This window comes from Notothenia rossii (genome assembly GCF_949606895.1).
Source record: "Notothenia rossii genome assembly, chromosome: 4".
Lineage (NCBI taxonomy): Eukaryota > Metazoa > Chordata > Actinopteri > Perciformes > Nototheniidae > Notothenia > Notothenia rossii.
Window position 1 is genome coordinate 51,191,853 of NC_136902.1, and position 72,089 is coordinate 51,263,941.

At 42.0% G+C, this 72,089-nt stretch overlaps 1 protein-coding gene across 3 annotated transcripts; it reads left to right on the plus strand.

Moving 5' to 3' along the window:
* The first annotated feature begins 1,068 nt into the window (after positions 1–1,068).
* Positions 1,069–42,816, plus strand: porcnl (porcupine O-acyltransferase like). 3 transcript variants are annotated; one of them, XM_079675483.1, is made up of 13 exons: positions 1,069–6,802; positions 12,348–12,490; positions 12,771–12,963; positions 14,486–14,529; positions 17,725–17,906; positions 18,650–18,780; positions 22,323–22,448; positions 22,937–23,037; positions 25,528–25,604; positions 33,621–33,684; positions 34,047–34,132; positions 36,074–36,184; positions 39,090–42,816. In XM_079675483.1, the coding sequence occupies exons 2-13, from the start codon at positions 12,355–12,357 to the stop codon at positions 39,189–39,191; spliced, it is 1,353 nt and encodes a 450-aa protein (XP_079531609.1). In that variant the 5' UTR covers positions 1,069–6,802; positions 12,348–12,354; the 3' UTR covers positions 39,192–42,816. The 3 variants fall into 3 exon arrangements, with proteins under 3 accessions (XP_079531609.1, XP_079531610.1, XP_079531611.1); XM_079675484.1 differs by having other exon boundaries at positions 1,069–6,798; XM_079675485.1 differs by having other exon boundaries at positions 1,069–6,609.
* Positions 42,817–72,089: the final 29,273 nt, after the last annotated feature.

Genomic DNA, 72,089 nt, shown 5'->3' on the forward strand with positions numbered 1-72,089 from the left:
GATGTCCTTCAACATCGCGCGCTGAAATTCATTTCCGGGTCACTACCGGAGGACAGAGGAGTCGAGGAGTCGAGGAGGGGGATTTGACGAAATGAGAAAGGGCCACGGATTCATCTCCCTCCATCATGTTGATTTGAATCCGAAGTTCTGAACATGAGCCCGCCCCAATCGACCGTCTGAGCCAATCACAGCGCGAGAATGACCTGCCTTCCGTTTCAACCATAATCCTTCCGTTTCCACTATACTTTCTCTCACACATACATACATTCTTCTCTTGCATACATACATTGTCTTCATACATACATACATTCTTCTCTTGCATACATATATTGTCTTCATACATGCATATATTATTTATAATATTAAATGTAAACATTGAATGAATGTGCATGAGAGCAAAATGTATAAATATGAGCATTAAAATATATGAATATGAGAACAAAATGCATGAATGTGTGAGTGACAATATATGAATGTGTGCACTTCAAATATGATAATATGAGAGCAAAATGTATGAATGTGTGTGTGTAAATATATACGTGTGTGAGAGTGAAAATGTATGTATGTAAAAGGAGAATATATGTGTGTAAGAGTGAAAATATATGTATAAGGAGAATGTACGTGTGTAAAAGGAGAATGTATGTGTGTAAGAGTGAAAATGTATGTATGTAGAAGGAGAATATATGTGTGTAAGAGTGAAAATATATGTATGTATAAAGAGAATATACGTGTGTAAAAGGAGAATATATGTATGTAAAAGGAGAATATATGTGTGTAAGAGTGAACATATATGTATGTAAAAGGAGAATGTATGTGCGTGAGAGGACCAGTATGAATTACGGCCTGTACGGCCCCTCATGATTATCATGATTATTACATTTCTAAGAGAAATTGATACATTTAAAATAATCTAGAGTTTTGGTTCTTTATTTTATTTTATTTATTTTGTTTATTGTTTTCTGCATAGTGTCTTGTCCAGTCCAGTTGGTGGCGGTAATGAATCTACAAGTTGGTTTGCCAACCGCCAATAAACATTTAAGAAGAAGAAGAAGAAGAAGAAGAAGAAGAAGAAGAAGAAGAAGAAGGGGAGTTTTGTTTCGTATGCTTCGCCAGGACGTCACAGCGGGCTGGGCAGTGGATGAGCGAGCGGAAACGGACGGAGGAAGCCGGAAGAAGAAAGTGAAGTTGGAGACACGCTGCAGAAAGTTCAGAGAGAGTCGGAAATCATCGAAACATACAGAAACGGTAGCATTGGACTGGTTAGCATAAACTGTACATTGACTGTATCATCATGTCAACCAGCTCAGATGGGACCCAAAGACCTGATATGGAATGGGAGGAAACCAAAGCTGTGAGGAAGAAAAGGGCTTTGAGGGAAAAAGTTAGCAGACCAAGAACACAAAGTTGGTCGGATTGGTCGAGTGGAGCAGGCTTAAACAAAAAACCAAAAGGCAGTCAAAATGGAAAACAAGCAATTTCGAATACAGAACTAGAGCAGGAGTGGAAAGTTATAATAGAATTCAACCGGGATGGTGGGCATTACCACCCGATTCAACTGACAAAATCAATTGAGAAAGAAATGGGTAAAATCAAATTTGCCAAGTTTATGAACAACAAACGAGTTTTGATACAAGCAACCAGCAAGCAACAGCAGGGAAAAATACTTAAAATGACGACACTCAGTGGGGAAAAAATAAAGGCTCATATCCCAGGAGCAATGGCAATGTTGAGAGGAGTCATATCTGGAGTTCCACTTAATATGTCTATGGATGATGTTAAAAAGGAGATTAAAGGAGGAAAAGTTATTGAGGCAAACAGACTTATGAGCAAAAGAGATGGCACATTGAAGGAAACACTTTCAGTAGTTATTCAGTTTGAGAAAAATATACCGAAATCTGTGCAAATAGGATACATGAACTACAGTGTGAGGGAATTCATCCCAAAACCACTTAGATGCTATGCATGCCAAAGAATGGGACACACAGCAATGCAGTGTAAAGGAAAACTAAGGTGTGCGAGATGTGGAGGCCAACATGAGTATGGGAAATGTGAAAAAGAGGCAAAGATTAAATGCTGTAATTGTGGAGGAGAGCACAGTGCGGCGTTTGGTGGATGTGTAGTGCAGAGAGAAGCCAGAGAAGCTCAGAGGGTCAAAGTACTCAGTAAAGTCTCATATGCAGAAGCCCTAAAGAAGGTTAGGGAAACGGAAGCAAACAATCAGGCTTCTAGTGGAAGCGTTCAAAGAAACTTAGTACAGAGTGGTAGCAACATTTCAGAAAGGCAGGTTACAAATCAAAGCCAAGTACCTGTGGAAATTAAAGAAGATGATAGCATTCTCGTGGTAAAGAAAGTCAACTTTATGACATTCATCTGCCATACCATTAATGTTGCAGCACAGATGAAGAAGAAAAGTGACAGAATCAAAACCATCGTGCAGGCAGCGGAGAAATTCCTTAACATTAGAGATATAAAAGCAGACCAGATACATGAATTACTAGCAACAAAAGATGTGGGAGAAACGGACAACCAGGATGAGGGTTAGCACGTTGTTAATGGTAATTCACATACTCCAGTGGAATGCTAGAAGCCTCATAGCTAATGGACAGGAGTTTAAAAAATATGTCTATGAGTTACAAACATTGCCAGATGTAATTTGTGTGCAAGAGTCTTGGTTAAAACCTCATCTAGACTTTATGATTCCAGGGTTCAGCTCTATCAGATATGATAGAGTTAGCAATCAAAATGGTGGAGGGTGTGTTACTTTCATAAAGGATGGGCTGGCCTATAGGGTAGTCCCATCCCCTGACGACAAGGAATGTGTCATAATAGAAATATGCAGCCCAAGGAAAGAAGGGAACATAAAGCTTATCAATTTCTATAACCCGTGTAAAAATCTGGACATTGAAACCTTACAGACAATAGCAGGGAAGGCTCATAGAAGGGAAGTATGGTGTGGTGACTTTAATGCTCACAACAGCCTTTGGGGAAGCAGTCAAACAGACAGTAATGGGGATGTCGTAGAAGAAATGCTAGAGGAAAGATCACTGTTTTGCCTTAATGATGGACAAAAAACAAGAATAGACGTGAATAGGGGGACACAATCATGTTTGGACCTCACACTGGTGACGGATAGGTTAGTTAAATCATGTGAATGGTATGTTAAAAGTGATTCTACCATAGGAAGTGATCATTACCCAGTTTTCACAATCATCAATACAAAGGTATGTAGACAGGAAGGGAGTGTATTTACCAGGTGGTGCTTTGGTAAAGCTGACTGGGAAACATTTAGGCTTTACTGTAAGGAGTCAGCGCAATTGTTAACATTAGAAGGAAGTATAGAGGAGTGCTCAAATCAAGTCACAATGCACATTAAAGAAGCAGCAAATAAAACTATACCTAAAAGAACAACAGAGGGTAGGAAGAAAGTGGTTCCGTGGTGGAATGAGGAATGTAGCAGAGCTATTAAAGAACGAAACAAGGCATTTAGGTCTTTAAAGAAAAACTTGTCACAAGACAATATTTCAGATTATCAAAGGAAAAGGGCAGTAGCCCGTAAAACAGTAAAATACACAAAAAAGACGTCATGGAGAGAGTATTGTTCCACCATTGGAAGAGGAGTGAAGTTAGGGGATGTATGGTCGATGTTTAAACGGATGAATGGGAAAAGGAAGTCGGTTAAAATTCCCGCTTTGATTGATGGGGAGAAAGTGGCAGTGTCAAATGAAGAGAAGGCAGAATGTTTAGGTAGGGCATTTGCTGCGGTGCATAGTGGGGAAAACCTTGATGACAAACATAGACAGCAAAAAGAGTGTGTATTAAGAGAAAATGAAAATGTGAGGGAAAAGAGACCGGATGATAATTCAGCTCTTGATGTAGACTTCTCAATAGCAGAACTTAAAATAGCTTTGCAAGGTACAGGATACTCAGCACCAGGACAAGACCAGCTATGCTATGCCATGTTCCGGCAGCTACCAGAGGAAACATTCAAATTAGTCCTGAGACTATTTAATCAAATCTGGAGAAACGGAGTCTTACCAATGAGTTGGAAAACGGCAGTTATATTGCCATTTAATAAGCCAGGGAAGGATCCTTCTAATCCCAATAATTACAGACCCATAGCATTAACATCACACTTATGTAAATGGATGGAGAAGATGATAGTGCATAGACTATCACACGTCTTAGAACAGAGAGGGTTAATAAGTCATTTTCAGAGTGGTTTTCGTAAAGGAAGATCCACAATAGATGCTTTGATTAGAGTAAGCAATGAGGTGGAAAAGACAGTGAAAATGAAAGAGGTTATGGCAATAGTATATTTTGATATTGAAAAGGCTTATGATTCTATGTGGAGGGATGGGTTGCTCATCAAATTGAGTAGAATGGGTGTTGGAGGGAGAATGTATAACTGGATCATGGCTTTTTTATCAGACAGAACATTCAGAGTTAAAGTAGGGGCAGAGGTTTCAAAAGAGTGCAGTATAGAAAATGGTATTCCTCAAGGGAGTTCAATCAGCCCGATATTATTTAATGTTATGATAAATGACATTTTTAGTAATTTGGATGGATGCATAAAATCTGCACTATATGCAGATGACGGGGCCATATGGATACGGGGAAGAAATGTTCCATATGTGTTTGGAAAAAATAGGGAAAGCTATAAAGAAAGTGGAGAAGTGGTCATACAACTGGGGTTTCAAGCTGTCAGCCAGCAAATCTTGCTTTATGAAATTTACGAATAAACGCAAGATGGAGACTGAGAAGCTTACATTATATGGAAAGCCGATGAGTGAGATCAATGAATTTAAATATCTGGGGCTATGGTTAGATAGTAAATATACATGGAAAACTCATATTAAACATTTGGAAACAAAATCCAAAAAAGTGTTGAACCTATTAAGAGCAGTGGCTGGATGTGACTGGGGGGCAGACAAACAGGCATTAATCGACATCTATCGGGCAATTATGAGGACAACACTGGATTATGGGTGTTTAATATATGCAGCAGCAGCAAAAACGTCATTACTAAAAATTGATAGGTTACAATATAAAGCGTTACGGTTGTGTATAGGTGCAATTAAGTCAACCCCTACTAATGCAATATTAGTTGAAGCAGGAGAGACTCCATTGGAGCTAAGAAGAGAGAAAATTGCTCTTGCTTATTGGCTCAGGTTAAAAGGAAGTGGGGAAGGAAATATCACAAACAAAATACTACAGGAGTGCTGGGAATATTCTAAGTTTCAGGGGCGTGGGTTTGGATGGACAAATAAAGAAAAAATAAGGACATACGGCATGCATGAGTTAGAGTTTTCACCATCAAATCCATTCAGTAGTGTACCCCCATGGCTCTTTCCAATAGTAAATATAGATGTGAGTATTGTAGAAAAGAAAAGAGAGTGGCAAATAAATGAAGTAGGACTCAAAACAAGTTTGTACCTCAGGAATAATTATCACAATTACCTCAAAATATATACAGATGGTTCTAAAAACAAAGAAGAGTGTGTCGGAATTGGTATATATATCCCAGAATTTAAAGTGTCAATATCAAAAAGAGCATCAGACCAACTTTCAGTGTATACAGCAGAAATGTTGGCAGTAGTAATAGGATTACAGTGGGTGGAAGAGGTCAGACCAGACAGGGTGGTGATATGCACAGATTCATTATCCAGTTTACAAAGCATACAGTCAACAACAACTGCCAGAGAAGACATACTCATAGAAATCAATCACAGCCTGTTAAGACTTCACAGAAGCGGCATAGATCTGCAGTTCTGCTGGGTGCCTGCGCATGAGGGGGTGAAAGGGAACGAGTGTGCTGATAGATTAGCAAAAAGTGCACTACAAAAGGAAATCACATTACCAGTTCAACTTGGAAAAGGAGAAGGAAAAGCAGTTATTAAGAAGAAAGGGATGGAGATCTGGCAGAAAAGGTGGGAGAAAGACCAGAAAGGCAAAGAATACCATCAAGTGCAAAAGACAATTACAATTAATATTTATAAAGAAAGAAACAGAAGGGAGGAAGTAATGATAGCTAGGCTCAGACTAAATCACACTGCATTAAATGGTACGCTGTATGTCATGGGGAAAAGTGACAGTGACAAGTGTGGGAACTGTGGAGTTAGGGAAAATGTGGAACATATTTTATTACATTGTGTCACCTATAGAGTTGAAAGAGGGAAATTAAGGGATACCGTTTTAGAGGCAAAGAGGGAGTGGAATGTAGCGGGTATTCTGGGAACAGAAGGAGAAGGAGTAAGAGCTATCAGAAAAGCACTGTTCACCTTTTTGAGGGAAACTGGGATAGGGAAAAGAATTTAACAGTAGACCATGGATGATTTGTTTTTTGTTTTGTTTTATTTATTTAATTTTATTTAATTGTATGGTTTTCTTTTTGATATGCTGGTTTATTAGAGGACTGACATGATGATACACACTCGTGTACAGTAGGTGGCGGTATGCAACCAAAAGCTGTTTGCGACCCGCCATTAAAAAAGAGAAGAAGAAGAAGAAGAAGAAGAAGAAGGTATGTTGTTGAACGTAACTTCCACTCGTCTGCTGGAGTCACCGGGGCTTCTCTTACTCCGCCGCACACACACTCCCTTCTCTGAACAGGTCTCTGCCGCACACACTCCCTTCTCCTGTTCCACGGCTACATGCTAACTCATAAACTCTGTAGCACTACCGCTAGCCTCGGCTCGCTGCTTCATTTCATGAAGAAGCGTTAGCGCTGATTTGTTTCACAGTCTTCAAACATGTCTAAAGGCAACCTTCCAACGGACAAGACAATACGTTCACAGTAAAGTTAGTAAGTGAACTATTTCAAAGCATCTAATGTTAACTTAGCTAGGTAGCTAACACTGTTTAAGTGATTTTTTTGCGTATTAATGGCTGGAAAAAGGTGATATTATTGTTTTTTCTTAAACTAACGCTAGAAGGACCTATAGCTCGGAAGTTGACGTAGCAAGGTTAGCATGTTTCAGTCTGCAGAGGTGTGCAGGTTATACAAGCAGAATGTCCACAGAGGGGACAGATACATAGTTACAGCAAAAGTGAAGATGTAGACAACATTTAAAAAAGCACTTTTAGATTAAAGGGAATGCACACATTATACGATTAAAAATGTAAAATAGGTCACAGTCGAAGACGACGCTGAAGTTGGCTTCCGATTCAGAGCTTCCGATTCGGCAGTTAAGGGGAAAGTTAAGGGACATTTCATTTACAGCGCTGAGTGAACTATCCTCCGTGTTTGTACCTCTTAAATCGCTGCATAGCCGATTTATTTGGACTAGATGATCTCAGAGAGGCTCAACATTCTTTATAACACAGTTTGAGATTTGTGAAACCTTAATTCTATTTGTGAAAATAAAAAAAAGGGAGATTTTACTGGTTTTTTGGCTGCTGGGTCAGGTGAGGCAGCTCTGTGCCCTGATGTGAGCTACACAATCTGTCTTTTGGAGTATGTGGTGTTCTAAGGCTCTGTGCCTGTTAGCATGTTAGCCTAGCTCCTGCTGGGTGACAGACCCTGCAGTTTGTGATGGACTCTTACTGCTGATGCACTGGCAGAAAGAACATAATTGCGAGGCCTGGTCTCCCGAAAAGCAGGTGCAAACATGACAAGACAAACAAGAGCAGGGAGGAGGAGAAACGTGTTGGCACAGTCATGCATTACAATCATAAAGCAGAACAACAAAAACAGTTAGCCAAAAGCAAAGCAGCATGAGCAAAACACTGAAAACACGCTGTGGTGTCTCACAGCAACACAGTGCAAATGATTTATGACTAGATCATTTATTAATTGCTTTTAAAGCACAGTTAAAATGCTTGAGTAAGTTTTGCTTTAACTTTAATAAAATGATCCTGTGAGGATAATAAGTTAATTTGAAACAGACTCAGAGTCAGGGTTGGGGAAAAATAGGACCCAAATGCAGTAAAAGGACTAAAAGGTCAGGTAACAAAAAGCGAGCTTTATTTCCTAAAGCTGAATGACAAAAGAAAACAAGGAATAACTTAACAAACCATAACCGGGGGAGTACGAGGAAGGATCAGGATGAAAAACCTCAGGAACAAACATGGAGCGTGACAGGTAGCATGGATAAGAGCAAAGAGACTAAAGGCCCAGATACACCGCCCGAAATCGGCAATAAATGGGAGTCGGGCCGAACATGAGCGTAGGCACGCCCTATTCGGAGTGGTGTGCGCCGCACCGTCGTGTCTTTTCTGCCGACCTGACGCCTTTTCTTGCCGATTCAACATGTTGAATCGGCGTCGGGAACACCACCGGAAGTCGGACAAAGGGATAACACTGATTGGCTGTTCAGCTAGCGAATCAGTGCATGAGAAGCGTTAACGGAAGTGAGGGAGGTAAACAAATGATTTAAAATGGAAGATGGAACACACACGGACGGCTATTTCACCTCATCGGTTTATAGAGCTCCTGTTCGTTCATGTTTTCAATGGACGAGAGTGAAAATGGAAAGAAAAACGCTATTTGTTGTCCGAGAGGAGAAGAAGAAGACGACAGACACATGGCAGCAACTTTCCGCATACACAGTTCTTACGTGCTCGGCTCGGATTTGCGGTGTGTTCCAGTGCGCGAAGTCGGCAAATACGCAGGAGAGTCCGGCGACGCAACAGTCGCTGTCGGCGACTTCTCAGGTGGGCCCAGATACACCGGCCAGTCACCTGAGAAGTCGCCGACACCGACTGTTGCGTCGCCGCACTCTCCTGCGTATTTTGCCGACTTTGCGCACTGGAACACACCGCAAATCCGAGCCGAGCACATATGAACTGCACATGCGTGAGTGGCAATAACTCTCCTTACCAGCAGGCGGCGGTAGTGTGTATTCATCATTCAAAAGAGGCAACAACCGGAACAACCGGAAAACAGAGAAGAAGAACAGACTGTGATATAAACAAACAACAAATAGCGTTTTTCTTTCCACTTTCACTCTCGTACATTGACAGGGTGTCCGCGGGGTCTTAAAAAGTATTAAAAGTTGATAAATCAATTTAGCGAAAATTAAGGCTATTAAAAAGTATTAAAAAGTATTAAACGGCATTTTCCAAGGTATTAAGAAGGTCCACAGCAACGACAACATGAAACAGTGAAACACCCTTTAATTTACTGAAACGACATGTCGGGAAACCCCCCAAGGCGGCCCCATGCATAGCGCGCCGTAAAATGCTGCTTATTATTTTAAGTTTCGTTGCCTTGCTCCGCTCTGTGGGGGGGGGAACTAAGCGACTACGGTAACGGGTCCCAAGGTGGGTAGACCGGCATACGCAACGCTCTGGGGGTCCAACGGCTCCGTGTGTAAGCCCTATATGATCATTTTCTGATAACGATGAAATAGCCCGCCTCCCTCTCCCCGCGTCTCCTGCTGCTGCTGGGCTGTCAGAAGAGGGGGAGGAAAAGAGAGGCAGGCACCGTTTATTAAATATTCTTATATTATTATACAGAGAACAGAGTCGTTATCAATTTGTTTGAAAGCTCAATAAATAACAAAGAAGACCTCTGACCGGCACTTTTCTAATTTTGTACGGAAGATTTCAACTTTAACGGACATGTTGACCGGCGGAACATTTTTTTTACGGAAACTGCCGCACGGTCCCCTCGTTCCTTGGAAGAGGCGGTGAGGTGGGTGTTTTTCATCTGCTGTGGACTACCGGAGAGATATACAGCAGGAGAACACGCCGTCCACCGCGGAGAATAAACAGAAGGGCAACCATGCTCCGGGGTCTTCTTCACTGCTTTTGGTGTATTTCGGGAGGCAGCAGCGCCACTTACAGGCCTCGTTTCCAGCATTTCCAGCGGTCTTGTGTGAACGGACACGTTAATGAATCGAATGCGTGTGAACGGAAGCCTTTTTTGCGCTTGCGTATGCGTTTTACCGTATGCGTCCTCGTGGGGCCGGGGTCTAAGCCAAACTATATCCGGTCACAGAGATCTGCTATTTTAAAGTAAAGTCAACACATATCGACGCTAAATATAGTCTATATTAAGAACGAAAAAAATCATAACATATATATCCTTTTTTGTAAACATATGACAAATGTGTGAGGGTGATGACGTCAGAGCATCGTCCTATGTGCCAGGGCTTAGCACCGGACAGCCCCAGCCCAATTTAACCCCTGGGTATTTGAGAGGGAGCTCCTATATGGCATTACCCCGCTGAAGCTCACCAAAGTTTAACATATTTCATAGTTCAAAGTTTTGTTTATTGGTCAAATACTGGTTTCTAATGGTTTCTGAGGAGTTTTACTGGAATGAAAGAACACAGAGTCTACATAAGCAAAAAAGCAGCATACTGCATTAAACCTGACCTTCACAGAGAGGTTGAAGTTCATGTGGAAAGGAGGCTTCAGTAGTCTGTCTGCACTCTGTTTAGTTTTGCTATCTTACTATCAATATAGTAAATGTGAGGTAAAGTGTGTAGCCAATGTAACCGGTTAGAACTCAAAGTTGCAATGAGGTCTTAAAATGTATGGAAAGGGTCTTAAAAAAGGTCTTAAAAGGTATTAAATTTGACTTCAGGATTCCTGCATATACCCTGATTGAAAACATGAACGAACAGGAGCAGGACGAACGGGAGGTACTGGAGCTAGCAGCCCTTGGACTCACGCTTGTGTTAAATCATTTGTTTACCTCCCTCACTTCCGTTAGCGCTTCTCATGCACTGATTCGCTAGCTAAACAGCCAATCAGTGTTATCCCTTTGTCCGACTTCTGGTGGTGTTCTCGATGCCGATTCAACATGTTGAAGAAGAAGAAAAGGCGTCAGGTCGGCAGAAAAGACACGACGGTGCGGCGCACACCACTCCGAATAGGGCGTGCCCACGCTCATGTTCTGCCTGACTCCCATTTACTGCCGATTTCGGGCCGGTGTATCTGGGCCTTAACAGGTAGACGAGAAGCGACGACAAACAGACATGGAGCACAGGGGAAGACAAGACAATGCGAAAAAAGCACTGAAATCTCCCTTTTTTGTATTTTCACAAATAGAATTAAGGTTTCACAAATCTCAAACTGTGTTATAAAGAATGTTTAGACCCTCTGTGATCATCTAGTCCAGATTTGATGAGTCTAGGTATAGTGGTTTTAGATCAGGACCTGGTCTAATGTGGTCTAGATGTAAACAAAAGTAGCAACCTCTTCCTTTTTTTGTATTTTCGCAAATAGAATTAAGGTTTCACAAATCTCAAACTGTCTTATAAAGAATGTGTATACTCTCTGAGATCATCTAGTCCAAATCAATCGGCTATGCAGGGATTTAAGAGGTACAAACACGGAGGATTGTTCGCTCAGAGCTGTAAATGAAATGTCCCTTAACTTTCCCCTTAACTGCCGAATCGGAAGCTCTGAATCGGAAGCCAACTTCAGCGTCGTTATTCGAAGTAGATTCTAATAATTTACAAGTTGCACATAAGTGTTGTTGCACAACAGTGTTGTCGTAGTCTTAAGTTGTTTGAGTGGGGGGGGGGCTGCAGGGAGGAAGAGATGTTGCCCACTGAAACATCCTGTTGTGGAGGTATGTACTCTGCAGGGATGTGTTAATAGAAGAATATAATAGAATGGCAGGGATGAAATCCTCTTTAATGGTCACACATGCAGAGCACACAGTGACATTTGTTCTCTGCTTTTAACCCATCCTAGTACCAGGAGTCTGGTACTAGGAGCAGTGGGCAGCTATTGCACAGCGCCCAGGGAGCAATGGGAGTCGGGGGAAAGGGGGTTGTCTGGTGCCTTGCTGAAGGGCACCACGGCAGGGCAGGAGGTGAACTGGGACCTCTCCAAGTAGCAGTCCACCCTCCATTTTTAGGTCTGTTCGGGGACTTGAACCGGCGACCCTACAGCTCACAGCCCAAGCCCCTACTGACTGAGCCGCTGCCGGACTAAGTTTGTGATAGAGGCTTTAATCAACTTTGTGCTCCCTTGAGAATTCATTTAAATCTGTAATTATGCTGCTAACTCAAATGTAAATTGTAATCAATGTTTACATTTTGTGAGTTTGTGATAGGCAGGCCTATCATAATGTAAACTGCCTTCAATCCTGTACATTAGTATTGTTATATTGTGTATTCAATACACATACTTTATAGATATATCCTTTATTACTGATATGTATATTCACAGTGTTGTATATCATACTGCTGATGTGACGAACAATGTCAAAAATTGGGATCAATAAAGTATATCTCATGTTATCTCATCTTAGGCTGCGCTTCAGAGGGTGTTTCCTTACAGACCTTCATTCATCTAAACCCCTTTGGTTTTTCCAATTCTTTTGTCTAAGTTTCATGGGTTGATAAGTGTTGTAATAATAAATTGTGTGTGTGTGGATGTGTGTGCAGCTTGAGGATGGAGCTGTCTGTCCGGCTGGTGGTGCTGCAGCAGCTGTGGGAGGGCTGCGGGGTCAGCACGGTGCAGCAGGGGGGGCAGCAGCTGGGGGGGCTGCTGCTGCTCTGCCTGGCCTGCAGACTCTGCTTCAGACTGGGTGGGTGCTCTCTCTTATCAGCAAGCCTTCATAGCAACACTCGTCTTCATTATTTCATGTGGATATAGCTCAAGAAAAAGGATGGTATGGTTTCAACACTACTCCTATTCAAGATCAAGTGACAGTGAAATAGAATTTCTTTTTTTTAAACATAGTAGATTTTCTGTCATCCATGTTTACTACAATGGGCTAGAATATACCTAAATGCAACCGGTTTATGATGTGATGTACGATGAAAGCTTATCATCATTTATCAAATCTTCTTGCTTGTGTTCCTCAGGAGGTGAGTCCACTGTAAAGCATGTGTTGTCCGTGCTGGCGGGGGTGTATGGCCTCTTCCTGTTCTTCCAGCTGCACATGCTGTGGGTGCTTCTGCTCAGTGTGCTCTGCTACCTGGTTCTGCTCCTCAGCCGACACTCCAGCAGCAGAGGAGTCTTCCTCTCTGTCTTCATCCTCATCTACCTCCTTGTTGGGTGAGAAACAACCTGCAAAAACACATATGTTCCTGGAAGCTGAAATCATTTTCGGAAATCTAAAACAAAGAAGGGAGTGGGTAATGGCCTCTTCTTCGCGTCTTACCATCTTGCACAGGTGCTGTCGCGGCAACAAAATCTGTACACAGACGGTTACACAGAAATATAAACACCTAACAAAGTATTAAATACCCCTCTGTGGTACTGTAGGTACACAATGTGCCATGATGACACGCACACACACACACATCGATTTATGCTTTGGAGAAACACTCGTTATCGTCATGTCAGGTTTTTGGTGGATTTAATCAAGTCTTGGATTGCAGAGTATGAATGTCCTCTTGCTATTTGCAGTTGATAAATACTTGTGTAAAGTTTGTGAAGGCAGGAGGAAAAAAGCTTCCGCAATCACCATCTCCTCTCCGTTCCTCCAAACCCCGCCCCCTCCCTGAAAATAATGAGTGACAGGCTGATAGTAACCCGATAGAAACTTTATTATTCACTTAGTCACTGATTGAGATATGATGAAGCTAACTTAATCTCATACATGCATGGGATTGATGTAACTGTAAGAAAGAGAATGTAAGTTTGCACCCACATGCACTATTTTTGTTTTTATAATGCTGTTGTAAATGCTCCTGTTGTCTGTTGTGTTCAGACTCAAGTCATGTGTGTGATGCCACATTCAGTATCCTTTCTTTAACAGAAGACCGTTGCTAGAAGCTGCAGCTAGACTGCAGAAGCATTAGTTTTTTGTTTTTGAGGATGGAACAATTTCACACACAGATATAGGGAGGCTAGACCAATACAATTGATTTATTTGGTTTCTAAATTAATGTCAAGACATTTATGTTGTTGATTTCTGATGCACTTTCTAAATAATAGCCTGTGTGAGGCTGTTTGAGGCTGTCTGTGTGAGGCTGTGTGTGTGTGTCTGTGTGAGGCTGTGTGTGTCTGTGTGAGGCTGTGTGTGTCTGTGAAGCTGTGTGTGTCTGTGAGGCTGTGTGTCTGTGAGGCTGTGTCTGTGAGGCTGTGTGTGTGTCTGTGTGTGTGTCTGTGAGGCTGTGTGTCTGCCAGTAGGAATGTCGTTGTTCGTTCTGCCTGAATGTTGGCATTGCTTCTTGAATTATTGCATTGTCAATGTCTAAACTTGGTTTTGTTCTTTCATTTTATCCTGACTCATTTCAGTTTCAGAGGCCAGCAAAGTAAACTGCACCAAATAGTCCAACTAAAAACCCAGCATAATGTTGCCAACTGTTAGGAAAGGAACTGTCTGCACTAGCTCCATAAGCTGCTAAGTCTAGGTAAAACACTGAGAGCCTGTCTCTTCAGGCCTCGCTCACAAAAGCCACTAAAGTCCAAATGTTAATTCTTAACTTAAACAAGTTGCAGCCTGTTCGAGCGGCTCCTGCTCACTGCTGAATAGTTTCTATCTATCCATTCCATAAGTAGTCAGAATACCCACACATTTCTGGTGTAGAATACATTGTAACATTTTTGTTTTTGCCCCTCTTCCTTTCAGAGAGTTGCATCTGATTGACATGGTGACCTGGCATAAAATAAGAGGTAAATATTCCACCAGTCGTCCTGAGAACACTGTCACTGATGTATGTTTAGTTGTGTATTTGAATCAGTTGATAGTACCACATAGTTCCACAACTATGTATTTAATGTTCCCATTTCCCATCAAAGATCATGTTTATCCTTTTACAGTTGTTTTTTTTAACTTTAAAATAAGTAAAAACTGACAGTGATATGTTTTACTATGATAGGAAACAGAGAATGGGTCATATGGTAATAAATCTATTGCTTTGAAAATCAATGTTCAAAAGTTTGTGTGAACCTGTCAGCTATGGAAATCTTAAAAAGTATAATATTGTAATGTATGAAAATTGTAAAAACAATATATTATCCTAGGATGTAGTTCTTAGAAAAGGGATTCTACCACACATTTAGTAGTCGTTACGAAATTCCACAATTCTCAATGTCCTATTGGACCCGAGGGTGAAAACAATACACTGCTGAAACTACTTTTGCTTTAAAGATGACCTTTAGACACATCATGATAACTTTATTACACACCTTAGCATAACAATCATCTTTAGTGAATGGAGCTTGAGTGCAATATCATTTATTAACAGGGTTGGGAGGGTTAGTTAGAACAATTACAGTTACTAGTTACATGTAAAAAAAAAAATCGGTAACTTAATCTGAGTATCAAAATATATAATTAATGTAACCTGGTTACCTTTCATTACTTTTGGATTACATCAATATCAAATAAATGAAAATAATAGAAAATAAATAACAATAAGATGTTTTTTAATTATGCAATTTTACAATGTAACCGTAGAAAAGAAGAAGCCAAGATACTTCATATCCAAAATGTAGTAACAGTCATAGTTCACAAATGCTTAATACTAGGCCTGTCACGATAATACATTTTGTTGGACGATACATTTTTATGGAAATTATTGCGATAAACGATAATATTGTCGGCGCCGTTTTAAGACCATTTTAGACATAATGATAATATATAATAATAATTCAAGTACATCCTTTCAAACATAACTTTTTATTGAACATTCAACATTGCAAATGAAATGTGAAATAATATCAAAATATATAAATTATATATAATAAATAAAACAAATTAATTAAATTATAATACATTAATTAAATCACACACAACCAAAACAATAAATTAAATAGAGTCAGGCTGGAAAACAGAGCTCTCTCTCTCTATATATATATATATATATATATATATATATATATATATATATATATATATAAATAAATAAATAAATAAATATGAGCACACATTATCTCACAAGCAAAAAAAAACTCCTTAAAACAACAGTCAAGTGTACAGTCCACTGTCAAACACCCAGATGCCTCAACAGGCCATATCCAAATCTGTTTTTCTAAGTTTTCGAGCAAGGAACACCAACATGTTTGCATTGTCGGGCGGGGGCTCTCCATCTCCAGCTGCCGTGTTTGCTCCCAGCAGGGAAAACGGAATGGGGTGGTTGTGTTTTAGGTGGTTTAAAATGCGTGGTATTGCCTGCTTTTGTCGCTACCTTTTTTAAACCAATGCGACACACCGCCCGGCTCATTCAAGTCCGTAGGTTCGCCTCGTTGATTTGGTTTGAATCCAAAATACTGCCACACCGGAGAATCGAGATGTGTAGTTAGGTTTTGTAACCAATTCCATTTCACTTTAAATTCCCCGCGAGTAAGTCACACGTTGTCTCCCGCTTGTCGCTATATTATTAATTTGGCTGCTACGCTGCTGCACGTGCACGCGGAGTGTCCTGACCTGGCTGTGTGTCAGCCCCGCCCCTCACAGCGCGCCTGGCAGCCACAGCGCTCCAGGCTAAAATGCTGGTCACATCTTTATGTAAACGGCAATTTATCGAGCTCAGAAAAGTTATCGAGTCCATTTTTATTTATCGTACGATAAGTCAATTTATCGATTATCGCGACAGGCCTACTTAATACATTAATCAAAAGCATGCACTCTATTTTTGTTTAATAAATCAAGTGTCCACTTACTGCATTCAAGATAAATGTATTTAAAATAAAGAATTAAAGTAGCCTAAATATAAACCATAAAGAAAACTCATTCTGTACGTCTACTAGTCTTGGGCGGTATAATTTTTTTCATACCGTCATACCTTGCTGACATCATACCGTGGTATACGGTATATGACTTGGGTCGACATGAGTGAGGTGGCGTTCGGCGGCAAATAGATGTTTCGAACGGTATATTATATGTTCGGTGTAAAATGCAGCCCGAGCCGGTAGACGCTCGCAAAGTGCCGCGACGTACACGCAAGTGCAAAACAAGGGCTGCATACATGACACATTGTGCAAATGGCACATTTTGAGATCGGATACAGGACGCGTTTGTCGATGTCTGACGTTGTTTCCATTGTGAGCTAAGTTAACAATATATCATCATACATAAACATTTTCCGGGAGTAAATACTTGACTTATTGAATAAAGTTTGCTATATTCACTCACTAGTTTGGCAATATTATTCCGTGCATGTGTTAAAAACCTTATTTCCATTTGATTCATTGAATTACTCGCGTGAATGTTTAGCACGTAAATGCTTTCGTTTTTAAACCGTCCGACCTCGACTACAAAACCATCAACCAGTTGCATAGGATTAAAAAATTTCAACACTCACTCACCCCGTCTTAAACATTCCCAAAGAAGTGCCTCTGTCTCTCGTTGTGCTGGATGAAGTCACTGGCGACGAGTAAACCCAAAATAGTCCCAAACAGGCGCAGAGGCATTTTTCTTTTTTACTAGTTGTCCGAGTTCGGGGCCGGCAAATGCTGCCGCTATCTCGCTCAGCTCAGCTCTGTGCTGAGCTCTGAGAGCGGGAAAGACGGACTGCCCTCCCCTGCCCTCTGCTGGCGCGTGCTGTGCATTACAACCAATGTCGTCCCTGTCAAAACTCCGTGTCAGTGTAATAGAATGAAACGCATCTGTGATTTGGCGCACAGTCTGTGACGTCACGGTATTGAAAATCATACCGACGGGATTTCGAAATACCCTGGTATACCGTAATACCGTCATACCACCCAAGCCTAACGTCTACCTATAATATATCTATCTTTAGTTCAAAATGTGTTGTAACACTGCTATCCTGCTAGTAATCTCTATTCTAAAAAAAAGGTAACCGTAATCTGGTTACTTTTTTCTAAATGTAATGGTAATCGAAAATGTGTATGTTTGTGTTTCAGGCTCTCAGATGGTGGTGGCCATGAAGGCCATCTCTCTGGCCTTTGACCTGGACAGGGGGGCCGTGAGCTGCCTGCCCTCCCCAGCTCAGTTCCTGGGCTACGTTCTCTTTGTGGGCACTGTAGTGTTCGGCCCTTGGATAAGCTTCTCCACTTATCAGAACGCCATTGAGGGCAAAAAGCTGGTGAGTACATCTGTCCAGCTGTGTGCACGGTGCTCTCCATGCTCAGTGCTGTGGTGTTGAGTGTGGTTGCGGTCGAATTGTCCTAAAATCAGCTCCTATCATCTTTTCCTAACCACTATTCCTTGACCTCTGTGAGAAACGTCAGGACTCAGGAATAGAGTGCTTTGAGAATCCGACTGCACTGACACTATCCGACGTATTCATGATGCGCAAAAGGAAGTTATTAATGTGCGTCTGCTGTGGGGAAACTACAGTTGTCTGTACAGAGGACTACTGTAAGAGCACATAAAGACTTTGCACCGTGTGTTATAATGGGTTTTATGCCGCTTTTATGAACATGGACAACAGTGAAAAATACACTCTTTATTACCAAGATCTGAACTTAAATAAAAAAAGTAAAGTGAAGCTTATTGTGGCTCACCCCATTCCGCTCAGTAAACACTGAAATGTTGACTTATTATTTATTTTACAGTGAAAAATTCATGTTCAAAACAAAGTCACGATAAATGTTGCATCCGCAAGGCATTGTGGGACAGCATTTCCTTTCGTAAAGGAAGGTCCAGTGTTTCCAAAGCTAAAGGAGGTTATAAAGGAAGTTTCAAAGCTCCTTTTTCCTATCATCTAGACAAGAGAGTTCAAACAGCTCTTATCATGGCGGCCACTGGGGTACTTCCAGGTAATTTCACTCCGTTAGGAAGGTTCCTAAGATAAACTGACATTTGACCGCCCGGTCTGTTCCTCAGAGCTGGCGCTGGCTGGGCAGCTCCTCCCTCTGCCTCCTGAAGAGTCAGGTCTGCCTGCTGGTCTCCACCTGCGTCGCCCCCTACCTCTTCCCTCTGTTCATCCCCATCCATGGAAACACAATCACACAGAAGTAAGGCACCTTTAAAAAGATCTTTATCCTCCTCAACTAAGACATTGAGTCAATACAATACACTGGTTTGTGAACATGCTTTCTGTCTTTCTCTCCCTGCTTCCAAGATACATTTGAGAAAGGTAAGAATTGTTTTCAGGGTTAGAGTTTGCTGATTTCCCACAGGCTTCCATAGAACAACTGAAGTGTGTTAATACAAAAAATGTGGCATTGGATAATGGATAAATGCTTCCATTGTCAGCACATGTTTAACCACTCAAAGGTCAGTCGGTCTCTCTATCATACCTACCTCTTCTGGTCTGGACCTTTAGACTTTTCACTTTTGAACCAAACCAAAACAGATAGACATGTCGTGTGTAACAAAGCTCACAGATCAAATGTTTGTAATGACAAAAACTCAAACAAGAGTCCTGTGCTTGGTAGTTATCAGTAGTAAGGTGTTTTAGGCCCTATTTACATGGAGATGAAAATGAACCGAATTCGATATCAAAAAAGTATTCTGTTCACAGGCAATCGGCTCAATAAACTTGTCCTTCCACACGAGACCGCTGGAGACGCTGTAGTACATATGCCGGGCCTGTAAGTGGCCCGGCACAAAATACACCAAAAGCAGCGAAGAAGACCTCCCAAGCATGGTAGCCATGGTTGCCCTTCTGTTTTTTTCGCCGGTCAACATGTCCGTTTAGAAAAGTGCCGGTCAAAGGTCTTCTTTGTTATTTATTGAGCTTTAAAACAAATTGATAACGATTCTATATAATAATATAATAATAATAAACGGAGCCTCTCTTTTCCTCCCCCTCTCCTGACAGCCCGTCAGTATCCGTGGTCTCATGCAGCAGCTGATCCAGTAATGAGTGACCCGACAGTAAAAATAAACATATTTATAACTAGTTTAGGTAGTTTGAGAGGTAACTAAAATAGCTAAGGGTGATGATCTAACTTGAAGTGTGTGTTTTGCTCCGCTCATCGCTCCATCACAGCGGGCGGAGCTGCAGGTTGTCATGACGAGCTGCGTGTCTCCGTCAGCAGCAGCTGATCTCTGATCTCTCTCTCCTGTCCGATAAGACTTCACTCGCGTTTATGTCCATATCGATCAAATCTAGCTGGAGGCTCCTGCTGGGTGCACTGCCCTGCGAGATACCGGGACCTGGCTCGAAACACTCAGTTGTTGGCAAAACACATCAGCAATGACGCGGGTGACACGGGGGTGAGCAGGAGAGGTGGGGAGAGGCGGGGCTATGGCGAATAGGGCGTACACATGGAGCCGTTTGACCCCCCAGACCGTTCCGTCCGCAGATCTACCCACCTTGGGACCCGTCATCGTTTGAGGGGTCCGTTTCCGCGGTTCCGTTACGGCCTCGTGTGGACGAACGGTCTATACCAGTGGTTCTCAAATGAGGGTACGCGGACCCCTAGGGGTACGTTGGAGTACTGCAGGGGGTACGTGAGATTTATTTTATATTAATGAAAAAAACAACATAAGTAATGCATTTAAACAAACTACTAAGAGTAGATTAACTACTTTATTCAAAAGTTTACAGTAATTCTGGATAATAAAATGGGAAAAATAAACGGGGTACTCTTTTCCTCTCCCTCTCCTGACAGCCCGTCAGTCTCGTGCAGCTCGCTGAACCTCTAATAAGTGACCCGACAGTAAAGAATAAATATATTTATAACTAGTTTAGCTAGTTCCAGAGTGGATAAACTAGCTAAGTGTGTTAGGTCTAACTCTTAGTGTATTTTGCTCCGCTCAACAGTCCGTCACTGCGGGGAAGCTGTGATCATGCAGCGCTGCGTGTTCTCCGTCAGCAGCAGCTGATCTGATCTCTGATCTCTTTCTCTCACGTCCGGTTATACTTCACTCGCGTTTATGTCCAAATCCATCAGATCTAGCTAGTTCTAGTTAATTATATGACTGCCTGCGTGTCAAAGGACCTAAACAATAAGCGTTGCTTGGCAACGGCCGCAAAGTATAGCGCAGCATTATGCATTTGTTTATACGAGGGGTCAAAATCCCAAGCTCATAAAATGCTCATATTTTTGTTCTCTTCATTCCCCACGCCCCAAAATAAATAAATATACTAATTTTAGGAAAAGTAACGAAGTTTGAGCAGTGTGGGTTTTATATTAACAGTTACACATATTTAAAAACGCAAAGTGTAATAACTGCAGTTGCCTTCCTGTCACAATGACGAAGATCCTCAGTGAAGCACAAGCCCATGTCTCTCACTAAATGGTAAGTACAACTTGTTAAAAAGATCAGTTCAATGCAACTAATGTCGTCTTAGCGTTATTGCATGATTTTGAAATTGGTTTGCCATGAATTTAGTGATGGATTGTAAACATTTGAAATGTAGCATTTAAGTGTTTCTCATGTTTTTTTAATAAATCACACTGATGGTGCAGCACTGTACTGTACCTCTTTATACAGGCATTTTCCCCCTAACAAATAGTTTTTGCGCTGATCAGGGGGTACTTGGCTGAATTTGTTTTTTCAAAGGGTGTACATTATTGAAAAAAGTTTGAGAACAACTGGTCTATACGAACCGTCTCCATGTAAACGGGGCCTCAGTTAACTATTCCTTAAGGCCCTGACACACCAAACTGACACCAAAGAACACGTCCCGACGGAACACGACTGTTGTGTCGCCTCACGTCTCCTGCTTCTTGGCCAACAGTCGCACTGGAACACACCGCAAAGGCTTTAGCCGACGGCCAAGTTGCACGTACGAACTGCGCATGCGTGAGTGGCAATAACTCTCCTTACCAGCAGGCGGCGATAGTGTGTATTCGTCATTCAAAAGAGGCAACAACCGGAAGACAGAGAAGAAGAAGAGACTCCGTGATATAAACAAACAACAAATAGCGTGTGCATTCCATTTTCACTCTCGTCCATCGAAAACATGTCTTGTGCGGTACTGGAGCTATCAGCCATTGGAGTGTTGCTTGCGGAAGACATTCTTCGTGCCTTCTTAAAGCGTTTGTTTACGTCCCTCACTTCCGTTTCGCTTCTCATGCACTGATTCCCTAGCTGAACAGCCAATTCAACATGTTGAATCGGCCATGCGTCGGCCATGAAAGGCCAAATAAGGCGTGTCACGGCCGACGGTGCGGGACACACCAAATTTGAGTTTGGGCGACAGGGCACGCTTCGTCGTCCGACTAACTAAACGGCCGATTTCGGCCTGGAGTGTCAGGGCCTTTAGACAAAACATCCTGGTCTCAGGGTCAGCTCACTCGCTCACTCACTCACTTCATCAGCTACCATGTCTCTCATGGGCTTCATCATTAGATGAAGATGGATCAGATGTCATCGTATGCCCCAAGTATGAAACATTCTGAGACCAAACCGGTGAAGATGCAATTTTGTCACCTGTGTTGGATTATCAGATTACTTTAGTGCCTTTTTTAAGTTATCTGTTCATAAGGAAGTACTGAAGTTACACTCAAAGGGGGTTGAGATGTCCTCTTACAGGAAGTCTAAGTGAAAGTGATAACCGTGTTTGAGTAACGGTAATGTGTGTCTTTGTGTTTGTGAACAGGTGGCTGCATGCGTATGAGAACGCAGTGTCCTTCCACTTCAGTAACTACTTTGTGGGTCACCTCAGTGAAGGCACCAGCATGCTGGCTGGAGTGGGGGCCACTGAAGAGAAGGACAACATCAGATGGTAAGAGCTGAGCAGGGGGGAACTGCACTGTAGAGGTAGACCTGTTCATCAGACACATTGTAAGATATTCAGCGGCCAAACCTGTGCTAACGAGAACCTTTATTTATTGATAATAGTAATTGACTTGCTGGTCTGTCCTGCAGGATTCCAACATCTTCTGTAATAATGATGCTGAAGTCACCAATAATTCACTACAAAGTTCACACCTTTTTTGCAGTCTTTCAGAAACAAAACCTGTATTTCTTAATAATATTACATGTTTGGATTCCCTTTCCATATGAATTAGTTGATAAATGTTTTCTAATAATGCATAAGTGATGCTTTTGTGCTGTGTATTTATATATATTTTCCTTTATAGGTCTCTGTTATAATGTCGTATTCCTCTTGACTGAAGTTGGCGGTATGCGATTGGTCCATTTAGTGCGGTAGAAGAAGAGTGAAATTATGAGTTACTGTTCATGAAATGTGTCTCTGTGCTTATTGTGCAGGGACATGAGTGTGGTGAAGCCTCTCCGTGTGGAGATGCCCCGCTCCATGGTGCTGGTGGTGACTTCCTGGAACATTCCCATGTCTCGATGGTTGAAAACCTGTAAGTGCGTACATCTTCAGAAAGATTCAGTCCTGCTGCCCCACACAAAACCTGCTGGAGGCTAACGTCACTCACTGATCCATGGAGGGGAAACCTTTGACAGACAGTCATGGTCCCCAGAGGATGATCCCCCTTTTAGTCTAGTTGCTAGCAGTGTGAACCTGGAAATGTTGAGTACCCCAACGTTTTATATTGGAAATGTATAGTAGGGTCCCCAGCACATAAAAACTGCCCGATGCTAACTGCCATTTCAGATCCTGAAAATGTCCGAAATGCATTCCGCTATCTCCAAAACCACAATCGGTCAGACCATTTACTTACTATTGTGGACATACAGGACTGTCTCAGAAAATTAGAATATTGTGATAAAGTTCTTTATTTTCTGTAATGCAATTAAAAAAACAAAAATGTCATACATTCTGGATTCATTACAAATCAACTGAAATATTGCAAGCCTTTTATTATTTTAATATTGCTGATTATGGCATACAGCTTAAGAAAACTCAAAAATCCTATCTCAAAAAATTAGAATAGTTCCTCAGACCAAGTAAAAAAAAAAGATTTATAACAGCAAAACACAATCAAACATTTGAAAATGTCCATTAATGCACTCAGTACTTGGTTGGGAATCCTTTTGCACGGATTACTGCATCAATGCGGCGTGGCATGGAGGCAATCAGCCTGTGGCATTGCTGAGGTGTTATGGATGCCCAGGATGCTTCAATAGCGGCCTTTAGCTCATTAGCATTGTTGGGTCTGGTGTCTTTCAGCTTCTTCTTCACAATACCCCACATATTCTCTATGGGGTTCAGGTCAGGGGAATTTGCAGGCCAATGGAGGACAGTAATGCCATGGTCAGTACACCAGTTACTGGTGGTTTTGGCACTGTGGGCAGGTGCCAGATCATGCTGGAAAATGAATTCCTCATCTCCATAGAGCTTTTCAGCAGACGGAAGCATGTAGTGCTCTAAAATCTCTTGGTACACAGCTGCATTTACTCTGGGCTTGATGAAACACAGTGGACCAACACCAGCAGCTGACATGGCTCCCCAAACCATCGCTGACTGTGGGAACTTCACACTGGATTTCAAGCAACTTGGATTTTGTTCCTCTCCAGCCTTTCTCCAGACTCTGGCGCCTTGACTTCCAAATGAAATACAAAACTTGCTTTCGTCTGAAAAGAGGACTTTGGACCACTGTGCAACTGTCCAGTGCTTCTTTTCCTTAGCCCAAGTCAGACGCCTCTTCCGTTGTCTTGAGTTCAGAAGTGGCTTGACCATGGGAATACGGCTATTGTAGCCCATTTCCCGGACACGTCTGTGAACAGTAACTTTTGATACCTGGACTCCAGCTTCAGTCCACTGTCTTTGAAGCTCCCCCAAATTCTGGAAGCGACTCTTCTTCACAATGCTGTTAAGGCTGCGGTCATCTCTCTTGGTTGTGCAGCGTTTCCTGCCACATTTCCCCCTTCCAACAGACTTTTTGTGGATGTGCTTTGAAACTGCACTCTGTGAACAGCTTGCTCTTTGAGAAATTTCTTTTTGTGTCTTACCCTCCTGATGGAGGGTGTCAATGACGGTCCTCTGGACAGCAGTCAGATCAGCAGTCTTCCCCATACTTGTGATTTAGTTTACTGAACCAAGCTGAGTGTTTATCAAAGGTTCAGGAAACCCTTGCAGGTGTTTCGAGTTAATTAGACGATTCAAGTGATTCGTTGAACACCCTACTAGTATACTTTTTCATGATATTCTAATATTTAGAGATAGGATATTTGAGTTTTCTTAAGCTGTATGCCATAATCAGCAATATTAAAATAATAAAAGGCTTGCAATATTTCAGTTGATTTGTAATGAATCCAGAATGTATGACATTTTTGTTTTTTTAATTGCATTACAGAAAATAAAGAACTTTATCACAATATTCTAATTTTCTGAGACAGTCCTGTAAGCTATAATGTTAATTACGCAACTTAAGCTAATTGTGCAAATTGCCCGACATATGTAAGTTAGCATTCAGTAGTTTTTATGAGCTGGGGACCCTACTATACATTTCTAACATAAAACGTTGGGGTGCTCAACATTTCGGTTCACAATAGGACTCTATGAGCTGCAAATAGACTGTCACCTTTCCTCTGTTGCTCCTATCAGATGTCTTCCCTTTTACGTACACAACACAGTGTCATATTTATAGCTGCATAACTTGATCAATCGGAAGAAAACATTTAAGCAACCATTTAGAAAATCAGTTCATGGTTTCAGTTTCTTAATTAGCAGTAATCCTAATATTATCTGCTTCCAGCTACTCTGTGAGGCTTTTCTCTTTTTTTTGGTCATACATACTGTACATTATAATACATTTAAAACCTTATGGTTTTAGACAAAAACAAGCACATTGATCATCACTCATTTTGTATTAACATGTTTTATGAAAGATACTGTACATTATAACCTCAGGATGTTGTGTTTAATGCGTAATGATCCATGTTTTCAGATGCCTTTAAAAACGCCATGAAACTGGGGACTTTTCCTGCCATCCTGGTGACATACACAGCCAGCGCTCTGCTGCATGTGAGTGACAGAAAGACTCTTTTCTGCTCGGCACTTAACAGTGTTAGGGGTATTGCTTGTATACTTAAATATACTTTTTTTTTTATAAATCTTTTTATTAGTTTTCGCACAGATATCAAACAGACACTTTCAAGACATTACATGTAAAATATTGTGTTTTCCTAGTACAGTTGACAAATAAACACGAACCCCAATACCCCGCAATCTCATTCACACAAACATACAAGGGGGGGGGGGGGGGGGGGCCGCAAGGAAATAAAAACAAAACTAAATAAAGGGTGAATATTAAATAGTATTTCAAAGAAAAAGGGGGGGGGGGATGCTCTGCTGAGAATTAAGTATTGGGTTCTTCACCAATAGTAAGGGTGTCAATGTGGTCCAGAAAAGGCTGCCAGGTATCATGGAATGTCGTCAGGGTGCCCCTAAGGGAGAACCTAATTCTCTCAAGCCTGACGCAATACAGGATTTCATGAATCCATCTATTATGGGTGGGAGGGGAGGAATGCATCCATTTAAGGAGAATAAGCCTCCTGGCAAGCAGAGTGGTGAATGCAATAACTTGTTGTGAGGTAATGGGTGCATTGGGCATCAGAGGAATTCCGAAAAGGGCAGTGAGGGGGCTAGGGTCCACTGTCTCACCTAAGACCTCCTTAAGTGAATCAAATATTGCAGACCAGAACTCCGATAGTTTAGGGCATGACCAAAACATGTGCATGTAGTCAGCCGGAGATTGTTTACATCTAGTGTCAGACAGTCAGGGTATATCCTGGCCAGCTTAGCGTTAGTGTAATGTACTCTGTGCAGAATCTTGCACTGCAGTAAGCTATGCCTTGCACATATACGAGAGGTGTGTACCAGGTAGGGCTGTCCCGAATATCATTTTTTGGGCTCCGGATATTCGGTAGTAATCAGCAGCGAATACTCGAATATTCGGTGCGGAGAGATTTGTATCATTTTTTTATAAAAACATTTTGAAATAAAAAAAATTTCAAAAATGTTTCATAACACGCTCCGAATCCGAGACACCTGACAACACGCTGTTCAGCAGAAGCGCAGAAAGAGCATACTATTACGATTTATATTTATTTATTGTCTCAGTACTTGCAAACATTAAAACAAAATGTGTCCTCTGTAGGGTAACTGTAGGGTCTGCTGTATTGTTGAGGATGTTGATGGCTGGGATGCGTTGCACAAGTTATTATTAGGCTGAGCTACTCAACTTTATGCCATTGCCTTAGCTCCAGATGCAGGGCCGTGGGAAGTAGGGGTGCTGAGGGTGCTGCAGCACCCCCTGGTGGAGGACAGGGGATCTGCACTTCCATAAGATTAAATACAAATATAATACAAAAAAAATGAATTTTCAGCCTTGATGTAACAACATTCATAATTAAGTAAAGATAACACCCTTTTCACCCCGGTTACATTTTCCATTTGCCCCGTACGATGGGCGCTGTAAGTGGTGAAAGTGTATGGCGTTATATTTGTGCCTCTATCCTGAGCACGCAATGAAACATGTTGAGCCTAGAAAATGCGATTGAGCGCACACTTGAACATTTTTGAGCACAGAGAAATATATTTTCTCTCATAAAACTCCTGCTTCGTGCGCAAGCAGACCGCTGCACGCGCTCTCTTTCCCTCGCTCGCTCGACCTCTCCACCCTGTGCGCGCTCAGCTTTGCCTGCCTGCTCGCTCAAGTTGTCACAGCGTTACAAATGTGCCACGAAACCAACCAATCGGAGAACTCGAGAAGATCAATTCTGATTGGCTGGTCCAGCACCATGTAGAGAGAAGAGTTGCGACAGCGGAAGTCCAAAATGCTTGATTGTCACGTGGTTCAGAGAGACTCAGAAAGTTCCCGGAAGTTTGTGGCGGGCCATTTGAATCACGATTTGAATGCATTAATAACAGGATAGAAATGCAATTTTTGGTAGTTATTGGTCAATAAAGGTTTTGATTTACAATATGTATACAACATATCGATATGTGTATGTAGTTACATCAATGTGTTTTTGTTTTTTTTAAGTAAAATGTGCTAATATTTGAGGATTAAGACAAAATAAGAAGTACTTTATTGATACCAATTGGGGAAATGTTAACGCGGCAGCAGCAAAAGACAAGGCATTGTACATTAGACAGTTAAAAGACTAGAATTAAACAATCGAAAATGTAAACATCTTAAATAGAAATAACATAGCAATGCAAAAAGTAGAAAATATACATGGATAGTGTGAACAGCTATCTTACCTGTTAACATACATGTTAGGCTAACGTTGCCTTGGTTACAGAGCCTGTTCCTGTTTATTGCTTTTAATTCTTTAAAACAAATATTATCTTCTTACACTTTTATGAGTCAAGAACATCACATCCTTATTGATATATTTAGAGGGAGGGAAGGAAGGTTTCAAAATTCTGATTAGAATCATTTCTACCATTTCTTTAATTCATGGTGGTTTCAGTAATCCTCTGGTAATTGAGGACATAAGTCATCTAAATGACTAATGTAATCTTTATGACTTTCAGAAAGGACAGGAGACCGTCAATGATTGTCAACTGACAGCACAATGAGTCAAAGCACTAGCAGCAGCAGCAGCAGCATGATGATGTTAAATGTATTGTTTTAGGAACATCCATGTAAATAAATGGAATTCAATAAACATTCAATAGCATGCGTGCAGTTTGTCTGTGCCTTTTCCTCTGTGTTGTCCTGGCATATAGTCTCCCCCATGGTTTGCTGTGCAGCTGGGGGATGCTCCAATCACTCATAGAAAGGAGTACACATGTACGGCTTCCCCACTGACACAGAGAGGAGGAAAGAATGGCTGGCTCAATTCAGCAGGAGCCTTTTAACTATCACTAAAGACAACAACAGCAACAAAATATGTGAGGTAATCATATTTTTCACAAAACGAAGACCACACCCTTGGGAAGCTTAATGTCTTTTTAATCAAAAATAAGGAACAGGGAGAGGCTTGCAAAACTCTGGGAATTGAGACTCAGGCTCAGGGTGAGGGTTTCATTGCAGGTCTTCAGGCTCCATTGAATCCCCCTGGGGTTCTTGTGCTGAGAGAGGGAGACAAAGACAGGAGAAAGGGTTAGATACATCTCGCAACCTATAGGATGGGAAATGGCTGACCTATTTTAAACTTACCTTGTATTTTCACTCTAACTTAAGTCCCTCTCCCTTTGCCATCAATCCAAAATCAGCTGAGCTGCAACATAATACAGAAAGGTAATAATCAACAGAATCACAAGGACATAATATGACTCTGCTAAAAACACTCACCCATAAATTACGTTTTTGTTTACTTGTCTCAAATATCCACTCTAAATCCATATCAATAGCAATGTATCACAAAAATAGCTCTCTTCCTTATTAGTGTGCAACGTTAACTATATTATGCTAGCTTGAACTCCAAAATGGATATCCTCATTTCACCACCTCCACCCACTACAATCACACGCCCCAATGTTATATTTAACTCCCTCCACCCCGGATAAAAGCAAGTTAAGAAGCCCTTTCTCTCTAATTCCACAACGTTGGACGGAATAAACATTAAGAGAACGGATTAATAGGCTGTTCATGGTTAACGTGTGTTGCTAACTTTATCCGGTCCTAGCCTAATCTGTTTAGTTGTCCGGTTGAAAATTAACGCAAGCTCTATGCCCATTGTAGAACAGGAAACAGAAGTTGGTCCAGGTTCTGGTCAACCCAAAATTGTGACAGAGAGAGAAACATGTTTGTCATTCTACCACCTCTAATGCTTACAGCAAGTAATCAATACCTCAGAAGGGTTCATGGCGTACATGTAGGCTACGGTTTGTTAGCTGTTTGCTTAAACTACCCCTATAGCTATGTTGCCGGCTAGCAAACTCAGGCATTGCAAACAATAACGTGATATCAGAAAACTAGAAATGTATAACTCACCTGACACTGTGGTGTGCTTTTCTCTTCATTCAAGTCTGTCATGTCCTGTAATGTCAACGACGGATGTGTAATAAGAACGTCAACAGCCTGATGGCAACCGAAAATCCCTCTCTCATCTCAGATAGAAGATATGATTGGAGACGACCAGCCAATCACAATTGACCTTCTCGAGTTCTCCGATTGGTTGGTTTTGTGGCACATTTGTAACGCTGTGACAACTTGAGCGAGCACAGGCAAAGATGAGCGCGCACAGGGTGGAGAGGTCGAGCGAGCGGGGGAGAGAGAGCGCGTGCAGCGGTCTGCTTGCGCACGGAGCAGGAGTTTTATGAAAGAAAATATATTTCTCTGTGCTCAAAAATGTTCAAGTGTGCACTCAATCGCATTTTCTATGCGCAACATGTTTCATTGCGTGCTCAGGATAGAGGCACAAATATAACGCCATAAAAGTGGGGGATGTTGGCTTATCAGGCGCACGCAGCTCACAGCCAGCGTGAGAGAGAGAGAGAGAGAGAGAGAGAGAGAGAGAGAGAGAGATAGATAGATAGATAGATAGATAGATAGATAGAGAGAGGGGGTGCACCGGTACCGGCGGGGAATGTTGTTAGCTTCTGCTGCACTAACGGATATAAGAAGCTGTTTCTACAATAATGTGGAGGGAGGGCTCTCCTTTCAGACTGAGAGGCACAGTGAGGTAAAGGACTCTTGAGTGTTTAGATCAGGGATGGGCAAATGGCGGCCCGCGGGCCGCATGCGGCCCCCACCTCCTCTTTTTTTCGGCCCTCAGATTAATTAATAAACAACGTAATTAAAAAAAATTTTTGTTTTACTTGTAGTACTGATACCGTCCACTAGACTCCTAGTTACGTCGCGAGCTGCGTACATGATTTCAAATACTGCAAAATAATCTGACACGCATTTGTGTGTATTGTGTTTGTTTCCCGGGGAAACCCTCACAAGAAACACCGGCTGTTGTTATGCCTGCTGTGACGTTAAGTTGTAACTATGCCTTTACAAGTTTAAAAGTTGTATTTATCATCTGAATTTGGCAAAACAAGTTTAATATTCTTAAAACCAAGACTTTGTTTATTTGAAATCAGATGAAAACAAACTTTCACGGACCCTGCCGTGTTATCTTACTACGCTTTTCATTCATAATTTCAGCGGGAGGGAGGGTGAGTGTTGCTGAGGAACAGCAGAGTGCGGGCTGACAGGTGTCTGTGTTGACATTCCCCTTATTGTGGAATAAGGGGAATGCAGAGACTGGCTACAAGTGTTTTTGGTTCAAGTTAGACAACTAATGTCTGGGTTAGTGCTCATGACTTCATGTGTATGTCATCTTAATGGTTAATCTCAATACACACACATTTTCCGCGCTTTCGAATAGTTTAAAATAGTTTTATTAAACTGTTTAATAACCTGTTCAATACAAACATGCCACTTGTAAAAATGAAATAACATTTCTGTGAACTGATATTTGTTTAGTGAGCTTATTAGAGGATGTTCCCTGAAAGATTGTAAAATGTCAATGAAGACGTCAGACTTAGTATATTTGTTAATAATTACATACAACACATGGAATTTTTGTGTGTGTGTGTTCCAAGTTAATCTGCGGCCCCCTGGTGGCCAGTACATCAATGATGTGGCCCCCACCACCATCAAAGTTGCCCATCCCTGGTTTAGATAGTTCACTTTAGTCTAAATTATCTCAGTGGGTCTCAAACGTTTTGATCACAATTTATGTAAACAAATATTTCCAAGGCACTCCTTTATAATTATTAGGATAAATAAAAACAGGTTTCAAATCATTCCAATGTATACTATAGGACAGTAAACCAAAAATATTGTTTAAAACTGGAGATATTTAAAAATATGCATAAATAAATAAATGTTAACTGATAAAATAAGATATAAATGAACCACAAAAATAAAACAAGTTAGCCTACATTTATTTGTTATTGACTATGGTAGGTTATTGGTTATGTTCCCATACTTATTTGATTATTAAAATGCAAACTGATCTTTTTCATATGGGTGTTTTTAGAGTTGTATCTCCTAGATCAGTCTCTAGTTTGGGCGCTCAAAGTGCACCAGATTGAAGCATTTTACTTTAAAATGTAAAAACCCGGGTGAACCCCCGAACCCCCCTAGAGGATGTGACGTCCACCCCCCAATTAAATCATGTTCATGCAATACTAAATACATTTGAAGCCTTTTTATATAAGCTGCCCACCATATCAATACGTTTCTCTGTTTGTAGTGTATTGGTCTTTTGTAGAGGTTTTTCATTGCCAGCTAAAATCTTGCCTAGGGCCAAATTGGTCAAAACCGGCCCTGGTGTCATCCCCACAGCACCCCCCATTTGAAACATGTTCCCACGGCTATGCCCAGATGTTCCCACTTTACTCATTATTTTCACTATTCGGATAAAATAAAAATAAAAAGATATTAAAAAAACAATTTGGTTGCTTGCTTGCAACTATTTTCCAAGCAAAGTAAGTGCACGTTTTTATCATGTGTGACGTTACTGTTTAAACGGCGGATAAAGCAGCTTCATCATGGCAACTTGACAGCTAAGCTAAGCTAGGCTACTACTTACAGCATTCAGGTGACTTTTCAGAGTTGTTGTGCCACCGTGGTAGGCCAGTTTCTTATCGCTTATTTGGCACATATTCTTCTTACCGTCGTTCAATTTAAAATGGTCCCACACAGCTGAAGTCTTCGGCATTTTATGGGTGAAACGAGGTGAAGCGAGGTGAAGCGTGCCGTTTGCGTTCGTGACCGTGAGTGAACGCGATGTCAGGAGCACAGGCTGAGATTGTATATATTTTTTTAACAGTGCAATTCAAAAGAATAAATATAGTATAAGAATATGGCAATTCGCCTTTATTAATAGCATACATTTAGAAAAAAAAAAATATATATTTTTGAAAAAACAAAAATTATTTTTGAAAAAAAATAAAAAAACGAATATCCGAATAATGAAATTGAAACCCGAATAGTTGGCCAACGAACGAATATTCGAATATTCGAGTACAGCCCTAGTACCAGGTCTATTATACGTCCCCACTAATCATCTGACATGTCTTAAATATACTTTTAATATTATTTTAGGATATAGTTTGTGAACGTATGATATACTATGTAATGGCTGTCTTAAACAACAGGTCACATGACACAATAAATAGAGGCTCAAACATTATTTCTTCCATACCGGCTCAGACAAATAACACTCTGGGCCTGTGCAGTTCATCAACATTAGGTACTAATGAGTACTTTTCCCAGGAATAGTTCTGATAGTTCCTGGGATTTTGCGTTGACACCAAAAAGATCTAGAACTAGAACCTTTTTTCGGGAACCTTTTCCCCCCTTTTCAGTCCCTGCTAGAGAGCAGGGACTTTCCTGGGGAGAAAAAGGTTCCAATTTCTGATTGACTGGGCGAATTGCATTATTAGCATTAGCATTAGCCCAGCGCACCAACGGAGAGAGACTAACTTATGGCAACACAACTCCGGGGACAACTCCGGGTACTTCCGGCCGGGGACTTTGGGTGGCAGTATACGCCGTGAAGTGGTTTGCAACCTGCCAGTAAACCCAAAGCAGCAGCAGCAGCAGAAGAAGAAGTGATGTCAGCGGCTCCCTCAGGGACTTATTCCGGTGTGAACGCGATTTACTAGATAGTCCCAGGAAATAAAAGTTCCGGGAACTATTCCTGGGAAAAGTAGTCGGTGTGAAAGCGCCTAATCACTGCTTGTCACCTCCAATCAAACTGTCAAACATAAATCAGGGATCTGTTTCTTCATAGCCTTGCCTCAAATGCTTTCAGTAACATATTTTAGTTTCTAGCTTTACAAAACCCCAATGATCCTCCTTTCACAGATTATGTTTGTTTTACTGTGTATATGTATACACAGTCAAATATATATATATTTCGCCCTGCAGATGTATTTCTTCATGGCCTTTCTGTGGCCCTATAGTGGTTATGTCCAAATTTGAATATTTAATTGTTGTTTTGTTTGTAGTAGTCTTGGGCTGTATGTTTTTTGTATTGTGACTGGATTTGGTTTTGTCAAACCCCCCCTGTGCTCTCTCAGGGGCTGAGCTTCCATCTGGGCGCTGTGCTGCTGTCTCTGGGCTTCATCACATATGTGGAACATGGTACGGGTGAATGCACTCACTGAACCTCCTGTGTTTGTGCTGCTGCTTTCATCTTTCATCTTGTGGAGTTCTAAAGAGGAATTTATTTAAATCCTCCTTTTCCATATCAGCTTTGTTAATAGGAGTTTTCAAGAGAGAACGTTGATCTATTGAACACAACTATTACTGTTATAGCCAGTCTTTAGTTTTTTGTAAGAAAAAGGTAAATATGTTCACCTTATCATGACCTCTTTAGTCAAGAGGCTAAAAAAGACTACATTTCCCATGTAGGTCCTTGTGTGCTCCCAGCATGTGTGATTGCTTTAATGGGGTTTGGTTCTCACACCTCAATGAACAAGGTTGTTGATTTTTCTCATCCTCAGTTCTGAGAAAAAAGCTTGCCTCCATCTTCAGTGCCTGTGTCCTCTCCAGGCCCTGCCCCCCCGACTGCAGCCATCAGCACAAGAAGGTACAGCTTCGCTCAAAACAGACATCTACTTATCAACGGCAAATTCTGTTCATCTGTTGTAAAGCAGTTATGGCTGCCATGATGAACAGTTTCAGGGGAATTGATCTGAAGGGTCTATGCTGCAGACTGTAAAGCTCCCGCAGCCTATTGTAATTTGTCATATTGGGCTCTACGCATATCATTTTAAAGATAGATTGATATAAATGAATCAGCATAAGAATTTGTCCCCTTTTTAATAAAACACACTTTAATCATCACACCCTCTGGCCTTATCTGAAGCCTCCACCTAAATAGTGTTAATATCATAGATTTGAATTGAAGATGTTGTGGAGCTCTCTGCACTCGTAGGTGTCTGCTGAGGCAACCAAACTGTCTCATTGTAAATGTAACCGTTTGAAAGTGTTCCAATGTTCACCTTGTGACTTGTAAGAGTACATTTCATAATGTGCAAGTACTGTTTATCAATTGCAGAACACATTTGAGAGGTTCTTTTGCAAAACCTGTTATCTCTGGTGGTATTTAGCATTCTATCGGTATTTGTTTTGCACACAGGGTGTGTCAAACAGGCGTTTATTTATTCTTGTAAGATTGGCTTTACAAATGAACTCTTGATATATGATATGTAGGAAGTTTAGTTTAGTTTAGTTTATTTATTTATAGTGTCATGGACAGTCCCCATCGTTGAACTGTCACAAAAACAGTAAATGGTGCAGCTTTAGCCGACATGGCTAATTTCCAGCTGTTGTCCCCGGCCAGATGGTAATAAACACCCTTAAAATTAGAATATATCAACAGCATTAGTTATAAGAAAATATATAAAATAAAAAGGAGGAAAGACAAGTATACCGGTGTGAGGATAAAAGAGAACAATAAAGAACACACGTTACTACATACAGTACATGTCACATATAGCACATCACAATCACATAACAGAAACGAGGGGCAACATCCATGATCACAACATGTAACACAACATGTAACACTCACGCCATACTCAACACTGACTAGTGTGTGCAGGTGTAGTTGTCAGTGAACCATGTTTTTAAGTGAGCTGTGAAGGTGGTATGTGTATGTATGTCTTTGATTTGAGTGGGTAGAGAGTTCCAGTTTTGTATTGCTGTGACCGAGAATGATGACTGACCAAAAGTACTCTTCCTGAATGGGACTGATAGGTCGCCACGTGTGGAGCTTCTAGTGGTCAGTCTGGTGTTGTTACGTTGAGTAACCAATGAGTTAAGAGGTGGAGGGGCCGTATTGTGCAGGATTTTGTACACCAGAACGATGTTCCTATACTTTATTAAATCTTCCCAACTCAGGATGTTATGCTTGTTGAGGATGGTACAGTGATGGGAGCGGTTAGGTTTCTGGTCCAGTACTTTGAGGGTTTGTTTGTACAGGGTTGCTAGTGGCTTCAGTGTGGTAAAAGGTGGTAAAGTAATATCAGACCTTTTCTCCTTCTTTCAGTTTCATGTGTCGAGGTCTCTGTGAATGTCCGCACGTTCTCCTGTCAAGCTTAGTTTTTATAAATCCTAACTTTGCAGAGAAACAGCTGCAGGTGAAATATGAATGCCTGTTATATTTTCAACTTCAATCTGACTGTGACAAACCCAGGCCAGCAACTGAAGAGGACAGCTTTAGATTACAGTGCTTTAACAGCATTTCATCTGTTTCAATCTACTGTTACTACAACTGCCAATTGTAATCTACATTTTTAACATTTGAATAGATGGCTAAATAAAAGACAATGTTTGTTACAGATGAATGACTAAATAATGTTGAACCAGTGGTTAGCTGATGCTTCTTTGGGTCTCTTAGAGTTACCAAACAAAGCATTGTTTAGCCTTCTGCTGGTCTAAAGAGTCAGGCCAGCTTCCCAACAGAATATCAAGGGTTAAAAGATTGCGTCTGTTTCACAATTATTTTTTCTTCATTTGTGTGCAGGACTACTGGGTGATGTTGCTGAACCTGGTTTTCAGCCTCCTGGCCATTTTCCACCTCACCTACCTGGGCTCTATGTTTGATCCTGGACTTGACGAACGGGAAGTAGAAGAGGTGAGAGCAACTGGAGGATAAGGAACATTAACATACTGTATTAAGCAAGATATAGTGCAGGTCACAGAGGCTCATGTTATAAGTAGAAGGGAGGGATCAAGACATTTTAGTAGCTGGAATGCTTTTATTTGAAAACATCTGTGCACAAGTGTCTTATTGAGTTAGTGAGCAGAGAACTGCAGGTAAACATGTGATGTGTTTAGATTGACAGCCAAGTCCAGCAGGGGCAGAGAGCAGGAAGGCTGTTACCCAACATGTGGTGGCACATACTAAGGACATGGGACTGGCACAGTAACAGGGTTCTGGGTTAGCAGTGTGGGTTCTAACAGTCCTTTGCCATGCAGGTGAACGTTAGCATGGACATGTCTCAGCTGGGGGAGACAGTCCCTGCTGAAGCTCTCTGAGGAGTGCTGACAGATAACGGATGGATACTTTCGATCAGGGGTGTCAAACTCATTTGAGTTCAGGTTCCACATACGGCCACATTTGATCTCATGTGGGCCTGACCAGTAACGTCATAGCAGAATAACCCATACATAACCACAACTCCAAATTGTTCCCTTTGCAAAAAATACATTCTGAAGATTTTCACATTTAATGAACTATCTTTTTAGAAAACATTACAACCTGAGTACAATAAAAAAAAAAATGAGCCTACGACAAGCCTTGCAGCACCTAAGCCCAAATCAAGGAAGTATGATGAGTCATACATCTCCCTTGGCTTCACATCTAACGTGGTAGGTGGGGAGGAACGACCAGTGTGTCCTCCTCTGTCTCAAAACCTTAACAGTAGCGAGCATGAAACCAAACAAGATGAAACGTCACTTGGAGACCACACACCCCAATGATGTGAACAACCCCCTTGATTTCTTTCAGAGAAAACTTCAAGAATATCGTTGTCAGCAGATCTGCTTTGTTAAAAGAGCATCTGTCACATCTAATGCTCAACTTGCCTCGTATAAAGTGGCCTATAGTATCGCCCAGTCTAAAAAATCACACACCTTCGCTGAGAAGCTCATACTCCCTTGCGCTATAGACATGGTTTCAACTTTAATTGACTAGGTAACTGGCCAAAAACTCAAAGCCATCCCCTTGTCCGACAACACTATTGCTAGACATGAAAGAGCAGCTTGTTGAGAAAGTAAAAGACAAACACTTTGCGCTCCAAGTAGACGAGGCTACAGACAGTAACAAGGACTGTCTTTTAATTGCGTATGTCAGATACGTGGATACAGATGAGCTGAGCGAGGATTTGCTATTTTGCAACTATGTCCGAAAGAGAGCAACAGCTGATGAACTGTTCAAAATAATCGACACCTGTCTGAGTGAAGCCGAAATGAAATGGGAGGACTGTGTGGGGATCTGCACAGATGGTGCCCGGGCAATGGCAGGAACACGGGGAGGGCTACATGCGCTCATCAAGCGCGTTGCACCGAGAGCAGTGTGGATGCACTGTATAATACACAGAGAGGCACTCGCGTCAAAGCAGCTGAGTCCGGAGCTTAATGCCGTTTTTTCCGATGTTATAACCACCATCAATTACATCAAAACAAGACCGCTGAAAGCTCACCTTTTTTCCGCATTGTTCGAGGGGATGGGCTCCGAGTACACAGCTGGTCTTTTTCACAGCGAGTCCCGATGGCTCTCTTGCGGAAAAGTGCTGTCCAGGGTGCGGGCGCTTAAAGATGAGATCAGAATCTTCTTGGAGGAGGAGGGGAACGACCTTGCCAGCAAGTTTAATGATGAACACTTCCTCATGAAACCGGCCTACCTAAGTGACATGTTTGTGAAGCTAAATGAATTGAATCTGCAGTTGCAGGGCAACAATACACACCTTCCACACCTGGCAGACAAGATACAATCCTTCACACGGAAACTGGACATGTGGGGCAGGAGACTAGAACGTGGGGATATCGACTCATTTGAGAATCTCAAGACATTCATCGAGACGAATGAGCTGCAGAACACAGCGTTGAATGAGATGTATGACAGATCACATCTCAGCCCTGAAAGTCAGCTTCCAGAAATATTTCTTTGTGGATGACAGTGCCAAATATGACTGGATTAGAGATCCATTTGTTACAACACCACCTACCACGTTCAGCACTGCAGAAGAGGAACAGTACATTGAAATGACTTCAGATTCAACCATGAGGCTGCTGTTCAAATCCAAGACCATGGCTGGGTTTTGGGGTTGGAGTGGAGAAGGAGTACCCTCTCATTGGTCAGAGAGCTTTGAGCATACTGCTGCCTTTTGCAACATCCTACTTGTGTGAGACAGGCTTTTCTGCTGTTGCTGCCATCAAAACCAAATACAGATCAAAGCTGAACATTGAGAATGAACTGAGTGGCAGTCTCAAAACAACAGCCCCGGTTTGAGAAGATCTGCGAGGGAAAGCAAGCACACACAAGTCATTGATAGGCTATGTGTGGAATAAGAATGGTATAGTGATGTGGTCGTTTGCAACCTGCAGTAGTAATAGTAGTTCAGTGTTCATTCATATATTTTTTTCCTTAAACAAATTTGAAATTTAAAAATCTATTTTTCACTTTTGTTCATGTGTAATCCATAATAAAATATAAAATGATAGTTGGATCTTTATATATTCTTATTATTAGCAAAGAAAATGTAATGTTTTTACAACAATATATAATTAATCCTACCAATATAGATGGGAACCGGGTTGGGGGGTCCTGAAAATATTTCCAATACCCAAGGGGGTCCCGACTGAAAAAGTTTGGGAACCACTGACCCTAATCCAATCAACGGCTTTGTTTTGTCTGCAGTGACTATTTGAGAATTGTACAACATATTTCAATGTTATAGTGATTATTGTTTCACAGCACAGACTGACATGAGACAGAGATGTGTGTGTAATGTTTTGTTTTTGTCTCCTGTTGACAGGGTTACACTGCCATCCACACCGTCCAGAGGTGGTCTGAACTGAACTGGGCCAGCCACTGGGTCATGTTGGCATGCTGGGTCTTCTACCGTTTGATCCTTTGACGTGACGGAAGCAGACACCAAATACTTCATAATGCAGTGGGGTTGTGTGGGGAGGGTCACAGACAGAGTTACAGAGCACAGAGGAACCACCTTATTACACTGTATGAGTGGAGATGACCTGCAGAAAATGATCCATTGATTTGATTGCATTGACAGTATGAAGCATAGAGCAACAGCAGGTGAACTGTATATACTGTACACACATATACTGTATGCTGTATGCTGTAGAATGAGTCTTGCTGTTATGTTGCTGAGGTCCTTCTCCAAAAGCATTTCAGCAGTTTAGCATGCTTAGACTGATGAACATTTATTAAGGATCCATAACATTACGTATGTTCTTCTGTTACAACTTTTTATTACAGCTGCTATGTGTTTATTATTATTAGGGCCCGAGCACGGAGCGCTAGGACCCAACGGCGTCCTAGAACAAAGTGCGAGGAACCTATTGTTCTCCGTGGTATTATTATTATTATAAGGAATCATATTTCCTGTTTTTGAGGGCTTTAGGATGCTGAGAAAGTTGTATAATTTTGCACGGGCGCCAGGACCGGTAAAAATTGCAACATTCTGGAGTCAATGGGTTAAAAATATTACAACCTGCTCACTAGCGCCACCTATCAAAATCCCATTTCGGAATACATTTACAAAGTCCCACCGTAACTCCGAATGACCTGACATTTTGCACACATATCCGGGTGGACCTGCTCTACAAATAATCCTCTTGGAACCCTAAGCTCCGCCTCCATTTTTTTTAATTTAAATTAGCATAATGTTCAAAACAGTTAAATATTCACTTCAATTTCAATTTTCTGTTTTTCTACACCAAACTTCGTATACAGCATCGGTCGAGGGTCAGACACATTAGCGTAGAAAATGAGCATGTTAGGATGATAAATATTGTCGCCGTCAATCAAAACGTACTCGCAAAAAGGCGGGGCTTAGAAATAAATGCTCATAACTCATCAACCATGTATCCAAACATCATAGATTTTGGTAAATAGGTTTAGTCTGTCTTGGGGAATAGGCACACCAAAGCATTTTCATTTTGGACTATAGGGGGCGCCAAAAACACCACCAATTTATAACTCAAGAGCGAATGGACTAATCTTTTTTTCTTTTTTTTACACATACTCTCGGGGTGACTATGAACTCAGATTTAAAGTGTCGCAACAAATTTAGAATGTGGGCGTGGCCTATAGATTTGTTTTGAATTGCGATAGCATAAAATGAGCTTTGGACGCATAACTTGGGACACACGTCAGAGCCCACGACCTTTTCAAGAATGTAAAAAAAACACGTAATTTTTCAAAAAAGCTGCTCACTAGCGCCCCCTATTGTGTGGTAGTCACATATAGTTTATCAGAACTTCACGAATTTTGGCACAGACATTCCTCATGGAATTGCGGACATATTTGTAAATAGATTCCATTAGCCCCGCCCCCCAGGAAGTCGGCCATTTTGAAATATGTGCGCTTTTCATGCATTTTAAGCACATTCTTGCAAACTCCTCCTAGGGGAATGATCGGAAAAATTCCAATGCAGGACAAGTTCAGCCCAGATCCAATATGATGCTAAATTGCGAAGGAATAGTCGATCGCTCAAACGAGGACTTCGTAAGCGAACGGAGAACTTTCAATTTTTGCCGATATACATGTCACAAATTACTCCAAATGAATCCAAACTACTCTCGTATAGTTTTTCCAATATTCACGAAACGCTGTATACACATTTCTCTTATGATTGCGGACATATTTCAAATTGGCTTTTATAAGCTGACAGTCGGCAGCCTGACAGTCGGCCATTTTCAAAAAAAAAAAAATCGTTTTTCATGCATTTTAAGCACATTCTTGCCAACTCCTCCTAGGGGAATGATCGGAAAAATTTCAATCGAAGACACCTTCAGCCCCTATCCAATATGATGCTAAATTGAGAAGAACATTTATGATAGCTCAATCGTGGAGGTCGTAAGCTAACAGCGAATACACAATTTTTGACGATTTACATGTCGCAAATTACTCCAAACAACTCGCATATAGTTTTTCTGATATTCACGAAACGCTGTATACACATTGCTCTTATGATTGCGGGCATATTTCAAATTGCTTTCCATTAGCCCTGCCCCCGAAAAAGTCGGCCATTTTGAAAAATGAGCGTTTTTCATGCATTTTAAGGACATTTCTGCGGACTCCTCCTAGGGGAATGATCGGAAAAATTCCAACCCAGGACAAGTTCAGCCCATTTCCAATGTGATGCTAAGTTGCGAAGGAATAATTGATCGCTCAAACGATGAGCTCGTAAGCGAACGGAGAATGTTCAATTTTTTACGATTTACATGTCACAAATTACTACAAACTACTCGCATATATTTTATCCGATATTCACGAAACGCTGTATACACATTGCTATTATAATTGCACACATATTTCAAATTGCTTTTCATTAGCCACGCCCCCTATAAAGTCGGCCATTTTGAAAAATGTGCGTTTTTCAGCCATTATAAGGACATTTTTGCAAACTCCTCCTAGGGGTATGATCGGAAAAATTCCAATCCAGGACAAATTCAACCCCTATCCAATATGATGCTAAATTGCGAAGAAAATAGTTGCTAGCTCAAACGGGGAGCTCGTAAGCTAACGGAGAATGTACAATTTTTGACAATTTATATGTCAGATAACCTACTGACACCTGCCTGTCTGCCTGCAACATCAACTCACACACACACACACACACACACCCTACAAATAAAGTGTGAAATGTGGGCTGCCTGTTACATATATTATTGAGCGATATATATTATACACACTGTTCTGTTTCTGCACTGACCTCAGCAGCTGTTCTCACTGTAAATATCGCGTCACAATGAAAGCAGTTGTATTAAAAAAATAAATAGCCTAACATCCAGGGGAGATGTAATTAGTGAGTAAACAAACGGTAAAGAGCAGAAAGTCTGATGCATATTTTATCATCTCAAATAACTTATAATGACAACGGGGACAGTTTGCAGAGCTGTGCTTCGTTGACATAAGTCCAGCCATGCGTCACGCCTCTTTTAAACATCACTGTTGGCTGAAATCGACTCCGGAGGATACATCCCTCGGTTATAGCTCCTCCAGAGAGACTCCTCTCTCCTCTCTCCTCTACATCGTTGTACCCTCGGTTATAGCTCCTCCAGAGAGACTCCTCTCTCCTCTAAATCAGTGTATCCTCGGTTACGGCACCTCCAGACAGCCTCCTCGAATATCGATCCTCGACGAGCCTTTAGAGAAATTTGTTTTCCTTCGAGACGGCACGCCAACATCCGTTTCCGGGTCGATGCCGGAGGACCTGGGACGCGAAAATTAGAGAAATGACAAACGACTCATTTCCGAGGACTCGCGCGCGTCTGCTTGACGCCGGGACGACCGGCTGCCCTCCCCGACAGGCGCACGGACGCGAGGGCCCGCTCATCACTGCGCGCACAAGTGCGACCGCAGTTTTATTTATTATTATTATTATTATTTCTTCTCTTAAATGGTTCATAACTGCAGATAGCATGGTGACAGACTGATAACCTGAACCCTGGTATTATATTGTTTTCTATCTTTTATTATAATCACCTACCTCATTAAAAAAACTTGGTGAATAATCATATTTGTCATTTATTTTCTGCATATCATGGATCAGGGACTAATCCCATACCTTCACAGCTGAAGACTAGTTTGCTAGTCCGCCAATGGGAAAAAAGAAAGAGACTACATGTGTTCCCTCTGAAGCAGCTGGAGTCTACAGGATGCCAGTCATGATCTGACTTCAGTTGCGTTGGAAGGAGTTGCTCAGAGCAGGTTTTATTTAGGGTCATCTCACCACACCACAAAGAAACACTGAACCACAGAAGCCATGTGCATTGGCGTTAATGGGTTAAATATGAGCCATTTTATTGGAGTGGTTAAGCTTAGTTCCTTTAGAACATGGCAGCACTGAGATCTGTTCATCTGTCTGCCCAAAAGGTTAGATTTCATTTGGTAACACTTTATATTAAGGTACACAGAATGGACTTGGATCCCCACATGTCCACTTACCTGTTCCGGGGCTGAAGTCAAATAGTCCATTTAGCTTAGGAACCTTCCTAATGGAGTGAAATGACCCGGAAGTCCCTCAGTGGCAGCCATGATAAGTGCTGTTCGAATTCTCTACATGATAGGAAAGGAGGTTTCAAACTTCCTTTATAACCTCCTTTAGCTTAGGAACCACTGGACCTCCCTTACCGAAAGGAGAGGAGAAAATGCTGCCCCACAATGCCTTGCAGCTGCAGCATTTTCCGTCACAACAGTCGGCCGTTCACGGAAACAACCGATTATGACGGAGAAATTATATCATGAAAGTTACGGTGCTTATTAAGCATTTTAAAACATAGGCCTATGTGGTAAGTTGCCAAAGTGCTTTGTTTTGAACGTTCATCAGTATTATAATCAAAAAGAGAAATATGAACGTTAGTTTTTACTGAAATTATCAAATAAAGTCAACATTTCACTGAGCTGTGTGGGGTTTGTTCAACTTTTAAAAGATGTTTGGTGATATACACAGTGTAGGTGTTAAGGACTAACGTTTATAATAAATACATTTGTATTGATTTTAAGATCTTTTCATAGTTCATACAATCATACGTATTGGGATAATTTGTATTAATGTGGACCGGAGGGAGAGGGTGACGAGCATAAGTTTCATTTTCATTTTTTATTTCAATTCCAATTATGGTCATGAAGAATATGTTTCTCTGTTGTCCACGTTCATAAAGCATAAAGCAACAGCATCAGAGCACGGTGCAGAGTCTCTAGATGAGTTTACAGTAGTCCGTTGTTCTTTTTAAACATCCATGTTGTAGTCCGCTGTATAGAAAACTGTAGTTTCCATAGTTTCCCCACAGCAGCAGACGCACAAAATTACGTCGCATCACAAACACGTCGGATAGTGAAAGTGCAGTCGGATTCTCTAAAGTACCGCAGTCTCTTCTCCTAAGTCTTGAATTCTCCGATCCACTATCCCTTAACCCCGTGACGTTTCACTCAGAGGTCAAGGAATAGACGATAGGGTTAGAATTTAGGAGCTGATTTTTTGATTATCCGACCGCAGCCCCAGTCAATCATTCATGTGTGCAGACCGTACAGACTCAAAGGAAGTGAAACAGCACTCGGAGCCTCTCAGTGTCCGAGTCGGCTTCTTGTTCTTCTTCTTCGCCTTCTTCTTCTTCTTCTTCTCTCAGTTTTTGGCGGATTGTAAACAACTTTAAGGTGCATACCGCCAACTCCGGAGTCGGCTTGACTCGGTTTGCATTTATAAAGAATGCACATTCCTCTCTGAAGAACCAGCACCTTACCGTGGTAGAGAGGTTTGTGTGCCCTGATGAACCTGGGGGCTGTGTTGTCTGGAACCTTGTGTTCCTGGTAGGGTCTCCCATGGCAAATTGGTCTCAGGCAAGGGGCCAGACTAAGATTGGTTCACAAGACCTCATGAAAGACGATACACGAAGTGAGGATACCCGGCCCGGAGGAAGCCCGGGGTCCCCTTCTAGAGCCAGGCCCAGAAGGAGGACTCGTCGGCGAGCGTCTGGTGGCCGGGCTTGCCACGGAGCCCGGCCGGGCACAGCCCGAAAAGGCAACGTGGGCAACACCTCCGCTTCTCCGTCCCGCGGGCCCACCACCTACGGGAAACAGCGATGGGGTCGGGTACGCTGCCAGAAGGGTGGCAGTGAAGGCAGAGGGTCTCGACGGACCAGACCCGGGCGACAGAAGCTGGCTTTGGGGACGAAGAACGTCACCTCTCTGGGGGGGAAGGAGTCGGAGCTTGTGCGGGAGGTGGAGCGTTACCAGTTGGATCTGGTAGGGCTCACCTCTACGCACAGCGTCGGCTCTGGAACCTTACTTCTGGATAGGGGTTGGACTCTATTCTTCTCCGGAGTTGCTGAAGGTGTGAGGCGCCGGGCGGGTGTGGGGATACTCACAAGTCCCCGGTTGGGTGCTTCGTTGTTGGAGTTTACCCCAGTGGACGAGAGGGTCGCCTCCCTACGCCTGCGGGTTATGGGGGGGAAAACTCTGACTGTTGTGTGTGTTTATGCACCCAACAGCAGTTCAGAGTATACGGCCTTCTTGGAGACCCTGGAAAGAGTCCTGTATGGGGCTCCTGAAGGGGACTCTTTAATCTTACTGGGAGACTTCAATGCACATGTGAGCAATGATGGAGACACTTGGAGGGGAGTGATTGGGAAGAACGGCCCCCCTGATCTGAACCGGAGTGGTGGTTTGTTACTGGACTTCTGTGCTAGTCATGGATTGGCCATAACAAACACCATGTTCGAACATAAGGATGCTCATAAGTGTACGTGGTACCAGAGCACCCTAGGCAGAAGGTCCATGATCGATTTCGTTATCATATCATCGGACCTGAGGCCGTATGTTTTGGACACTCGGGTAAAGAGAGGGGCGGAGTTGTCAACTGATCACCATCTGGTGGTGAGTTGGGTCGAGTGGCGGGGGAAGCCTCTGGATAGACCTGGTAAGCCCAAACGTGTAGTTCGGGTGAACTGGGAACGTCTGGAGGAGGCCCAAGTTCAGGAGGCCTTCAACTCACACCTCCGGCGGAGCTTTTCGGGCATTCCTGTGGAGGTTGGGGACATTGAACCAGAGTGGTCGGTGTTCAAAGCCTCTATTGCCGAAGCCGCGGCGGGGAGCTGTGGTCTCAAGGTCCTAGGTGCCTCAAGTGGCGGTAACCCTCGAACCTCCTGGTGGACACCGGTGGTCAGGGAAGCCGTTCGACTGAAGAAGGAGGCCTTCAGGGATTTGTTATCCCTGGGGACTCCCGAGGCAGTTGCAAGGTACCGACAGGCCCGAAGGGCAGCAGCCTCAGCCTCAGCCGTGGCCGAGGCAAAGCAGCGGGTGTGGGAGAAGTTCGGAGAAGACATGGAAAAGGACTTTCGGGCGGCACCAAGTTGTTCTGGAAAACTGTCCGACACCTCAGGAGGGGGAAGCAGGGAACCATCCAAGCTGTGTACAGTAAGGATGGGACGTTGTTGACCTTAACTGATGGAGTGTTAGGGCGTTGGAAGGAACACTTTGAGGAACTCCTGAACCCGACAACTATGTTAGAGGCAGAGTTGGAGTTTGACGAGGGATCAACACCAATCTCCCGGGGGGAGGTCACTGAGGTCGTCAAACAACTTCACAGTGGCAAAGCCCCGGGGGTGGATGAGATCCGCCCAGAAATGCTGAAGGCTCTGGGTGTTGAGGGACTGTCATGGTTGACACGTCTCATCAACGTTGCGTGGAAGTCGGAAACGGTACCGAAGGAGTGGCAGACCGGGGTGGTGGTTCCCCTTTTTAAAAAGGGGGATCAGAGGGTGGGTGCAAATTACAGAGGCATCACATTACTCAGCCTCCCCGGGAAAGTTTACTCTAAGGTACTCGAAAGGAGGGCCAGGCCGATTGTCGAACCTCAGATTGAGGAGGAACAATGCGGATTCCGTCCTGGTCGTGGAACGAAGGATCAGCTTTTTACTCTCGCAAGGATCCTGGAGGGGGCCTGGGAGTACGCTTATCCATTCTACATGTGTTTTGTAGACTTGGAGAAGGCGTATAACCGGGTTCCCAGGGAGTTACTGTGGGAGGTGCTGCGGGAGTATGGGGTGAGGGGGTCTCTACTCAGGGCCATCCAATCTCTGTACTCCCAAAGCGAGAGCTGTGTCCGGGTCCTCGGCAGTAAGTCGGACCCATTTCCGGTGAGGGTTGGCCTCCACCAAGGCTGCGCTTTGTCACCAATCCTGTTTGTAATATACATGGATCGGATTTCGAGTCGTGGGGGAGGGGGTCTGCAGTTCGGTGGACTAAGGATTGCACGACTGCTTTTTGCAGATGATGTGGTTCTGATGGCTTCATCGGTCTGCGACCTTCAGCACTCACTGGATCGGTTCGCAACCGAGTGTGAAGCGGCTGGGATGAGGATCAGCACCTCCAAATCTGAGGCCATGGTTCTCAGCAGGAAACCGATGGACTGTCCACTCCAAGTAGGGAATGAGTCCTTACCCCAAGTGAAGGAATTCAAGTATCTCGGGGTCTTGTTCTCGAGTGAGGGAACAATGGAGCGTGAGATGGGTCGGAGAATCGGAGCAGCGGGAGCGGTACTGCAGTCGCTTTACCGCACCGTTGTGACGAAAAGGGAGCTGAGCCAGAAGGCAAAGCTTCCTGTCTACCAGGCCATTTTCGTTCCTACCCTCACCTATGGTCATGAAGGATGGGTCATGACCGAAAGAACGAGATCGCGGGTACAAGCGGCCGAGATGGGTTTTCTCCGCAGGGTGGCTGGTGTCTCCCTTAGGGATAAGGTGAGAAGTTCGGTCATCCGGGAGGGACTCGGAGTTGAACCGCTCCTCCTTCGCGTCGAAAGGAGCCAGTTGAGGTGGTTTGGGCACCGAGTTAGGATGCCACCTGGGCGCCTCCCTAGGGAGGTGTTCCAGGCACGTCCAGCTGGGAAGAGACCAAGGGGTAAACCTAGGACCAGGTGGAGGGATTATATCTCTTCGCTGGCCTGGGAGCGCCTTGGGATCCCCCAGTCAGAGCTGGTTGATGTGGCCAGCGAAAAGAAAGTTTGGGGCTCTCTGCTGGAACTGCTACCTCCGCGACCCGACCACGGATAAGCGGGAGAAGATGGATGGATGGAAGAATGCACACACGTCTTTAATCGTTAATTTCAGATATGTACTAAGTTAATACATTTGTTCCTGCTCAAGATTAGATTCAACTTTATTGTTCTTGCACATATTACAGGTATTGAGACAACGAAATGCAGTTTAGCTTCTAACCAGGAGTGCAACAAGCAGTAAAGTGAAAAGTAATGTACACAATCCGCAGAATAAAATATAGAATGAATTGAATGATGAATAAACAGTGAGGGGTATGAATATACACAGCAGCCTGTGAGCAGTATGTACAGTGTGTATGAATATGCTAAGATATATAAAGTATGAAAACGGTAAGCAGTACAAGTATAGTATAACATATATAGATATTAATTTCATGATGATAAACATTGTGGAACAATTAGGAAAAATGTTAATGGAGGGGGCGACGTAAAACTGACACAAAACAGCAACAAACTTTTGCCGAGCCAATTGGAGAGTTTCATCACCAGCACGTGGTAAAAACCACCAATGAGCGCTCAGCTCGAGATACCAGCGAGTCATTTCCCTTCAAGCATTTCGCTTCCGCAGCCCGTGGAGAGGAACTGCGCCGCCTCGCCGCGCCTCGCTCTCAAGGCTGCGGGCGTCATGTAGGCGAGCCTCCAGAGCAAGTCGGACAAAATGACTAACCATCATGCAATGCACTAGCAAGACGTTGATTGAAATTGTGCAGGTCTGCGCAGGTCTTGCTTGTCTCAAACAAGCCTACTGTCTGCTATGTGACTGAGCCAACCCACTCTCTTCAGTCTGCGTACACATGACACGACTTTACACATTGGAAAAGCGTGCAATAGATACGCAGAAGTCCTATTTTGCGTGCATATGAGACGCTAACCATTCCCATTGAGTTCTGAGGCCGAGTTTTGCGTGCATATGATACGCCACGTTTTGTCCGTCGGCTCTTGGTAGACCGGAAACTGCGGTTCATAAAAACATGTTCTTACCGGTTCTTACTCAATATCAAGAAACGATTATTGTTTTTATTTTAAATCGTATAAAGTCGGATAATTTTTGTCGTCTGTGAGGAAAAGAAATGGGGCACGGAGCCACAGAATAATGAAATCTGTATTTTTTTAAAATCTTTTTTTCCTTCTAATTTGTTATTCTTTTCTAAATAACACACTGTTATTTACTCAACAATAACACAGAATTATCCTTGTTTTTATTTATTTGTTTAATTCTATAATCTCAGGCTTTTTAGCCGTTTCTCAGGAACTGAATTTCAAAATAAAGTCACCGGAAACAGACGTAGGCCTATAAGGGACATTTCGAGCATCATCGCGATACACAACACAAACGGTTCGGCTACATTACATAGTACACATCTGCCGTAGTTCTTTATTTATAGAGCCCTGATAAGAAGACTTCTAGACAAACAGGAAGAACAGTCACGGAAACTGAATGTGACGTGGACCATAAATATATCAGCAATTAAACAACATCTTCCATTTATTTTCACACAATACGTCTCCTTGCAGTATCAACCTTAATTCGGGTGACTTTTATATTTGATCCAATTGGTAGATATGTTATATTTACACCATAACGGTGCACAGCTGATAGAAAAGGACTTTTTAAAGATATTACTGATTTTCTTTGAATATAAGAAAGTAAATACTGAGTTGAGAGAATAGTCAGGGGATTTGGGTGATGGGAGACACATCTATGGAATCACAATTTCAATAGCTTACCATTAAATGACGGATATACCTTTCTGTCTGTGATGTTTTATAAATCAGATATTAATGTTAGAAGTAAAACATGAGAAATAGTATAGCAATGTCCTGTGAAATTATGTAAAAACATGAATAAAACTACACATCTTGAGAAGTTATACATATACACTTGCTTTGCATAAGGCAAATAACCTTTGAATGTGACATCACAAACAAATATTCTTCCTCCCATTCTGGGTGGAAGTGTTATGTTTTTAGCTTTTTGCTCGGTCCCGCACTCATTTTGTTGTTTGTCTCTTGTTTGCCTCTGGATCTTGTTCCACCACATCCCGCTCTATAGGATTTAGATCTGGTGCCCTTTGAGTTCAGTGAACTCATCATCATGTTCAAGAATTCAGTTTGAAATGATTTGAGTTTGTGACATGGCGCGTTATCCTGCTGGAAGGAGCATCAGAAGATGGGTACACTGTGGTGATAAAGGGATGGACATGGCCAGCAATAATACTCAGGTAGGCTTTGGTGTTTAAATGATGCTCAATTGGTACTAAGGGGTCCAAAGTATGCCAAGATAATATCCCCCACACCATTACACCACCCCCACCAGCCTGAACCGTTGGCACAAGGCAGGATGGGTCCATGCTCTCATTCAGGGCTGCCCCTGGCCAACTTGTGGCCCTCCGCAAAGTTGTGGCATGAGGCCCCCCGGGTCTGTACACAAGTCGTCACACATGTGTCGCGAGCGTTGATGGGAATCATAAGATGAGGCCCCCTCTGCAAGATGAGGCCCCACGCTGTCTGTGTGAACTGCATGTAGGGAGGGGCGGCCCTGCTCATGTTTTTACAACACCTTACATTTTGACCCTATCGTCCGAATGTCGCAGCACAAATCGAGACTCATCAGACCAGGTTACATTTTATCAATCTTCTATTGTCCAGTTTTGGTGAGCCTGTGTGAATTGTAGCCTCAGTTTCCTGTTCTTATCTGACAGGAGGGAAGGCCCGGTTCTACAGGGGTGCATAGGCATGCATTGTACCCCCAGTTGCATGCTATGCACCCTCTATTCAAAAAAGAGAACGGAGCGATTTAAAAAATATATATAACAATAATAGAATACAATACAAAACAAATTGTGTCAGGTGCGCTTGACCTGCGCCGCTTCACGTGCATCATTTCCAAAGTGCTGCCGCAGCAGTGACACACATCTGTGGATAATCATGGATATGCGAAAATGGTTAAAGCAACCATCACTAAACGCTAGTGTTACGACTGGAGCACACAAAAACTGAAAGGACCCAAATGCACGACTCCCGACAAAAGATGATTCAAAAAAGGTTTTTAATGCGGTGATAAACAAGGTAATCCATTCACAAGGTTCAAAAACGATCTGGCGCTTGGCACAGGGAACTTTGGAGTCTATTTTTATATAACATTACAAGACTGATTCTTATTATTACATTATATGTTTATTGTGCTCATGAGATTGCTATGACTATAGAATAAATAGACACAATCACTAATCCCAGGTTCTGATGGGTTAGATACCAACGAGGGGAATAGTCAGAAGAAAGTTTAGCTTGCACTATTGAAAGTAGCAAGGTCGAGTGCAGAGACTGAGAGAAAACAAAGAGGTAGTCAGAACAGCACATCGCACCGGCCTTCACTTTGCATGGGAGCCGCGCTCCCCCGCAAAGCTAGGAAGCAACATTATGGTTTCCCACTATATCTGAAGAAACGTTAGAGAAAACAAATTACGTATGACAGAGCCAGAGTAGGGAGGGACTTCCACAGGCCTGCCGAATGCTGATTGGAGGATCGTGTTGCCAAGAGACTCTATCTGAGTCTGCGCACCAACCAAAGAGAACCAAGTCTAAACCATGGTATCTCTTCAGCTAGTCTTGACCAATCATAAATGTACGGGCAACACCCTTTTTAATACAAATGTATGCACGCACAAGGTTCGAGGCTCTTGACGGATTTGGTGGTTACAGATTACAGCTTTGCTGCCTGTGATTCCCAAAGACGTGATGAGTCCTTGGCCAAGTAAAATATATATATTTTGCTCTCTTTACAATAAATAGTTAAACTTAGAAGTTGTCTGTCTTTTCTGGAATTCTGAACCCAACAAAATGGTGACCGACGACGTGATTCCAGAAAGACGATTGGGAACTCCCGTCTTCGAGTCCAAGGGACTGAAGGACGGCGGAGACCTCCTCCGGATTCCTATCAATACTCACAGGGCCAAAATCAAAGGTAAGCAGAAGCCTGTTGTATAACTACCAAAATCCTGCACAGGTAGAATAGGACTGTTAGAACTGTGAGTGTTGGTGGATGAACAGAGGAGGTAATGTAAAACATATGAGACAACTGAGGTGTGGGGGGAGCAAGGGATATATTTCTGATAAGTGTGCACATGATTTAGGTGTCCGGAACCTATGACAAGAATTGAAAATCAACATAAGAGTCTGGGACCTATGTTAAGAATTGAACATGAACATAAGAGTTTGGTACCTATGTTAAAAAATTCAATATAAGAGTCTGGGACCTGCGTTAAGAATTAGTGATCAACATAAGAGTCTGGGACCTATGTTAAGAATTAAAAATAAGAATCTGGGACTTTATAGATGAATTCAAGATAAGAGTCTGGGACCTTATCAGAAAAGAGATTAAATCCTCCGCCGTGAGGCTCGACCGCCGTGTGGAGGCTGTGGGTTGGGGGAAACGAAGAATAGGGCAAGTGATTGGATCTAAAGTAAGATTTTATAGTAAGTGAAGACTTTTTACGGAGAGCCCGTCAAGACGGCATAGGTTTAAAAGGGTGAGTGACGACAGCTTAATTGTCTCATTCCTTCCTATGGACTTACTATATTATCCTAAAATGATGGCAGGGACAGCTTAGGGCATTTCAACAGAAAATATAGCATTTGGTTGCTAAAAATAGTTTTTACAGGGACGCGTGTGGTGCAGTGGGTTGTGCGTTGGTGTTGTGATCAGGGTTCAGGTTCAAACCCCACTGCAGTCAGTATGTCGTTGTGTCCCTGGGCAAGACACTTCACCCCAAATTGCTCCTGTGGGGTTGCACAGTATTGAGTAAGTCGCTTTGGATAAAAGTGTCTAACAAGTGACATGTAATGTAATACATTGTTAAATGACCAATATTTGTTACGCTGTTTGATTAAAAGAACGGAACAAATAGATAAGAAAGTGTGAAATAAGGAGAGGTTTTGTAAGATGGAGAAGTCAGAGTGAAAAGGACAAAGAACGTATACAACAGGGTGTGGCACATAAGAAAGAGAGAGTAATTATAAATTAAGGTTTGGCTTCATATGCTGGACATATTGTATAGTATTTTAGTCAGAACTAGAACCATGTGTTCAAATTTAGAACTATTATATTTAACACATATTTGTATATTTAAAGCATTGCACATAAATAATTTTGATCAGAAGTACAAAAGGGATTAGTAATTAATCCATAATAATTTAAAGAATCTTTAGAATGTAAACAGATAGGGAAAAACACATTTTTACACTCAAACAATTTGCATTTCTGGATTATGGACAGGGCATTTAGATAATACGAATAAGTGTTCACTAAAAGTGATAATATTAATAATTATAATAGAAAGAAAACATAGGCCTACTCTTGAGTCAATTTGCATTGTTGTGATCTGTTAGTATGCTCTCTGCTGGTTTTTAATGTTGTTCTAAGTAATAGTAGGATTTAAAATATTGGAGAATATGTGGGGATGTTCTTCTTGTGTGAAATATATGGAGCTTGAAATATGTGAGTATTTCATTTTATAGGAGAAAATGGTTAACTGAAAAAGTTGTTTTGAGTAAATATGTTACAAATGGTTGAAATATTTTTTTTAAAGGAGTTCTGTAATATCATTAGGAGAACTTCATTTATTTAACAACCAAGACAGATAGTATGATTAGAAAAAAGACAGATTGGAAAGGGTGGGATTTATTTAACCTCAGTGTGCTAGAATTTCTATAGGTAATGCTTCCCGAGACCTGGACCCTCTCTCTCTGCCTGTCAGACGGCTAAGACCCCGATCCGCCTGAGCAAACAAAGACCTAACCCGGACTGCTGCTTCTCCATCGAACAGATAGAGAACCAGAGCTGAACCAACAACAAGACTGCATCCAGAACTGCACCCAGAACTATCTCCACCTGTGGCAGCCAGAACCAAAGCTCCATAAAACAGCAAAGAGACTGAAAAGGAGGAGATGAAATGCAAAGCAGTACAAGAACAGTGGCATGATGGGGGCTGCAGACGAAACTGGGCAGATGGCTGCATAAAAGAGTTACAGCGGATGGATTCAAGAGCTGATGGACAAAGGGGGAGGAGTCAGAATCAGAGGAGTTGGTCGAGCAGAATGTGAGGAGGCCGGGGTCACGGCTCGAGATAAACCAGAGGAGACGGGAAGGGAACCGGAATGAGTGAGTTTGCACATAAACACACTTATTCACATACGCACATAAAAATAACCACATTTAAAGAAATTGAATTGACTTGATAAATAGTAAAGATAAAAAGATTTATTACATGAATTAATCAATTGGTAAATTAAAAATAGCAGTTAAGAGGAAACTATTAAAGTAAAATGAGGAAATAATCCTAAACACACTGAGGGTACTGTGGGATAAAGGGGGAGACATGATGGAAATATTCACTACACTGTAAGCAGTGGGTGTTTTGGAGTCAAGAGTACAGAGTAGAACAGATTCTTCAATCTTTTCATCATGTTTACAAATTATTCTTTTAGAGTTTTTATTCATGTGTGAATTTGGTAGAGATTTAATTTGTTACAGTATTAATCTACAGTTTAAAGGGAGAGTTTTATTAACCACTCTATAAAATCAGACAAATATTAATTTATATAGGTCATGTTGACGGGAAAGCTAGTTCTAAGCAAAATAATAGTATTTCAATTTGAGGTATTGGTTTCACCATTGTAGCATATATTACTACAGGAGAACTTTTTATGGGGAAATAACTGTTGTTTGCAGTCCAATATGTAGAGTTTAAAATTAAAAACAGCTAATTTAATTTTGAAAAAGCAATATAATTGGGAGTAAAGAAATGTGGGGCCTTCAATCCCCCATTGTAATGGTGCATATTATTGACGACCAATAGGGAGAAGGGGTCACTCAACCCACCCTGCAGTGGTTTTTAAATCTTACTTGCAGCTTCACAGGGAGCGCACAGCACCAGATTATGAGTTTAAAAGACAAGTGTCACCACCTCCTAATGGACATCCATTTAATTAGTAATGACCTGACATTTAGAGATGTTAAAAAATAAAAACATACCTACCATAAGTGATAATTCCTAAATTCAACTACAAACCATTGATGAAATGACTTCTGTTTTTAAATCCTTGATAAAGGAAGAAGTGATTGTTACATGTTCGTACACCCAAGGTTCCACACACTGTTAAAGAGGTTAACATTGTTCTTTAAGTGGACCAGAATTGAAGATAAATGAATATGAGTTATGAAATACATGGCAGAGCTTTACAGATCCTAATAATGTTTTGATTCAAGAAAATAATGATATGCACAAGTTTCTGAAATAGATCTATTAGACATTTTAATATAGATTAGGTGTTAATAAACTGCTGTAGTAGTACTATAAGGAAGTGACATTTTTGGCTAACACATTTCAGGGAATGTGGGAAACAGCTGTCACAATGAAAAGTTAGAGATATTTGCAAATTATTGTAATCGTGAATTAATAAATGATGGCGCTCCATATATGACTGATTTTTGTAGACAAAGGATACTGGCCTATGCTGAAATATCAATGTCTCTGCAGAGCACGACACATGGCCAAAAAGACTGAGACCAAATCACCTTTGACCCTGACCGACAGTGATACTTGAGAAAAGCACTGTCAATGACTGACTCTGGGGTGCATACCTGACCAAACTTGACTTTACAACCAGACAGTGTGAGTGTGAATGTATCTCTGCATGTTATCAGTGTAACTGCATGATTTAAAACAATGACTAATCAAGCATGTTTTTGGACTAACACATTATTCTGGGGCTCTGTGGGAAATGAGAGGTTTCCTAAAATTCCACAAAATTGGAAAACCGCACATGTCCGCACTTTTCGGCCTTGATGCCTTCAATGGCCTTCAATGCTGATGAGTGAGAGGACGCTGGCGTTGCTTGTTCGCCGCTTCTCCGTCTGCGTTTTAACTTTTCTTGCCTTGTAAAAAGTGTTCGTTTTGACTGCTGGATTATATACAGCCTACTGTTCTGTCACAACTGTGTGATGATCGCATTGTTCAGTTTTTTCATCTGGCTACTCACCATTTCTGTAGATCAGCTGTCTGGGGCTAGCTACCTGTCAGCTGTTAGCATCGACAGCCGCCAAATCCCGTTTTCCCCTGGGTTTTTGGCTCGGACTTCCACCTCTCTCGCCACCTGGATTATCCCTAAACCGGATTGACTGTTGCCTTGAGGGCCGAACTGTCCGTGAGTTAGCTCCGATCATTGCACCGCGGAGTGCTGTTGCTCGAGGCTCGCTCGCTAGCTGGTTAGCTGCTGTGGATATGGTGCTTCAATACTCCGCTCTCCAACTTCGGAGTTTTTTCAGCTCTACTGCACCAGTCTGCCTGGATGCCATCAGATCATCAGGACTCTTGCAGCGCCCCCGCTACATACACAGATCATCCCGCTACAAATTTATTCAGACAAATTCTAGTATTCCTGTGGTACAATCGGCTCTGCATTTCCGTGTTGCTTGTCGACGTCATCTAAACACACGTCACGTGCGCACCAGCTGTTTGAAGCCCCTGGCCTGCTCTGACAGTAGCACTCCTCCTGTCTCCTCTGCAGCCACCTTCATGCTGCTCAATACCCGCTCCCTCAACAATAAAGCACTACTCATCCATGACATCATCATTGATAGGAAACTTGATTTCTTATGTTTAACGGAGACATGGCAGAACCAGCAGGATTTCTTCGCTCTCAACCAAGCTTCTCCCCCAGGCTACGTTTACCTCGATAAACCTCGCTCCACGGGCCGCGGCGGCGGGCTGGCTGTCATCCACCGAGCAGGCATCCAGGTCAGGGAGATTCCCTCTCCCAATATCACATCATTTGAGTGTATTACATTCTCGCTCTCCGGATCACCTCTACTCCAGGTTGCCCTGATTTACCGCCCCCCCAAAGCTTCCACCACCTTCATGTCCGAGCTGAGTGAGCTTCTGTCCTCTCTCTGCTCTAAATCACCTTCCACCTATCTGCTGGGAGATTTTAACATCCACGTCGACTCCACCAGCTGTAGCTTTGCCGCAGAATTTCTGTCACTTCTGGACTGCCTCAACATAACACAGCATGTCCAGGGCCCCACCCACTCCAAAGGTCACACGCTGGGTCTAGTCTGCTCCACTGGTGCCCCCCCCCTCTCACCTGCAGCGCTTAGACCTGGCAGTATCAGACCACCATGCCATCATCTTCACCATCCCCATCCCCCTGCCCAGGCAGCGCCCCAGGCGCACAATCACCTTCAGAGACACCAAATCAGTGAGTGCATCAGCCCTATCAGACCTCCTCATAACCCACATGGCCCCGGCTCTCTCCGACACTTCGCCGGACGTGTTGGTGGCCCGCTACAACACTGCCCTCTCTCTCAGCCTGGACTCTCTGGCTCCCCTCAGAAGCCGGACGGTGTCTTTTCTCTGCCCGGCACCATGGTTCACCTCTGATCTTCGCACAATGAAGCAAACTAGTCGTCGGCTGGAGCGGCTTTCCAGACAAACTGGCCTCACCGTCCATCGTATGGCCTTGGTGGACCATGTGAGGTCCAACAAGGAGGCTCTCTCCAAGACCAAGACCGCCTACTACTCCTCCCTCATCACCTCACAACAAAATCACCCCAGATCCTTGTTCTCCACCATCAACCGACTGCTCCGCCCCCTCCCTGCCACGTACACTGCTGAAGCTCCTGACCTCTGCTCCAAATTCCTCAACTTTTTTCAGGCTAAGGTGATCTCCATTCATCAACAACTCCTGGTGCCCGCCCCCTCCCCCTATCTGCACTGGCCCCTGACACAGAAATGCACACTCCCAGCTCAACCCCTCAATCCCCAATGCTCTCTCTCCTCCTTCTCCCCAGTGGATGTTCCACTGGTCTCGAAGCTGGTGACCAATGCTAAGGCCTCCACCTGCTCCCTTGACCCCATGCCCGCGGTGCTGGTCAAGGCCTGCCTTCCCACCCTCTGCCCCATCATAACAGACATCATCAACTCCTCTCTGTCATCTGGAATAGTTCCCTCCTGCTTCAAAACCGCCTCCATCACTCCCATCCTCAAGAAGCCTAGTCTTGACCCTGAGGAGCTGAACAACTACCGACCGATCTCCAACCTTCCTTTCCTTAGGACAACCTTGGCATCACTGGCACAGCTCTGTCATGGTTTCAGTCCTATCTCTCAACCAGGTCTCAGTTTGTCAGCATCAGCGGCTCATCCTCCCCCCCGGCCCCAGTCAACCATGGTGTCCCCCAAGGCTCCGTGCTTGGTCCCCTACTTTTCACCATTTACATGCTCCCCTTTGGCCAGATCATACGTCACTTCGGTCTCAACTTCCACTGCTACGCTGATGACACTCAGCTCTATCTCAGCACCTCACCATCTGCCCAGCTCCCTCCACAGTCTCTGGTCAATTGTCTCCATGCCATAAACACCTGGATGACAGCATATCTACTCAAACTCAACAGTAAGAAGACTGAGCTCATGGTTGTGGCCCCCAAGGCACTGCTCCGGAAGGTTGGGGATCTCCTCCTCCACATTGACGGATGTTCCATCTCACCGTCTCCCGAATTCCGTAACCTGGGTGTCATCCTTGACTCAACTCTCTCATTTCAATCACATATCAAATCCGTCACCAAGTCTGCCTTCTATCACCTCAGGAACATCTCCCGTCTACGACCATCACTCTCCGATTCCGTGGCCGAGACCCTCATCCATGCATTCGTCTCCTCCCGCTTGGACTACTGCAACGGAGTCCTGTTCGGGGTTCCCAGTAAAGCCCTGAACAGGCTCCAGTATGTGCAGAACTCGGCTGCCAGGGTGCTCACTCACACCAAGCCCTGGCAGCACATCACCCCCACCCTCATCCACCTCCACTGGCTCCCAGTCAAGCACCGTATCACGTATAAACTCCTTCTTCTGACCTACAAATCCCTCCATGCCCTCGCCCCCCAATACCTGTCTGACCTTCTCCGCCACCACACTCCATCCCGGAATCTACGGTCGTCTGGACAGGATCTCCTCTCCACCCCCCACACCAGGTTGCGGACTTTCGGTGACAGAGCTTTCAGTGTAGCATCCCCCACCCTCTGGAACTCTCTCCCCCCCGAAATCCGCAGCGCCCCAACCTTGGACACTTTCAAAAAAGCCCTCAAAACGCACCTTTTCACCAAGGCATTCCCCACTATATAGTTAGTTTGATAGGTTTATTTTTCCGCTACTTGCTTGCCCCCCCCCCCCCTAACCTGTCTGCCTCTTTTCCCCTACTCCCCCACTTACCCGACTTGTAAAGCGACCTTGGGTTTCGTGAAAGACGCTATATAAATATTATGTATTATTATTATTATTATTATTATTATGTGACCCGTTTCTAATCTACTTGATGCTATTGTAGCTACTCCCACAGGCAGTGGCGGTTTGCAAAATGTGAAGCTCAAACTAAAAAAGGAAGATTCTGTTTCTTTTAGGATTTAAAGATGGAGGGAAACACTTCACTGGAGTGTTTACAGTGGAAAATACATTTGTGAATAATGTTTGTTATTTTCTTATAATCAATGGTTACCTGAAGGTTTTCTTCCCATACAGGATTTTGTTACACATGAGTTCATGTGTAAAAAGGGGGAGTGTGTGTATAATGTAGTGTATCAACATGGCTGTCAAATTCACAATCTACATTTTTCATTAAGGGACTGAAAGAAACCTGCCGCCCCAACTCGGATGTTCAATCTGACCATTGATTGACAGTTTTAGAATGAACCTGCTCCATGTCTATAGGATAGTGTTTTTAATGAATGTTGACATGTTTCTAAATATTGATTGAATTATAACAGGTAACACAGATGCAGTGGCCAAGGTGCTACTGTGAGAGATGTAAGTCCAGAATGGGAATACCAAAGAAGTTGACCTGTGATGATGAAACAATTTTGTAATGTGGATATTTTAACAGATATTAAGTGGGGTTTGAAATGTAGAACGAACATATTACAGTTAAGTTAAGCTAAAACATAGTAATGTAATGTTGGGGCAGAACCTCTGCTCCACGCGTTCCTCTATGAGTTTGTTTTAAAAGAAGGAAATATTCAAAGCAGCCAGGATAAGGGTTAAACAATAATCTGTTTTAATGGTAAAACATACAACACAAATACAACCTCAATCACGAAGTAATCCGGATTACTCCGGCTCTAGTTCCTCTCGCTGGGAGAGGTCTTACCCCTTGGCCAGCATGAAGAAAAGAGAGCAAACTTAGAGAAAACACAGGCTATCATACTAAAAAAATTGTAGAAGGTGTGTGCATGCTTCCCCCAGAGGGGTCTCCCATTGGGAGAGACCAACACATGGCGTGTCGTACCCAATCAGCGTGAGCCAGAGGCGACCCTTAAGTTTGAAGCAAAACAACCCCATCTGGTTTTTATTGTTCCGCATTCTTGCATAGAGTTTCTCCTATCCTCCCCCCCTCAGTTGTTAAAGCACATTTCGTTTCACATACTTTTGGCATCTTTTAAGATATAGTTGGATTATACAAATATCACATGTAAGTTACCTTAATATCACTAATAACTAGGAAAACATTACCTCTGCTCTCAAGCAGTGAAATAGTAGTACTTTACAGCAGGTTTTAACGCACACTAAGTCTCCCTGCAGCATTCCAGAGACTTGAGCTGTTATCTCTTGTGTGTGTGTGTGTGTGTTTGTTTCTGTCCTCTCTTCTCTGTCCTGAAAAAGCTGCCTCTAATTCATACAGAGTAATTAAACATGTTTAAGCTAATTTCTCCACAATGTTTGTAGCCATTCAGTAACCACACATGAAATAATAAAACCAAGAAATCAAATAAAACACACACAGTTATAATTTGAGCAGCAATCCCCTTCTAGCTGCTGCAACAGCCCTAAAGCATCTTTCACGCACCCACATGGCAATAGAAACAAAAGCAGACTGTGTGGCCTAATTCCCAAGGCCTCTTTTATGGGCCCACAGGAAACAAATCATTAACTTTAACAAGACTTTAACTACATTATCTGAAAATGTATCTGGGAATTCCCCTGTTAATTGCAAGGACTATTGATAATTAACAGAGAGACCCTAGGGATCTCTTCTTGGTATCTGCTAGGCAGAAGTCACTCAATGAAGAAATCACAAGTTTAACACACATTCTATATAAGGTGACATTAAAATGAATATACCAGAAATACACTTTATTGAACTTTCCTGCCATAACACGTTACTTTAATCCTTCAAATAATTCAAATAATACTTCATTTCCCCCTTTTGGTCTCGCCCCACGAGACCAACTCACATAAGACATTTGAAACACAACTACTGTCATTCTTTGCTACTGTGTCTGTCCCCCTTCATTAAACCTTTGGGAACAGAACACAACTTTTCATGTCAGTGAAGGAACTATTAGAGTGAGAGCCTGAGTGCCAGAAAGCAGCATCCTTGCGTGTTGTTGAATCCTCAGGGCCCCCCTCCCCCTCAAAGGAATACGCCAACGAGGGCAGCTGATAGGGAGGGGGAGATGTGGCCTTTCCTTCAAAGGTGGAACTGATTAGAGAGAAGTAGACTCCTCTGCTTTCTCGTGATGTCCCCCAGACTGCTGACGGCGACTTCTGGGCCGTCTGCTGGATGTATGTCCTCAGGATCCTGCTCCTCGAGTCCGCTGATGGCCGCTTCCTAGTCGAGTCCTAGACGAGAGCCAGATCCGTCCTGAGGTCGTCGGGGGTCCTTCCAGGTGATTTCCCCGCCGCACACTGGCTCCAGTGGTACCAGATGTCCCCCTTTTCTCCTCGACGGACGGCATGAGATGTCCTCTGGGTCACTCTGTAGAGGCCGGAGAACCTGGGGTTGAGCCACCTAGACCTGATGACCTTCAGCCAGACGAACTCCGCTGTGTCGGCCTCTTGCTCCTCGGGTCCCCCTTTTGGCGTCAGGAACCTGTGTGGAGAAATCGGATACCCACCCCTCCAGTCTACGCTCAGGGCTTCTGGGCCCTCAGGTGTTTGACCCACCACTGGTGGGCTGCTTGGAGCCTGTTGGTGGGGTGTCTTAAAACAACAGCTGTCTGTGAACAGGTTTTCTAAATTAGTTGCAGACCTCCTATCTGCCAGTGCCGCTTCAGAATCTTAATACTTGGCCTGTGTCAAAAAAATAAACCCCAACATCTTCAGGTGAACTAAATAACATATTTCAATAGCTCTGAATTTCTGACAAGCATCTTAATTATTTTTAAAAGAAATCCTTGAGATCCTATTTAAAATCTAAATATAATATTAACTGCTAATGTCTCTGGTAAAGAAACACACTGTTAGGGATTCAAAAACAACCGAAATCATGATACTGACAAAGTGAATAATTTCCTGGTGATACTGCTTCTACCTTACAGTGTTTAGATATTATCAAGCTGAAAAATGAATACAGAAATCCAACATACTGTCATCAAATGTCTTTCTATTATGAATTTAAATTAAATGTACATCCCCATAATGATCTAAACAATAAAGTCTATGGCTTTTACTTCTTTACCAGGCTAGTTATAAGATGTTGTCTAAATTAAATTCTATCTCATTACATTACTATGTTTTAACTTAACTGTAATATGTTCTTTCTACATTTCAAACCTCAGTTACTCTAATAACTTTTGAAATATTACAAAATTGTTTCATTATCACAGGTCACCTTCTCTGGTATTCCCATTCTGGAATTACACCTCTCACAGTAGCCCCTTGGCCACTGATTCTGCATCTGTGTTACCTGTTATAACTCAATCAATATTAGAAACATGTCAACATTCATCAAACAGTATCTTATCCCCAGATATGGAGCAGGTCAAATCTAAAACTGTCAATCAATGGTCAGATTGAACATCTGAGTTGGGGCGGCAGGTTTCTAAATGAAAAAATCCCACACTCCCCCTTTTTACACATGTACACATGTGTAACAAAATCCTGTATGGGAAGAAAACCTTCAGGTAACCAGTGGTTATAAGAAAATACCAAACATCATTCACAAAAGTACATCCATTATTTTTCACAGTAAACACTCCAGTGAAAATGAGTGTTTCTCTCCGTCCTTCAGTCCTAAAAGAAACAGAATCTTCAGATTTCAGTTTGAGTTTTTCATTTGCAAACCGCCAACTCCTGTGGGAATTAGAAACGGGTCACATGTGCGTTTTTCCAAATGTGTGGAATTGTAGGAAACCTGTGTTTCCCATGGAGCTCCAGAATAATGTGTTAGTCTAAAAACATGCTTGGTTAGTCATTGTTTTAGAATCATGCAGTTGCACTGATCACATGCAGACATTCATTCACACTCACTCTGTCAGTCAGGGTCAAAGGTCATTTGTTCTCAGTCTTTTGGCCATGTCGTGCTCTGCAGAGTCTTTTCAGAGGTATTTCAGCAAAGGCGGGTACCCTTTATCTACAAAAATATGTCATATGCGGAGCGCCATTCCTTATTCATTCACGATTTCAACTACGATTTTCAAGATGGTTCTAACTTTCCATTTGGACTTCTGCCTCCCATCTTTCCTGAAACTTGGTACAAAACTCACTTCCTTATAGTACTACTACTACTGCAATTCATTTACACCTAATTAGTATTACAATGTCTAATAGATCTACTTCAGAAACTTGTGTACATAACTATTATCTTGAGTCAGATCATTACCAGGATCTGTGTAGCTCTGCACTTCATAGCTCATTATACTCATTTATTTTCAATTCTGGTCTACTTAAAAAACAATGTAATACTCTTTAGCAGTGTGTGGAACCCTGGTTGTCCGAACACGCAACAATTACTCCTTACTTCATCAGGGATTCAAAAACAGAAGTAATTTCATCAATGGTTTGTAATTTAACTTTTAGGAATTGTAAACACTACATTCTGGACTACAAACAACAGTTACTTCCCCCTAAAAAGTTCTCGTATAGTAATATATGTTACAATGGTGAAACCAATACCTCAAAATGAAATAGTATAATTTTTCAGAACTAGTTTTCCCTTCAACATTATCCATACAAATAAAGATTTGTCGTATAGAGTGGTTCCTAAAACTATCCTTTTAATGGTGATCAATATTGTAACAAATGAGATCACTACTTTATTCACACATGAATAAAAATGTCTTGAAGAATGATTTGTTAATATGATGGAAAGATTGAAGGATATTCCCACACTGTACTCCTAACTCCAAAACACCCACTGCTTAAAGTGTAGTGCATATTTCCATCATGCCTCCCCCTTTATCCCTCAGTGTGTTTTTAGGATGATTTTCCCATTGTACTTTAACAGTTTCCCCTTTACTGCTATTTTGAATTTACCAATTGACTAATTCGTGGGAAATATAACTTGTCTATCATTCCTTATTTATCAAGTCAATTCAATCTCTCTAAATTTAGTTCTTTAAAATACATTAGTAAATACCTTGTGAAGTATGCACAATATAACTAATCATCTCAAGGATATGAAATCCATTCATCTTTAACCAGATACTAATTCCCTATTTATTTTCGGTTCATGATAACAATGGTATAACAACCACAAGTTTTACCCATAGCTAGGTTCTATGTCAAGATTATCATGTGTGACATAATAATCTGATGTCTTGTTTGCCAAACAAGGATATTAAACTTTAATCTTTTCAGTATTCCAGACCATCATTAAACAATCAGCCTCCCTTCCTAAACACTAAGCATATCGTTCTACACCACCTTCTGGTAAACTCTTGCACAGTTATGCTGTAAAATCATTGCATGATTTCTTCAGAGTCTGAACAGACTGAGACCAGCCCGTCTCAAGATCTTGTCATATTGAGAACAGTCAATGATTCATTGTCCTCCTCAGCTGTAGTTAGTGGCAGGGCCCCCCAAAAGCTAGAACCGGCCCTGGTCAGTGGGCTTCAAGGAAACTCTCTCTGGCATTGGGATGTCCTGAGGGGGAAGGGACCTCTGGATCAATGTGATACAATCAGCAGACACACATTGTCCTCTGTACCGCAGAAATCCCCCAAAACTGCAGTACCTCTTCACACCACTGTTGCCTTGACAACGAGGCACAAGCAAACTGTCAATACCTCCTCAGAGATGCGTTCTTTGCACACTTCTTCTATTTCTGTAATGAGCAACTTTTCACCAGTACACAGATTCAGAGTACAACCCAAAGATGGCGCACAACTATCCAATGCTGCTGTAATCACAGCAAATCAGCTATTGGGAAAAACTCAATGTAAATCTCTCCCCCAGCGGGTGACAAAATAAAACAGCTGAGTGTCTATATGGTCAGGAATGCTGAAACATGTGAATGTTAAACCCATTAATGGTAACAGTCTTCCGATTGTTCATTACTTCAGTTCTAAGTTAATAGGCAAAACAAAGACACCTTTCTTAACCACTATAGATTCATCTTTTATCTACTTGCTTATTCTATTCTTTTTCAAATGATCTATCACAGTTCTGTGTTACAAGCAGGGTTAGGTTGTGACGGAATACAAAACTAACTGTATCTAGCGCTATATATTTAAAACAAGTAATCTGATTACAGTTAATTAATATATTTTTGGAACACTTAAAGGAATTATTACAAAATGTAATCTTCATTATTACTAAAGCTGAAACCTAAAGAAATCATCACGGAACATTTTTCTGTCCCTATTACTTAATTGTTCCAATAAAAACTAAAAAGCATTGTGAAAACTCCCATTTTTGAGAACATCTCAACACTTTTATTCCATCTAAACACGAATGTTTATCACAGAATCGTCCTATTAATCCACAACGGTATTTAATAGTATCAATTGTGAACTTTCCTAACATTAATTGTAAATGCAACGTATGTTCTCCCCAGAACAAAGATAGGATAGTTGCAGCTGAAACTGGTTAATAGCAATTTTCTGTTAACCTAGATAAGCCTGTTGTTCTTATATCTAGTAAATATATTCTTTATTTTATGTTACTCCGAAACAATATGACCTTTTCCAGAATATTGGTTAACTTTATTTAACGTTTATTCTCTCTCTACTCTTTCAAAACCTCTTACTTCTCCTCACTGCGCCCTCTCTTCGCCCGGCAGCAGCCGGTTCCTGCACCAGCCTCTCATAAATCACCCCTTTGTGTAACTGTGTGAGATGGCTGGAGCAAAACCTCGTGCCGCACCTCTGTCATGCTTTAACATTAACAGATTCCCTCTGACAAACTTACCAAAACCTTCTTTTTACTTTCTACTCCTTCTTCATAAACTTAAAAACACAATTCTGGTGGATCGTTTACGTTTTCAGTTTCCTATCTACTTTAAACAACCATCAACTGAGAGTAACTTTATACGAGAACAACTCCCAAATAACATTACAATATATATTTCTTCCAGTGAGTTCGTTATTTCATGTCTAACAAATTCTCCTCTTTCTATGTCTTTATACTAGGTGGAAAAATCCATTATTATATTTAATTTGAATAAAGCCTTAACTTTAATGTACTTCATATACTCAGTAAACCTCTTTTCACTTTCCCCTTACGTTCCTGTATTTAATTAAAAAAAATCTTTGAAATATAATTAAGTACAATCCTTAGTTAATGACAAATACCATGAAATTCACAATGCAATGCAACGGTATCAATCAGTTCTCAAAGACTGTGTTTAAATAGCAGCAAATCATTGTTTCTTATTTATTTCAATATATCTACCACTTCAAATCACACATAGATCTGTTAATTTTCAATGTATTTCACTCCAACTTCAGATCACTAGAGACACACAGACACACTCCGGGCCGCTGCTGCTCTCGAGAGGAAAAAGGGGGGGGGACTCTCACAGACAAATACTGACACCCCACTCTCTCTCCCCCGCTTTAGCTCTCAGCCTTTTTAGGAGAAGGGGGGCTTCCTTCAACAATTAACACTTCTGCTATCATTTTATTCAATTTTTCTGCTTGAACCCACTGTTCTCGTAAGCTCTTAACTCACGCTCCTCTCGTTCAAATTCTCCTTTCATTATGACTTTGTATCTATTCATCTGACTAAGGCTGTTTCATGTTCAATAATATATTCTATTTATTCACCTGGCACATAAATATATCCTCCTCACTGTCTGTGCAGCTTTTAAGATGCGATATTTCTTTCAACAGAATGGGAGTTTAAACCCAACAGAACAAGAGATAGCGAGATCCGTTAGTTTCAAATGGCTTTTTGAAGTTTGCGTTTTCTCCTCTTGGATTTTTACATATAACTTAACTTTGATTCCTATGAACCTAAGAATTGTTATTCTGATTTGTTCCGGATGGCGTCCAATGAACCAATGAACATCCCCAACGAGTCTTAGCCATCTACTTTTGAAAAAAGTATGGGGCCTTTCACGGTCTTGATTCACTTTTATTTTATATAACTTTCTTACCTATCTAAAATATGTATTGTATATTCCACCTCAACAACTATGACACCGGAATATGTCTCTGACAACTCTAAAATGTAGTTTAGCCAATTATAGACCTTCGATAGAAAAAGGCTCGTCTGCTCACCTTTCAATTGTAGGATCCTCGTTTTAGTTGTCAGAGATTATTCTAGGGTTGCGTTCCAATAGTCAATTTAGTTTAGGAACCTTCCTAACCAAGTGAAATGACCCGGAAGTACGTCAGTGGCAGCCATGATAAGTGCCGTTCCAATTCTCCAAATGAAAGGAAAGGAGGTTTCAAACTTCCTTTATAACCTCCTTTAGCTTAGGAACCACTGGACCTCCCTTTCCGAAAGGAGAGGAGAAAATGCTGCCCCACAATGCCCTGCAGCCGCAGCATTTGCGTCACACAACAGTGGCCGTTCACGGAAACAAACGATTATGACGGAGAAATTATATCATGAAAGTTACGGTGCTTATTAAGCATTTTAAAACGTATGTGGTAAGTTGCCAAAGAGCTTTGTTTTGAACGTTCATCAGTATTATAATCAAAAAGAGAAATATGAACGTTAGTTTTTACTGAAATGATCAAATAAAGTCAACATTTCACTGAGCTGTGTGGGGTTTGCTCAAGTTTTAAAAGATGTTTGAATGGTGATATACACAGTGATAGATGTTAAGGACTAACATTTATAATAAATACATTTGTATTGATTTTAAGATCTTTTCATACAATCATACGTATTGGGATCATTTGTATTAATGTGGACCGGAGGGAGAGGGTGACGAGCATAAATTTCACTTTCCTTTTTTATTTCAATTACAACTTTGGTCATGAAGAATATGTTTCTGTTGTCCATGTTCATAAAGCATAAAACAACAGCATCAGAGCACGGTGCAGAGTCTCTAGATGAGTTGGCAGTAGTCCCTCGTTCTTATTAAACATCCATGTAGTCCGTTGTATAGATTAGAACACTGTAGTTTCCATAGTTTCACCACAGCAGCAGACGCACACAATGACGTGTACCGGGGCATCATAAACAAGTCAGATAGTGAAAGTGCATTCGGATTCTCTAAAGTACCACAGTCTCTTCTCCTAAGTCCTTTTGAATTCTCCTATCCACTATCCCTTAACCTTGTGACGTTTCACTCAGAGGTCAAGGAATAGGAGATAGGGTTAGAATTTAGGAGCTGATTTTTTGATTATCGGAACGCAACCTAGGCCTCTTCTCCGGACCATTCGTTCGCTGTCTGCTGATTTTCCTCTAAAAAAGCCTACTCATGACGTCACCACGTCCTCACGTCGCCACCTCATGACGTCATCACGTCGGGATTCACCAAATTGTTGGGGCAGAATCTCTGCTCCGCGCGTTCCTCTATGAGTTTGTTTTAAAAGAAGGAAATATTCAAAGTAGCCAGGATAAGGGTTAAACAATAATCTGTTTTAATGGTAAAACATACAACACAAATACAACCTCAATCACGAAGTAATCCGGATTACTCCAGCTATAGTTCCTCTCGCTGGGAGAGGTCTTACCCCTTGGCCAGCATGAAGAAAAGATAGCGAACTTAGAGAAAACACAGGTTATCATACTAAAAACATAGGAGGAGGTGTGTGCATGCTTCCCCCAGAGGGGTCTCCCATTGGGAGAGACCAACACATGGCCTGTCGTACCCAATCAGCGCGAGCCAGAGGCGACCCTTAAGTTTGAAGCAAAACAACCCCATCTGGTTTTTATTGTTCCGCATTCTTGCATAAAGTTTCTCCTATCCTCCCCCCCTCAGTTGTTAAAGCACATTTCGTTTCACATACTTTTGGCATCTTTTAAGATATAGTTGGATTATACAAATATCACATGTGAGTTACCTTAATATCACTAATAACTAGGAAAACATTACCTTTGCTCTCAAGCAGTGAAATAGTAGTACTTTACAGCAGGTTTTAACGCACACTATTTCTCCATGCAGTATTCCAGAGACTTGAGCTGTTATCTCTTGTGCGTGTGTGTGTGTGTTTGTTTCTGTCCTCTCTTCTCTGTCCTGAAAAAGCTGCCTCTAATTCATACAGAGTAATTAAACATGTTTAAGCTAATTTCTCCACAATGTTTGTAGCCATTCAGTACCCAGACATGAAATAATAAAACCAAGAAATCAAATAAAACACACACAGTTATAATTTGAGCAGCAATCCCCTTCTAGCTGCTGCAACAGCCCTAAAGCATCTTTCACGCACCCACATGGCAATAGAAAAAAAAGCAAACTGTGTGGCCTAATTCCCAAGGCCTCTTTATGGGTCTACAGGAAACAAATCATTAACTTTAACAAGACTTTAACTACATTATCTGAAAATGTATCTGGGAATTCCCCTGTTAATTGCAAGGACTATTGATAATTAACAGAGAGACCCTAGGGGCCTCTTCTTGCGGGGTGTCCGCGGGGTCTTAAAAAGTATTAAAAGTTGATAAATCAATTTAGCGAAAATTAAGGCTATTAAAAAGAATTAAACGGCATTTTCCAAGGTATTAAGAAGGTCCACAGCAACGACAACATGAAACAGTGAAACACCCTTTAATTTACTGAAACGACATGTCGGGAAACCCCCCAAGGCGGGCTCATGCATAGCGCGCGCCGTAAAATGCTGCTTATTATTTAAGTTTCGTTGGGGGTCCAACGGCTCCGTGTGTAAGCCCTATATGATCATTTTCTGATAAAGATGAAATAGCCCGCCTCCCTCTCCCCACGTCTCCTGCTGCTGCTGGGCTGTCAGAAGAGGGGGATGAAAAGAGAGGCAGGCACCGTTTATTAAATATTATTATATTATTATACAGAGAACAGAGTCCTTATCAATTTGTTTGAAAGCTCAATAAATAACAAAGAAGACCTCTGACCGGCACTTTTCTAATTTTGTACGGAAGATTTAAACTTTAACGGACATGTTGACCGGCGGAACATTTTTTTTACGGAAACTGCCGCACGGTCCCCTCGTTCCTTGGAAGAGGCGGTGAGGTGGGTGTTTTTCATCTGCTGTGGACTACCGGAGAGATATACAGCAGGAGAACACGCCGTCCACCGCGGAGAATAAACAGAAGGGCAACCACGCTCCGGGGTCTTCTTCACTGCTTTTGGTGTATTTCGGGAGGCAGCAGCGCCACTTACAGGCCTCGTTTCCAGCATTTCCAGCGGTCTTGTGTGAACGGACACGTTAATGAATCGAATGCGTGTGAACGGAAGCCTTTTTTGCGCTTGCGTATGCGTTTTACCGTATGCGTCCTCGTGGGGCCGGGGTCTAAGCCAAACTATATCCGGTCACAGAGATCTGCTATTTTAAAGTAAAGTCAACACATATCGACCCTAAATATAGTCTATATTAAGAACGAAAAAAATCATAACATATATATCCTTTTTTGTAAACATATGACAAATGTGTGAGGGTGATGACGTCAGAGCATCGTCCTATGTGCCAGGGCTTAGCACCGGACAGCCCCAGCCCAATTTAACCCCTGGGTATTTGAGAGGGAGCTCCTATATGGCATTACCCCGCTGAAGCTCACCAAAGTTTAACATATTTCATAGTTCAAAGTTTTGTCAATTGTTTTGTTTATTGGTCAAATACTGGTTTCTAATGGTTTCTGAGGAGTTTTACTGGAATGAAAGAACACAGAGTCTACAGAAGCAAAAAAGCAGCATACTGCATTAAACCTGACCTTCACAGAGAGGTTGAAGTTCATGTGGAAAGGAGGCTTCAGTAGTCTGTCTGCACTCTGTTTAGTTTTGCTATCTTACTATCAATATAGTAAATGTGAGGTAAAGTGTGTAGCCAATGTAACCGGTTAGAACTCAAAGCTGCAATGAGGTCTTAAAATGTATGGAAAGGGTCTTAAAAAAGGTCTGAAAAGGTATTAAATTTGACTTCAGGATTCCTGCATATACCCTGTCTTGGTATCTGCTAGGCAGAAGTCACTCAATGCAGAAATCACAAGTTTAACACACATTCTATATAAGGTGACATTAAAATGAATATACCAGAAATACACCTTTTTGAACTTTCGTGCCATAACACGTTACTTTAATCCTTCAAATAATTCAAATAATACTTCAGTAATGAGACAGAATTTAATTTAGACAACATCCTTTCTCTAGCCTGGTAAATAATTAGAAGTAAAAGCCATAGACTTTATTGTTTGGGTCATTATGGGGATATAAATTAAGTTAACACAAGACTAGTTTCACAAGGGCAATTTAAATTCATAAGAGAAAGACATTTGATGAAAGTATGTTGGAATTCTGTATTCATTTTCTCAGCTTGATAATATATAAGCACTGACAGGTAGAAGCAGTATTGCCAGGAAATCATTCACTTTGACAGTATCATGATTTTAGTTGTTTTTGAATCCATAACATGAGTGTGTTTCTTTACCAGAAACATTAGCAGTTCATTATTATATTTAGATATAATAGGATTTCAAGGATTTTATTTAAGAATAACACAGATGCTTGTCAGAAATTCAGCGCTATTGAAATATGTTATTTAGTTCACCTAATGATGTTGAAGTTTTATTTTGTTGGCACAGTCCAAGTAAAAAGATTCTGAAGCTGCACTGGCAATTAGGAGGTCTACAATTAATTTAGAAAACATTAACATTAGAAATAATAAGCACACCATTTATAATCTACAGAGATAAGAAAAGACATACATGTGGTTTAAACAGAAAATTAAGATGAAGAGAATGTGAGATTTAAAGAGAAAAGTGTAAATGAAAGAGCATGTGTTTGAGATGTGAAAGTATGAAATGGTACTAGAATATCTAATGAACAATCAAAGGGCTGTAACTCAATCTTAAATCAACCATACTCGCAGAACGCCCCACAGAC

Bases quoted from the DNA above. Each gene is read 5' to 3' on its own strand.
- porcnl (XM_079675483.1), top strand. From the start codon at position 12,355: ATGGAGCTGTCTGTCCGGCTGGTGGTGCTGCAGCAGCTGTGGGAGGGC. The intron at 18,781-22,322 runs GTAAGGCACCTT...GTTTGTGAACAG, and splicing joins GGAAACACAATCACACAGAA to GTGGCTGCATGCGTATGAGA. The intron at 22,449-22,936 runs GTAAGAGCTGAG...CTTATTGTGCAG, and splicing joins GAGAAGGACAACATCAGATG to GGACATGAGTGTGGTGAAGC.